The sequence below is a fragment of the Hevea brasiliensis genome, chromosome 16 (genome assembly GCF_030052815.1).
Source record: "Hevea brasiliensis isolate MT/VB/25A 57/8 chromosome 16, ASM3005281v1, whole genome shotgun sequence".
NCBI lineage: Eukaryota > Viridiplantae > Streptophyta > Magnoliopsida > Malpighiales > Euphorbiaceae > Hevea > Hevea brasiliensis.
The window spans coordinates 16098584-16170672 of NC_079508.1; the positions used below are offsets into that span (position 1 = coordinate 16098584).

At 34.9% G+C, this 72089-nt stretch overlaps 1 protein-coding gene across 1 annotated transcript; it reads right to left on the reverse strand.

Annotated features, from left to right (window-relative positions):
• Positions 1–29419: 29419 nt before the first annotated feature.
• On the reverse strand, positions 29420–30760 carry LOC110633544 (protein NODULATION SIGNALING PATHWAY 2-like). Its single transcript, XM_021782188.2, has one exon. It carries the CDS (start codon positions 30758–30760, stop codon positions 29420–29422), a length of 1341 nt encoding a protein of 446 aa, XP_021637880.2.
• Between the last annotated feature and the right edge of the window lie 41329 nt (positions 30761–72089).

The window sequence follows — 72089 nt, forward strand, 5'->3', positions numbered from 1 at the left end:
AATATGTCATTTCTTTTAAGCAAAGTAGTGACTCTCATAACATCAATTCTTTCATCACATAATTATTTTGTATATTCCCAATAAGAACATAATTATATAGCTTATCATTTCATTTGGCAAAGTAATAGCATCTTATTCCATAGCATTTAGACGTGTAAAAATTCATTTATATCCCTTTATTCATAAAGTGTTCAAAAAGGTGAGTTATCATTTTAGGAGGGACTCCTATTTGGTATCCTTTCTTCTATTAATACTTTGGGCACCCTAAAGACAGAATTTGCTCCTATGATCTTCATACAATAGTAGCTTGGTGTCTTACCTTTCATTTAATTCAAGAATCACCCCATTTCAAGGTCTATATCTCTAGTTATGCTTATTTTTCTACATATTGTCCAATTTCTACCTGACCAGGTCTGGCTACAATTAGAATTCATAGTTCCTGTTCATAGGCCAATTTGACCATTTTAAAGACAGATTCCATCAAAGAAGTCTTCATAAGAAATGTTCCTACATGATTTATGTTTCCAATGGTTAAAGAATAACCGAATTTGGAGACCTATATCATGAGTTATAGAAACTACTATTCACGGATGCATTGTCTTGAGAATTCCAGGTTTCCAGATTTCCAACTCAGAACTGCACTCAATATTCAAGTACTTTACACCCAAAATTTGTACAGGGTCTCTAAAGAAAAATTTTAGAACTATTCTTAGGTTTTCAAAGCATCTTGTTCCACCTCAATTGGAGATATACAGAGGGAGATATGCCCTATTTACTACACGGAGGTCATAAGCTAATTTATTGAATTCTAGGAGATTCAATATTTGCAATACCAAATTTTTTTAAAATTTCAACCACTTTACCCTAATAATTAGGTTTCGGTCAAAACATAAAAATTGTAGGTCTATGCCTTAAGAAAATTTTGGTGCAAATTTCATTTCAATTGGAGCTCTATAACTCAATTTATAGCCAAATTAGTAGAGACTGCTCATAAGATTCACTAATCCTGGCAGTCACCATTCAAGGATTCATAAAGTAACAATTTTGCTAATAAGCTTAGACAAGCACTTATCTCAACTTAGTTCTAGCAAATTATTCCCAATAGCAACCACTTTTCATAAAAAATCCCCAAGCCAATTCAGTAGTTAGCCTTGGTTTTCCAGCCCAACAATTCTGCCTCTTGAATCAACTCACAATTTTTTTATTTCTTCCTTCTCTTTCACTTTGATTTCAAGAGTTAATCATCTTTTCCTTCAATTCCAACACAAAACATCATCTTAGATTGTTGAATTAGGGTTTATGTATGAGTTTGGGTGAAAGAAAACGGGGAAGATGTGTTAGTAATATGCCCTAGAGCATATCATTTAGTATGTATCTTGTACATAATTTTATTAATAAAAGGCATTTCCACTTTTCCATTTACATAATATATTTATGTGTAATAGAAAAGGTCCATTGATATTTTGTTAGAAATATTATTCTTAAGTTGTTAAGAATATGAGTGACAATATTTCTAGTACAAAGTATCATAAATAGGTTCACAATCGAGGATACTTCATAATAAGGACATGACTTATCCAGAAAGATTGTATTCATGTTTGTTCCCAAGTTATTTATATGAGATATAAATAAGATGGAATGGTGAGTCTCATGCCATATAACAAACATGATAGGCACTTATAAATGATAAGTAGGCCGAACCAGTGACACTTATGACAAGCACATGGAGTTTACTCTTGTCAATGTTTTGTCATAAATCATATCAGTGCATATAATCTTTAGACCTGAGATAGCACAGTTATCTTGTATATAGGTAGTTTGAGTTTGATACTGCTTTCATACTTGTACTATGTATGGGTATATGGGCATGTGTTGGCTCCTACTAGTTATATATGGAGGTAGGTGTTGATCAAGATGGAATCTGTTCCTCTAAGTAAATAGAGATAAAATCCTATGTTCATTTAATTGTTCTTGATGTTTCAAGTTCTGGCAGACAGATAGATTTATTGAGAAAGAGTTTACGATGAGAAAATCTTTTAATCAAGAACTGGAATTAAAAGAGAACATAATATTCATAGCAAATGGAGTTTGACATAAACCATGACTCCAGCTTGAGTTGGGATTTTGTAACAGAGAGATTCTAGTGCATGGTAACATATGATTATAGGTTCATTTAAGGTAAATCTTATTACTAATTGGGTGGCCATGGTATGCTATGCTAGGTGTTAACCATGGTAAGAAATCATTTATGGTAAGAAAGAGTTCTGATGATATTAAGAGTTGATATCATGTCTCATTGCCAATTAGTGATGAGCCTAGTAAGTCACACACATACACAAGATATCACCTATTTAAATATGATTTAATTAATTAATTAAAGAGTTTAATTGATTAATTAAATAGATTTGGTTTGCAATTAAATTGCAAAGTCCCTAGCATGACTTGAAACCAAATCTAGATTATTGGATGTGTAGTATAAATTAAATTTATATTTAAAGTGTTTAAATATGAATTTAATTGATGAGAAATTAATTAATAGAGATTAATTAATTAATTTATATTTGATATAAATTAATTAGAAGAAGAAAATAATTATTTTGGGTTAAGAACTCAAAATTAAAACAGAGGGCATTTTGGTCATTTCACGATTGTGACACGTGGCACCATGAGATGGTGACACATGGCATAACACATAAGCTTGCCAAATATTTTTAATCATGTAAGATGATTAAAATCAAGATTAAATATAGGTTTGACACTTGGCACAATGTGATTGGGTCACTTAAACCTAGAGCTAATCAAAAGGTGACATGTGGCTAGGGTTTAATGTGTTAACCTAGCTATTTAAGTGTGGTTATGAAAAGAAAACATAACCAGCAGCCTCTCCTCTCAATTTTCATGCCACTTTGAGCCTCTCAAGCTATTTCTCTTCATCTCTCATCAATTCAAAGAGATTAGCCATCAATCTCTTGAATTAAGAACACTAGAAATTGTTTCTAGTGTCCTGTTTACATCTCTAATCGCTTAAAAGGCAGAACTTGAATTTCTAATTAATAGAAAAGGCTTTAGAAGCTGTTCAAGGGCTGCCATAGGTGTTCTTGGTGTGGACAAGCTAGAGGGACAACATCTGGTGTCCTGAAGACGAATCTCAAAGGCGTAGACACGCTGCAGCACATCAAGAGGTTAGTGTAATCGTTCTTGATTTAATTTAGGGTTCTAAAATTAATCTGATTAATTTTAAAATCTTAAATGGCAAATACAGATCCAAAAAACATATTAAAAGAGTTTTAATATGTTGTTTATCATTGAAATCAAATAGATAAAAATAAATCTTGCATGGTGCATGTGACCCTAGGTGAAAATTTTTGAATTCAATGGTATAAACTTGTGTTTTTCACGCTTCCGTTCCTTCAATTGGTATCAGAGCCACTATATTTGCCATTTAGATTGTTGATTATATGATTTAATTGTGTGAATTGATCATGAGATGATTGATTCATAGCTGGTTGGATTAAGAGGTGTGGCGTCACACATGGTGAAGCCACCAATAGTGGCGGCAACAATGGTTCCATGGGTGGTTCAAGGTTTGGCTTTTAATTCTGCAATTGTTGTGTGATCTAAGGCCTATTCTTTGACTAATTAAAGTGTTTAATTAGTTGTTTTAATCACACAATTAAATTATGATTCAAATCAGAATTTTAAAAAATGTTTGAATGTGATTCAAATCTGAATTTTAAAAGTTGTTTGAATGTGATTCAAATCTGAATTTTTAAAGTTGTTTGAATCATATTCAAATCTGATTTTTTAAAATTGATTCAATAAAATTCAGATCTGATTTTTTAAAAAATATTTGAATGTGATTCAAATCTGATTTTTTAAAAAATGTTTGAATGTGATTCAAATCTGAATTTTTGAAGTTGTTTGAATGTGATTCAAATCTGAATTTTTAAATTTGTTTGAATGAGATTCAAATCTGAATTTTTAAATTTATTTGAATCATATTCAAATCTGGATTTTTAAGTTGAATATGAGATATTCAATTTAATTTAAGTATGTATGTTTTATTTAATTGTTAAATAGTGATATGCATGATAGATGATCATGGACTACAAAAGACCAATGTGATTGGATTTATTTCTTTTATGTTTCTTTGGGATTGTAAATTAATTAATTTATTTTAATTTATTTTGGGCATGTATTATTAAGTTTGTAATAATATTTTGGGTTGTAATTTCATTTATTTAAGTTTTTGTAAATTCGCCTTGGTATGCCAAGGATTACTATGTAATATTGGATTGCAAGAAGTTTAAGGAGGTCAAGAGCATTGGTGGGACCAGTGGGAGGAATTCAAGATCAAGTGTTGATTATGTACTCCTTCAGCAACTCTTGTAAAATGAATGAATAAAATGCACCTAGGAATGCCCTGATTCAATTCTTGGTGTGTCACACCTTACCCCTCTGTAAGGCATAACATGATCCCGTAGAATACCTAATGAACTACCGAACTTCACCTACCGATAACTCATTAAGTACCCTACAAGGGATTTTAAAACAATTTTCTTATCTTTGACAAGTGGTGAGCATTTCAAATAAGTATTTAAAACATTTAGTTGAAATTAAAACTAATTAATATTTTTGGCCATTTTAGTTTTCCGCAAATTTTATAAAAAATTTTTGACAGAGTTTCCTCTGTATTTTGAGAAAACAGTTCTTCGAATACCTGTAAAAAGCACTTTTAAAAGTTTTTCTCAACCACTACTTCAATTTCAAACTCAATCTCAATCAATTTCTCAAATTCACAAGTTCAATAATTTCTTCAAAATACTGTCCATCAATATCATTTATTCGTATTCCATTCAAGATAAACAATTTATATATTCATCATACTAAAATTTACATTCAGGAAGTCCAAACTAAAATTTATTACAACTTTTATACAAACTTTGTACAAACTGCTCAAGACCCATGTACATGTCCATATATTTATGTGCAATATATACATCAAAAGAAATATTTACAGTTAGGGTATAAATTATACCCGAAGACTTCAAGCAGATGACTTCACACACCTCGTGACTCGATCACGCTCCTCTAATATCTATATCTGACAAAGAATAAAGCTATCTGAGTACTAAGACTCAGTGGTGCACAATATACTAAAATAATCTTTATGCAAAACTTAAAGCACATTCATTCAAAAATTTGACTAAACATGAAAATTAAATACAATCATGCATTGTAAGATTTTACATGTAAACCAAGTTTATTTCAAAGTATCAAAACACATTTCATAAAACCCACAGTTAAATCATGCCATTCGAAACAAATAGAATCTCAATAGCCAGAGGCTAAGAGAAATCACATGAATCTCGATAGCCAGAGGCTAAAGAGAAATCATGTCACAAGGCTAGCTAGCTCAAATATATGGATATCCATTCACATCCTCTTCTACTGGCACACCTCAACACTTCTCCAGAGAATGAATCAAAATTAGAAACTAATTACCCCCACTAGTCGTGCTAGTGAGGTGTTCAAATATATGGTCTGTAGTTTTAAAACTTATCTTAACAATTTGCTAAACATTGTCATTTCAAATATACACAATAATTTTCACAATTTGAATCAAAACATCATAAGTAAGGTCACAATACTTTCAACAATTCAAAGCAACAATAAAATGCATATTTCATTCATTTAATCAATGAATTTTTTTTTAAAGCATAGTAATATTGTGCACAAACCTCAAACGAGTCGTCCTTTAGCCTCGACTCGGTTCCTCGGGTTCCTTCCCGATATTCTTTTCAACTGAAACACACAATTTTACAATGTTTCAGTACTAGAACTTAAAATAAATTCAAAATAAACTTAGCTTCACATTTACCTAACTCTAACGTGTTAAATTCGACGTTCTCGAAATTTTGTGTTTCGGGTTACTATTCACTGCACTATTCAAGTCAAATTATTGACTTTCTAAGGCTTAATAGGTATGGGAACTCCAACTTCACCCACATACCACATTTTGGTCACCAAACTTGTTGGTTTTGGTCATTTGTTTAAAGCTTAGGTCATTTTGGCAAAATTGCCAATTTTCGGTTTTAGTTTTCCAAAGTTGCACTATTCCATTGGTCGATCTACTGTTGAAATTTGACAAAACTTCCTTCATAGAAAATGTTCCTTATTGTCTTAAGTGTATTCTCATTTTTGGATCACCTCAATCGGAGTTTTGTAGCTCAAGTTATGGCCAAAATAAGTTTACTGTTCATGTGCACTGTTCATACTGCAATTTAGGTGCTGTCAGATTTTTGGTTCAACTTTGGTCAATTGTTTGATCAAGTTAAGTTCATAATTTGGTCTCACTTTCTTCATATGAAATGTTGTACTATGTCTTAGGTTTCCATCGGTTCAAGAATCGCCTAAATCCGAGTTTTCTAGAGAGAGTTATAGCTATCCAAACATTGCTGCTCAACTAAAAATCTGCAGAATTTCAGTACAGAAATTTTAACTTTGCTCAATGATTTGAATGAGTTAATGGCATAATTTGGGTTGGTGTTCTTCATGAAATTTTTAGGTCTATATCATATCTAATTGCTGGTAAAATTTCAGGTCAATTTGACCTACCTAGCTCAAGTTATGACCAAATGAACAGTTACTGTTCATTTGGTCATTTTAGTGCAGTGGCAACCTGCTATCAACTCACTTTGGTCAATTGTTTCACCAAGTTTTGGTCAGTTTTTGGCAATGGTTCCTTAATGAAAATTGTGCTCTTTTATGTCTATTTTCATCTCCAATTGGTGGCATATCAATTGGACTTGTAAAATTTGAGTTTTGGTCCTTCAAAGTGGGTTTGGTCATGCTGCCAGCAGCATGACCATTGACCTACGAATTTGGTTTAATTTCCTACCATTCCCACACAATTCATTTGGTCATAATTGACCACTATTTCACTTCACAATAGGTCAAACATGCCATTTATGTATTTCTCCAAAATTTGCCTCAAACCCTAGGCCTCCAAACCCTAATTCATCTAATTATTGTAATTAATCACACTTAATTGTTTTAATGCTAATCATTCAACACCAATAAGCTCACATACACCTTTAAATTCACCAAGTTCATGCATACACATCCTCAAACCCTAGTTGACTAAAATTTAGGTTTTGTCCTTCAACAATTTATTTCATTGTATTTTTCCACAATTTCTAGTGTAATTCAACTACTTAATTATGAATTTAAACATAATATTAAAAACTAACCACTAACCTCTTTTGTTGAATTTCTCCCTTTTCAAATCTTCTTTCTTTCCTCCTCTTTTTGTTGTCAAGATGCTTGTCAAAGTCCAAGAACAAGACTTACTTAAAGGAGTTAGGGAGTTTATAAAATAAAATCAAGCTTTTGAAAGCTTGAAATGGGTGTTAATGGTGGAAAGGGAAATGAGAGAAATGAGGGAGAAAGAGTGACGGGAATGAAGTAATCAAAAAAATTTTTTTTTCTTTTCTTTTATCTATTTTGCTTATGGAAGACCCTTAAATCCAAATTAATTAATTCAATTTATTAATTCTTTTATGACATCACCTTTGACTTTTTTAACTTCTTTCCTTTTCTTTTTTTTTTCTATTTATTTTTCTATTAGTTCTTTAATTCTATTGTCGATTCCGAAATTTTCTTTTCTCCGATTTTATTTGACAGTTATGTCAGGAGTCAGCTCTCGGGGTCAATTGACCAAATTGCCCCTCGCCGGTTCATCCCGGTTTGCAAATAATCCAATATTTCTTTTGGCTCCCTGACCTAATTATTTTCTCTTTTCCGTGACTTAACAGTTCTTTTTCGTGATTTTCTCTTTTCCACTGTGTTCATAAGGGTCCTAAGGACCGCAGCGTCACTTTTTACGGTTCGAAATTTGAGTTTAAAATGACTTCAGCTGTTCGAGGAGGTCACTCATCGCTGTGACTCTCGGCTCGTTTAACCTCTTATGTTATGTTTTTCTTATTTATAGTTAACTAATTAAACATTACTAATTATTTGTGTTTATGGCTTCTCAAATTGTCTTAAGTGTGGCCCTAATCCCATTAATTGTCCGGACTGACACCGGTCACCGGAACAGTGAAATATACCAGGCTATACCAATAGGGGTGTTACATGGTGGCTCAGAATTGAATCCCTTAGAAAGTCCATGATCATACCATATTTACTGCTTATCCATGAATGCATGAGATGTATGGGAATGTATGCAATTATATGATATATGCATGCTAAATGGATAATGTGCAAAGTGAGACCTTAATAGTAATTAGGATGGCTATAAAATCTTCCAAACAAATGATTAAGTTAGAAATGGTATAATTAAAGTAATTATAACATAAGCCCTCCAATGGGGCAATTATTTTAAGAAATTTTAAATAGTTGCATGAGATGCAATTAATTTAAGAAGATTTTCTTAAGAATAATTGTTAAGCATGAGATGTTGTAAATATGTAAATGGTTTGGTGGCCAATATTGGATGTACCTGAGGACATTAAAATTATTTGCATAATTACTGGCTCAATGGGATCAACTTAACTAATGCAAGATAAGTCAATAATGGATGTACCTGAGATTTTGAGCATTAGGAGCTAGGTAAAGGATTGAACCTCACATGAGATGTGATGGGCAAGGAGTTGCTCACTTATAGTTTATTGTAATTCCAATAATGGATGTACCTGAGGATGATCAATAGAATTATAAGAATTCAATCACCCACTAGAAATCCATCCAACTAGGATTTCCGTTTTCTACTTTGGAAGTGTAGGATTCGCTAAGTTAGTGGGAGGACCAATTTGATTAAAAGACCATAATCATATTTGATTAATTACATGGTACATTTACTAATTAATCTAGTTATTTCTGCAATTAATTTTCTGATAATAATGAGCACAGAACAACCACCACCATCCAATATCCTTGCAAGCATACTTGATCGCAACAGGTTGACAGGACCTAATCTGTCTGATTGGCTAAGAAATTTGAAACTTGTCTTGAACCTTGAACATATAGGATATGTTCTAGATTCAAATGTTCCTGGTCCCTTACCTCCAGAGGCCACTTAAGAGGAACATGAAACTTTGGACAAGTGGAAGGAGCATGATATGAGAGCTAAGTGTTACATGTTTGCTTCCATGAGTAATGAGTTACAGAAGCAGCATGAAAACTTGCAGAGTGCAAGTGAGATCCTCCTTCACCTACAAGAGTTGTATGGTGAGCACAGTAGGAATGCTAGGTATGAGATATCTAGGCAGCTGTTCCGCATGAGGATGTCTAAGGGACAGAATGTTGGGGATCATATCCACAAGATGATTCGGCTAATTGAGCAGTTGGAACATCTTGACTTCAACATGGATTTCCAACTACAGACGGATTTGATCCTTCAGTCCCTTCCTGAGTCTTTTGGGAATTTTGTGACAAATTTGCATATGACTAAACAGGAATGCACCTTAGCTGAATTACTCAACATGCTGGTTATTGCCCAAAAGAATATGCCAGGCAATAAAGGAAAAGAGGTAGCTTTGGTTGCATCTTCTTCTGCTGGAAAGTCCAACAAGAAGAAGGGCAATAAGAAAAAGAAACCTCAGATTCCTGGTCCTTCCAAGAAAATAGCTAAACAGTAAAAGGAAGACTAAAGTCGATGGAGGCAAAGGAAAGTGTTTCCACCGCCAAAAGGATGGGCACTTTGGAAAAGGAACCGCCTGCAGTATCTTGCTTCTCCAAGGACAAGAAGGATACACCTTCGCAAGGTATGACCAAATCTTGTTATTTAGATTCGATGATACTCATAGTTCATCTACACTTGGGTTTTAGATATCGGTGCGCTTCTCACATTTCTAATGATATGCAGAACTAGCAAACAAGAGTACTATGCGTTCTCAAGATATTAGAGTCGGATTGGCAATGGCTCAACTGTTGAAGCTTTAGCCATAGGATCTAAATCTTTTTACATGTTTGGACATGTTTTGTGTTTGGATAATATTTTATATGTACCTGATGCTTTTAAGAACATCATTTCTATATCTAGTTTGACTAGAAATGGCTATGAATTTCAGTTCACAGATGATGTTTGCAATATTTATTTTGGAAATAAATATGTTGGTTCGGGTTATATGAATGATGGTCTTTATTATTTGGATAATAATGACAAACACAAATTGAATGTAAGTGATCTAAAAGAATACAATGCCATTGTGAAAACCAACTCAAGTTCAAAATATATTTGGCACTTAAGGTTATGTCATGTTGTAGAAGATAAGATTGCAAAATTGGAGAAAATGGGGATTCTATCCTCATTGGGTTCTGAGCCTACTCCAACTTGTGAATCTTGCCTTCAAGGCAAAATGACTAGATCACCCTTTGTTGGACAAGGGGTAAGAGCTGAAAATATTTTGGAACTAATACATAGTGATGTATGTGGTCCGTTTAAAGAAATGGCTAGAGGGGGCTTTCATTATTTTATTACCTTTACTGATGATAAATCAAGGTTTGGGTATTTGTATTTGATGAAATACAAACATGAATCCTTTGAAAAGTTTAAGGAATTTAAATCTGAAGTAGAAAATCAAACAGGAAAAAGTATTAAAGCTCTTCGATCAGATCGTGGAGGTGAATATTTGAGTACTGAATTTGATGAATACATGAGAGGGCATGGCATTGTTTCTCAGCTGACTCCTCCAGGAACGCCACAGCTGAATGGTGTATCTGAAAGGAGAAATCGTACGTTATTGGATATGGTACATAGTATGATGAGCTATACTGATATGCCAATCTCCTTTTGGGGATTTGCATTAGAATCAGCTTTATATATTCTGAATAGGATTCCATCAAAATCAGTTTCTTCCACACCTTATGAGATATGGCATGGAAGAAAACCAAGTCTTAAGCATGTTAAGATTTGGGGTTGTCCAGCTTATATCAAAAAGCTGAACACTGATAAATTGGAGACCAGATCAGAAAGAGGTCGATTTGTTGGATATCCAAAAGATAGTTTTGGATATTATTTTTATTTGCCTACTTCACAAAAGGTTGTGATAAGTAGAGATGCCACATTTCTTGAACAACAGTTTGTTCAAGAAGGAGGCAAAGGAAGGCAAATAGAGTTAGAATTGGAGAATTCTGACCAACCAACAGATCAGATGGATATAGATCCATCTAGTCAACCTATACCCATAGATGAAACATCTACAAATTGTTCCTCGTAGAACAACCAGGGTATCTCACCCACCAGTGAGATATGGTTTTCTTTATGAAGAAGAACAAGAGTTGTCTACTAATGAAAAAGTAGATCATGGAGATGATCCACTTACCTATGAAGAAGCTATATCAGATATAGACTCTTCAAAATGGATTGACGCTATGAAATCCGAGATTGATTCCATGTATAAGAATCAAGTATGGGATCTTGTTGACCCACCTGAAGGTATTGTACCTATAGGGAATAAATGGGTTTTCAAGAAGAAAATTGGTTCTGATGGAAAGGTAGAGACCTATAAGGCAAGGCTAGTAGCGAAAGGGTTTCGCCAAAGGCAAGGAATAGACTATGAGGAGACTTTCTCGCCTGTTGCCATGCTTAAATCAATTAGGATTTTATTAGCAATAGCTGCATACTATGATTATGAGATTTGGCAGATGGATGTCAAAACAGCTTTTCTCAATGGATACATTGAAGAAAACATTTTCATGGAACAACCTAGGGGATTTGAATCCTAAGATGGCTCCAAGGTATGCAAGCTAAAGCGATCCATTTATGGGTTGAAACAAGCTTCGAGGAGTTGGAACATCCATTTTGATGAAGCCATTAAATCTTTTGGTTTTATCAAAAATGAGGATGAACCATGTGTATATAAGAAGGTTAGTGACAGTGCTATCACTTTCCTTGTCTTATATGTTGGATGACATACTGTTTATGGGTAATGACATAGGTATGTTGATGACTATAAAGGTATGGTTGTCAAATACATTCTCCATGAAAGACTTAGGGGAGGCAACCTATATTCTTGGGATTTGCATCTATAGAGATAGAGCGAAAAGAATAATTGGTTTATCCCAAAGTCTATACTTGGAAAAGGTGTTAAAGAGGTTTAACATGCTTGATTCCAAGAGAGGATTGTTACCAGTGAGACATGGTATCCATCTTTCTAAAGAGATGTCTCCAAAGACACCTGAAGAAAGAGATAAGATGGCCAGGATTCCATATGCTCCGGCTATTGGAAGTTTAATGTATGCAATATTGTGTACTAGGCCGGATATTGCATATGCTGTTAGTTTGACTAGCAGGTATCAATCCAATCCAGGTTTGGAACACTGGATAGCTGTCAAGAATATCCTTAAGTACTTGAGAAGAACTAAGGATTTATTCTTGATTTATGGAGGTGGAGACTTGCAATTGGATGGTTATACTGATTCTGATTTCCAATCAGATATCGATGATAGAAAGTCTACCTCTGGATATGTGTTCATTTGTAATGGAGGTGCAGTCAGTTGGAAGAGTTCCAAACAGAGCACGACTGCAGATTCCACTACTGAGGCTGAGTATATTGCTACATCAGATGCTGCAAAAGAAGCTGTTTGGATAAAGAAGTTCGTGACAGAACTTACAGTAGTTCCTTCCATTGAGTTAGCAGTTCCATTACACTGTGACAATAATGGAACAGTCATACAGGCTAAGGAACTAAGGTCTCACCAAAATCCAAACACATAGAAAGGCACTACCACATTATCAGAGATATAGTTGGGCAAGGCGATATAACCATGCAGAAAAATAGCATCAGCTGAAAATCCAGCTGATCCATTCACTAAGCCTATGTCACAGACTCAGTTAGACCGACATCTTGGGAAGATAGGTCTAAGATATTGTAATGAATGGCTCTAGTGCTAGTGGGAGATTGTTAGTAATATGCCCTAGAGCATATCATTTAGTATGTATCTTGTACATAATTTTATTAATAAAAGGCATTTTCACTTTTCCATTTACATAATATATTTATGTGTAATAGAAAAGGTCCATTGATATTTTGTTAGAAATATTATTCTTAAGTTGTTAAGAATATGAGTGACAATATTTCTAGCACAAAGTATCATAAATAGGTTCACAATCGAGGATACTTCATAATAAGGACATGACTTATCCAGAAAGATTGTATTCATGTTTTTTCCCAAGTTATTTATATGAGATATAAATAAGATGGAATGGTGAGTCTCATGCCATATAACAAACATGATAGGCACTTATAAATGATAAGTAGGCCGAACCAGTGACACTTATGACAAGCACATGGAGTTTACTCTTGTCAATGTTTTGTCATAAATCATATCGATGCATATAATCTTTAGACACGAGATAGCACGATTATCTTGTATATAGGTAGTTTGAGTTTGATCTTGCTTTCATACTTGTACTATGTATGGGTATATGGGCATGTGTTGGCTCCTACTAGTTATATATGGAGGTAGGTGTTGATCAAGATGGAATCTTCCTCTAAGTAAATAGAGATAAAATCCTATGTTCATTTAATTGTTCTTGATGTTTCAAGTTCTGGCCAGACAGATAGATTTATTCGTAAAAGAGTTTCGATGAGAAAAATCTTTTAATCAAGAACTGGAATTAAAAGAGAACATAATATTCATAGCAAATAGAGTTTGACATAAACCATGACTCCAGCTTGAGTTGGGATTTTGTAACAGAGAGATTCTAGTGCATGGTAACATATGATTATAGGTTCATTTAAGGTAAATCTTATTACTAATTGGGTGGCCATGGCATGCTATGCTAGGTGTTAACCATGGTCTATGAGGTTCATGAAATGATTTAGAGAAATCATTTATGGTAAGAAAGAGTTCTGATGATATTAAGAGTTGATATCATGTCTCATTGCCAATTAGTGATGAGCCTAGTAAGTCACACACATACACAAGATATCACCTATTTAAATATGATTTAATTAATTAATTAAAGAGTTTAATTGATTAATTAAATAGATTTGGTTTGCAATTAAATTGCAAAGTCCCTAGCATGACTTGAAACCAAATCTAGATTATTGGATGTGTAGTATAAATTAAATTTATATTTAAAGTGTTTAAATATGAATTTAATTGATGAGAAATTAATTAATAGAGATTAATTAATTAATTTATATTTGATATAAATTAATTAGAAGAAGAAAATAATTATTTTGGGTTAAGAACTCAAAATTAAGACACAGGGGCATTTTGGTCATTTCACAGTGTGACACGTGGCACCATGACATGGTGACACATGGCATAACACATAAGCTTGCCAAATGTTTTTTTAATCATGTAAGATGATTAAAATCAAGATTAAATATATGTTTGACACTTGGCACAATGTGATTGGGTCACTTAAACCTAGAGCTAATCAAAAGGTGACATGTGGCTAGGGTTTAATGTGTTAACCTAGCTATTTAAGTGTGGTTATGAAAAGAAAACATAACCAGCAGCCTCTCCTCTCAATTGTCACGCCACTTTGAGCCTCTCAAGCTATTTCTCTTCATCTCTCATCAATTCAAAGAGATTAGCCATCAATCTCTTGAATTAAGAACACTAGAAATTGTTTCTAGTGTCCTGTTTATATCTCTAATCGCTTAAAAGGCAGAACTTGAATTTCTAATTAATAGAAAAGGCTTTAGAAGCTGTTCAAGGGCTGCCATAGGTGTTCTTGGTGTGGACAAGCTAGAGGGACAACATCTGGTGTCCTGAAGACGAATCTCAAAGGCGTAGACACTGCAAAGACATCAAGAGGTTAGTGTAATCGTTCTTGATTTAATTTAGGGTTCTAAAATTAATCTGATTAATTTTAAAATCTTAAATGGCAAATACAGATCCAAAAAACATATTAAAAGAGTTTTAATATGTTGTTTATCATTGAAATCAAATAGATAAAAATAAATCTTGCATGGTGCATGTGACCCTAGGTGAAAATTTTTGAATTCAATGGTATAAACTTGTGTTTTTCACGCTTCCGTTCCTTCAAGATGGAGAGGGATGGGTCGGCTGAATGGACAAAGGAAGAATACACCAATTTTTATGTGCTCTTGATATTTATCCCTTTATTAACATGTGTTTCCTTGCCATTAATCCCCTTTAATTAGTGATTAATTAACTTAATTAATCACACTCAATGATCTTAATTAAAATCAATTAGATCCTAAGTTAGAAAATTTTAATTTTTCCTCCCAAACTTCAATAATTTTGCAACAAAGTCCATAGGTATCCTTTTTAAACTTTTAATTTAGCCCCTCATTTAATCCATTTTACATACCATATTCAATATTTGGTTTCTCATTGAAATATAATGAATACAGTCTGTAAATTTGGGCATTACAATTTAGATATAAGAGAAATAAATCATGTGCTATTAATTGAGAATAAATATTTACAATACACAATATAAAGGCATTGCTTTAGGGCATACTACTAAAAAATTTCATATTTTTTGTATCTTTTTAAGTGTTCCAAAGAAAGTACAAGGCATAACAGTCAAATAGAACAATTTGGGGAGAAAGAAAAGTAAGAAAAGTTACTGCATCATAATACACGTACCGTGTAAGGAGGAAGCCAGACCCATGTAACCCTCTGGCAAAGAGAAGATAGAAGAGAACATAGTACACGGGTCGTGCCACTGACCTCATGTACCTTATAAGGCCCTATGTAACTCTCTAGACATCTAAGCCTAAATAACCAAAGCCATGTACTTCACCCCATGTAGACCTAAAGACCCCTGTGCAACTGCCAGACAGGCCGTGTACTGTGTAGCAGAGAGATTTATGATTCGACTCCAACTCTACTTTTTGCACTCCAAACACACTTCTAAAGCTCTTGGGACTCTAAAACATAATCTTGAGACACTTGATGTAAATACCAAAAGACCGAAATAAGGAGAGACACCTTTGAAAGAAGTCTTTTAATTTAGAGTTAGTTTTTAGCTTTGCAACCCCAGTTTTCCAAGCTGTTTGAAGAGAAGCTGCATCAGCACCAAGGAGAAGACCTCTCAGCTAAAGTTCCAAATGTCGAAAGCTACAGAATCTTTTTCTAGGTTCTTTTGTTCTATTACTTCAAATTACCTTTATGTTCTTTTATTTCAAGTGTAATATGTTTGTTAAACTCATCATGAGTGAGTAGTTTGTTTAATTCTAAAATTACAAGAGTAGCACTTTTAATTTCTGTTATGGATACATACTAAGTTTATTTAATGGATTTGAGCCTTGTTCTTCGATTCAGTATTTTGTGTTCTTAATGCATGCAATGTGTTAGTACCCACTTAGTCATGATATAAGATACTAGTCGAAGAACTGAAAAGTGAATATTAGTATCAGAAATTAGGATTTTGAACCTAGGAAATTTGACCTAGAGATAGGCTGACATCCTTTGTGGAATTTTACAATTAATCAAAGAACTTAAAGGATTTTAGTTGAGATTGATCACTATGAAAGTAGAGTTCAAATTAATTAAAATACACCTTAGGTGCTTTTAGAGAGGACCTAGGATATCTTAGAATTAATTTCCATCAAAGTAACAATCCTCAATCCGTTGAATAAGCAATGTTAAAACCATAAAGTGTGAAATCTTAATTATGGAATTGTCTAATCCATATATTCTTTTAAATTAAATTCTCAGCTTTATTCTTTCTTATTCCCAATATTCTTAGCAGTAGTTTAGAATTAATTTCTCCATAACCTCGATAGTTTAAACAGTTAAAATTACTATCTAGCTTAGTAATTACGCCTATAAATTCCCCATGGGCATGATACTCTACTCACTTCTATATTACTTGTTCATAATCCTTGCACTTGCGAGGTTATAAACTAGAAAACATAGCTCCAGGAACTAGATCATTTTAATGCTCAATGCAATGAATAAGTGGAAGTCCAAATGGTAGTTCTTTAGGAAACACATTGTTAAATTCCTCCAACAATCTGGTGATTGGTGGTGGAATTGATATCTTATTATTGGACTCCATATCTTTAGCTACAAGCATAAACACAAATTCATTGTTACATAAAGCATACAGTATATCCCCCTTATTGAGGAGCAAACTCTCCTTTTGCTTCTTGTTAATTATAACTTAATCTTATTGTACTTGTTATGGACTTAATGGAACTAGCACAATCTACTTGCTATCATTGATGAATATGTAGGTGTTTTTGAAACCATTATGAATAACTCGTTTAACATACTGCCAAGCTCTCCCCAATAGTAAGTGGCTAACACTCATGGAACTACATCACATAGAACCTCATCTTTATAACTCTTTCCAATAGAGAATGACACCATGACTTGCTTTGTGACTTTAACATCTCCATCATTTTTTAACCATTATAGCTTGTAAGGATTAGGATGGGGTTATGTAGTTAGATTCAATTTCTCCACCAAAGTAGTGGATGTAACATTGGTACAGCTCCCAACATTAATAATTAACAAACAACTTGTTTTCGATAGTGCACCTTATATGGAAGATGTTCTCACGTTGCTCCTTTTCTTACATAGCTTATGCACTCAAGCTTTGACAAGGTTGAACCCTCAAACACAAGGAAGAACTACTAGAAACTATGATGCTCTGATACCAAAGTGATGTGCCTTAAAGTTGTAAGCAAAACAAAACAAAGTAAAATTGCAAAAGAGGACTTAATGCAATTTGGCCAAGTGGGGAATCATACCAAAGCATGCACAAATCTCATAAATTTAAGCACCAATCCCACACATCCCAATCTCACACTTGAATCAAATCAATCTCATACAAACCAAATAAATCACAAATCCAAAAATAGCAATGGTATGGTATGCGAATTAGCTTAAATCTTATATATTTTTTGTGCCAATTCAAGCAAACAATGAAAAAAGTAAATAAAGATGAAGATGAAAGGAACTAGAAATAGATCTCTTGATAAGCAAATCACCATAAAAGAACTAGATTTAGGGTAGATGCCACAAGCAAGGTATTTATTACTTTAAAAGTCAATAGATAATAAGCCACAACTTGAATAAAGTTGATAAGTGAAAGAACAAAGCAAAAAAACTTTAAAAACTTGAATTACTTTAAAAATACCAATAATGAATGTCTTGGCCTATTTATAAGCACTTACAATAAATCCAAACTAAATAAGAAATAACTAAACGATGTCCAACTAAACAACTAAAACATAAACTTAAGATAAATAGGAAACATAGATAAATTAGAAAAAGTAAAAGAAAGTCTTTAATCTTAGACATTAAATGTGCACCACTTTTAGATGATAAGGATGAGATTTGCATCAACTTTGTAGGCTAGGATTTGTAAAATAAGTAGATAAATAGTCTTCCTCAAATTAAGGTATAAAATAAGAAAGAGATAAATATCAACCTTATCCACTTATAATTGAATAAACATCAACTAAAACTCAGTCAAATCTCCTCCAAACAAGTAGGTGACACGCCATTTATGGTGGTCCCTCCATCATGGAAGCTTCTTCCCATTTTTTTGAAGTTGGCAATTTTGCCCTTAAGCTGGTAATAAGCCCTATGTACACATGGCTTGTTTTGAAATCTATATTTTCTTCATTGTTCTCACTATGATGCACATCAGGCTCCTAGAGATTGACCAAAAAATTTAAAATCCAGGCTCTTAATGATGGTCATTTCTTATGCGAGTTTGAGACCATTGAGGATAGATATAAAATTCTTAATGCTGGTTTATGGCACTTTACCAAACAACTGATTGTGCTTAAGGCAGTGTCAGGAGGGAAGCAGCTTTTGGATATGGTTCTGAATGAGGCATCTTTTTGGATTCACATTTGGAACTTGTCTTTTAATTTTCACAGTAAGGATGTGGTTCATATATTGGCATCTGTGGTTGGGGAGGTTTTTTGGAAGTGCATGAAAGGGACATAAACTCTTAGAGGAAAGTGGTGCAAGTTAGGGTAAAGGTTGATGTGATGCATGAAAGGGACATAAACTCTTAGAGGAAAGTGGTGCAAGAACTCTTAAAAAAAGAGGAGGAGGGGGGGGGGGGGTGTGGGGAGGGGAGATAGTACTGACGGGCAAGGCAAATAAGGCTTATGTGTATTTCAAGTATGAGATGCTCCCATACTATTGCTATGGTTGCAATTTATTGAATTACAGTTTGGAAGACTATGAAGGATACAATGTGCAAAAATTTGATGGACTTAGCAAAACCCAATTGACAAATCAAAATCAAATGGATATGTAAAATTCAAATCACAAGCCAAAATCAATTGAGTTTCTAAAACCAACATCAACAAAATTTTCAAAATCAAAATAATAAACCAAAATTGAATGGGTATTCAGAGAATGAGAAAATTTTAAATTGAAGAGGGGCGGCATGGCAAAAAAAAAAATCTAGGGGCTTGCGACACAAAGCAACTAAGGCAAATCTTATGATAATAAAGGACAACTGAGGGAGTTTTGGCATAAAAAAGCTTCAATCAAAGGGTAAAGGATGATCAACAATAGAATTAGTGTTCAAAAAGAGTAGACAAAGTGAGAGACAAAAATATTAAGGGCCTGCTGTAAGAAAGCATTAGGGGTTAAGAATGGTGGGTAATATAGAACATCAAAATTTAGGGAAAAAAAAAGTCAAGATTTGAAAGAGAAAACAATTAAATAGCAAACTAAGTCAAAAAATAGCTAGCAAACTGTAACACCTCGAACCTCCGAGTTATGAATAGTACCATTTTTGGTCCGTGACTAATACTATTCAAAGACACCTTGAGGACCAAAAATAAATAGAAAATTAATTAAGATAGACACAATAAAAATTCTAGTGAACAAAAAAGCTAAGGATTCATCGAGTATTATAAAAAGAAGGATTATGACCCGATGAGGGGCATTTTAGTCAATTCACCTCAAGAGTTGACTTTTAACCAAAATGTCAATTAAATTAAATGAAATTAATGAATTGAATTATGGGGTAAAAACTGAAGAAAAATTCAAGTAAAAAAAATATGTAAGGGAAAATTTAAGAAATTAAAACTTAAACTTTCATTTCCATTATGACAAAATTAAAAAGAAAGACTTATGGGCTTTTGATAGTTAAATTTAATTATTTAATTAAAAGAAAAAAAATTAAGTGTAAATGTAAAAAAAAAAGGAATAAAAATTTAAGTTTAATTATCCTTATGACACAATTAAAATTTATAATTTTAATAAGCTAATTTTGGGGATATATATATATATATATAAGAAGACAAATGTCTTTTTCATTTCTTTTTTTTTTCATAAGAGGCCACCACCCTCTCCTCTTTCTTCCTCTCTCTCTCTTTTTTTCTCATCTTCTTCCACTTCTTCCCCTTATTGATTTCCCATCCCAAGTTTTAATTCCCTTAAATTCCCTTCATAAATTCCATAGCCCACTAAAAGAAAACATCAAAGAGATATTTGATTGAGATATTAAAAGCAAGGAGAACAATAATTGGAATAAAAGTGAAGTTCAAAAGAAATCAACAAGAGGTAATTTTCTTTTCATGTTAGATTATTTGTATAAGCTTGGAATGAACTTAATTTATGATGAAATTTCATAAGAAAATGAAAGAAAACATATATGGAACCTAAACTAGGGTTTTGGCCAAATGGGAGAAAAATTAGGGTTTTGAACATTAGGGTTTAGAGACAAAAAATGTGAAGAAGTGCTAAATAATGTATTTGACATAGTTTAAGGAAAGAAATGGCCATTTGTGACCTAATTAAGTGTGTTAGAAGTGTTTAAATCAAAGCCAAATTCGGATTGGGTATGAAGCATGATCAAAAGTCAACTTTGAGGGACCAAAAATGAAATTTTACAAGTCCAATTGGTATGGGACCAATTGGGACTGAAAATAGGCACTAAATGACAAAATTTTCATTTAGGAAGCATGCCCAAAAAGTGACCAAAACCTAGTGAACAAACTGACCAAACTTGAAAAACAGCAGTATGAACAGTATACATGAACAGTAATCGTGTTTGGGTCATAACTCGAGCTAGGCAGGTCAAAATGACCTGAACTTTTACCAGTGGTTAGATGAGACATAGACCTAAAACTTTCATGAAGAACACAAACCCAAATTATGCCATTAACCCAATCAAATTACTGAGCAAATTTGGTTACCTGAATCTGCAGAACTGCAGAATTGCCAAATGAACAGTAAACTTTGCAAGGCTATAACTCTCTCTAGAAAACTCCGATTTAGGCGATTCTTGAACCGATGTAAACCTAAGATATAGTAGAACATTTCATATGAAGAATGTTAGGCCAAATTATGAACTTAACTCAATCAAATTGTGGAACGAATTCGGGTCACCGAATCTGCTAGAATCTGGGCACCTAAAATTGACCAAATGAACAGTAAACTTTGCAAGGCTATAACTCTCTCTAGAAAACTCCGATTTAGGCGATTCTTAAACCGATAGAAACCTAAGACATAGTAGAACATTTCATATGAAGAACATTAGACCAAATTATGGACTTAACTTGGTCAAATTGCTGAACGAAGTTGGATCAATAAATCCGCCAGAACAAAATCTGCAGCAAGAACAATGACGTGAACAGTAATGGTGTTTTGGGCATAACTTGAGCTGCATAGCTCTGAATTAGGTGATTCAAAAAGGAAAATAAATTTAAGACCTAAATGAACAATTTTCATGAAGAAAACCTCATCAAATTATGATCGAAACTAGGTACTAATTGGGTTCAAAGATTGGGGCACCAAGCTGTCTCAAAACCAAAATATTCTAAAATTTTCAAAGCTAACTTGGGATGCATTAGACATGCATGTAATGAGTTCTTGGAAGCAATTGAGATTGGTATTGAGGTATTCTATTTGTGTATTTTCAGTAGAAAAAGAAGTTGGAACGGACAAGGAGAAGTAGGTAACAAGGAAGGAGAATTATTGAAGGTTTGTGCACAACTAACATTTTTTTCATTTTTAAACTTGTAAATTACTTGGAATGTGTTAAATTGAATGAGTTTGCTTTGAACAAGTTTACTTTGACTGAAATATAGTTTTTCTCTTGCATTTAAGAAATTTAGGTGTTTCCACCTTTATTTGGATATTATGACGCATTTAAATGTGTTTATTGGTTTATAAATGTGATTGTTGAATGGAAAATTTTGAAAACTGTTTTAAACCATAGTTAGCATGACAGTCCCTTTCGGAACTCCCCAGTAGTAATGGCTACTTGGGATTTTATAATTGATATTGATTATGTCTTCCATTAATAATGGTTAGTGGGATAAGACTACATGAGTACTCATTAGCTAGCTAGCCCTTCCCTCATTAATAACGGTTAGTGAGGTTGAGATTGCTTTGTCGTGGTGTACAACACGGCACTGATCGTGAAATTTTGTGTCATGGCCTAAACTGTGTGTTGATGTTGGCAACACTAATGCTTTGTGAATTGTGATTTATGAAATGTGAATTCTCATTTGAAATGTTATTCCAATAAATGGTTCTTATGAACTTAGAACTATTGTGATGTTTTCATGCTTAAGAAGGATGTGATTTGTTATGCTTTGACAAATTGTGTTTTTACCTTAAGTTTTGAAATTTTAGTTGTGCACCACTGAGTGATATACTTAGCTATAGCTTCTTTATGCTGTTGCAGGTAAGGGAAAGGAGAAGGCTGCTGAGTGAGAGACTTGAAAGCAGCATTTTGGTATTGTTTGTGGGTATTTACGTTAGGTATACCCTTGTGATTCCTTTGGATGTATTTTGTACCTATATGTATGGATGTACGGATATTGAGCAGTTTGTATTTAAAAGCATTGCATTGCTATCTCATTTTGAGTTTGTAACTATTTTGTATTTTACTTTGAGACTTATGCAAATGTAACTTTTGTAATATTTAGTCTATCATTATTTCCAATGAATGTTTACATGGAATTTTAACTATTCTCATGTAGTTTTCCGCAAAAGAATTGATAAGATAAAAAGTTATGGTTTGTTTTAAAATCCTTTGTAGCATAACTAATGGGTTATTTGTAGGTGGAGTTTTGTAATTCATTAGGTATGCTACGGGAACATGTCGTGCCTTATAAGGGATAGGGTGTGACACAAACTAAAATCGAAACAACTAGAAAACACCAAATTCGACTAAAGGAAACAAATTAACTAAGAAGGATTTAACACCCCTATGTTCGGTAGTGCGTTCTACTGTTCCAGTGACAGTGTCTGTCCGGACAGCTAGAATGCCTAGAACTACATTTAAAAGTTAGTGAGGAGACATAAAATAATGAAATACAAGAAAAACAAAGGAAAAATAATAGCAATGAAATGAAACTAAGTTAAACGAGCTAACACCGCAGCGATGGGTGACCGCACGGGAAAGTTATGGCGCAGGCAATAGCCAACTCCAGGACTGTAGGGAACCCTCGGAATTTAGTTTCGAGATATAATTAAAGACTTATTAAAGTATAAATTTCATTAGAAATAACAAAGAAAAATTAATTAATTAGTACAAAGAAAAACGAGAAATCGAGAAAATGACAAAACTCGTTGTTACTGAAAAATCAGGAATGCAACCCGAATAGGGGCATTGTGGTCATTTGACACTCCGAGTTGTCTTTTGAACTAAATTGCCATTAAAAATAAATGATATTACACTTTGAAAATGTCATGAAAAATTAAAAGGAGATACATTATGTAAATAGTGAAAGTGTGGTGGCCAAATTGCAAAAATTGGAAACTTTAAATAAATAACCATTAAATTATTCCTAAGTGCTCCACTAACTCTCATCTTAAGCCACCTATATAAGCAATTGGGACAAATTGTTACACTAAACCATCTTATTTTCTTCAAGCTTTCATCCATGGCCGAAATGAAATCCTCCCAAATTCACCATGGCCGTTTCATGCATGAGCTCAAGTTCTCCATGATCAAGCCATTATTTCTTCAAGCTTCCTTCATGAAAAATGATCCTTACACCATGGGCAACCTATAGGTAGCAAAAAGGAGAGGAAATTTCAAGGATTTGTGAAGCTCAAGTTGAGGTTAGAGCTTAATTTTTCCATTTTCCTTCAATAATCCTTGTGTTGAGCTTTGGGTAAGTTGAATTGCTAAGAAAAATTGAGGAAATGATGAGTATTGGTGAACTTTAATTTTGGTAGCCATGGAAATACAGAGTTAGTGACTTATTCTTATATGTATTGGATGGGAATTAAGGTTGATTAACTCAAATAAAAGTTGTACTAGGTTAATGTCCAAGTATGTGCATGTTAGTGCTTGAATTAAGGGTTTGAAATGGGACCTTGATGCTTTAGCAAACTGCCATGTTTGGCAGCCTATAATATCATGAATTTGTGTGTGTGAATATGAATTTTATTAATGAAATATGATGGTGTTGAATTGTGGGCAGTTTGTATAATTGCATGGAAGTGTATGTGTAAAATAAGTGTTGATGTACATTGAATTTAGGTGGATGTGAATGTTGGACTTTAATGGTGAATTGTGTGCATTGAGCACTTAAGTGTTCTGCCCAATATGCTTGCTGGAATTTTGTTTAGTATTTGTAGAAGTGCTATGAATAAATAATGAAGTCATGAGGAGGAGGAGGAATGTCAAATTGGAAGTGTAATTGTCTTGTGCAGGTTATTTATGTTGGCAGCACCTAAATTAGGTCATAAATGCAAAACTGTGAACCCAATTTGTATGAGGTCAAGGGGGAGGGGGGTGAAACTAGACACCAAATAGGCCAACTTTCATGTAGAAATGTTACCTAAATTCTGCCTAGAAGGTAACTTGAAAAATGACCAAATCCGGATTAGTGACTTGAAAGCTTGAAAATTGACCATTTGGGCAGCAGTTAGTCTTTTGCCATAACTCACTCAAAACAGGTCCAAATGACCTGAAATTTTTACCATGAATAGTTTAAACATAGACCTACAATTCTTATGAAGACACAAATCTCAGAAATGGCCAAAACCAAGCCAAATAGCTTGTAGAAGTTCAGGTACCAAAACTAGCCGAACCAAAAGTGACCTAAAAATGACATAAGCCTACCATTTTAGTGCATTCTATCCAGCATTGGTAAATTAACCATATCTTGGACTATAAAACTCAGAATGACCTAAAATTTTGCCCCGTGTGCAATAAGACATAGACCTACAAGTTTGTAGTTTGGACCAAAACCCGAAAACCAAGGGAACTAGGTCGTCCGACTAGGTCAAAATAATACACCGAAATCTGGTAAATTGCAATAAAATGCAATACACTTGGAAATGAAATTGATAACATATACCAACACCAAAGGGCTGTAAAATGTGACATATTGGTAACATTAGAATTGACTCACTTAGAGTGCATCAAGGGTCAACATTATAGGTTGACTAATGAAATGAATTAAAGGGAATAGTATCAAGAAAATTTAAATATTGGATTTTATTGTTAGAAACAAATTCATTGAGTACTGAAACACTTTAAATTGTGTGTTTCAGTTGAAAATGATATTGAGAAGCATAAGGAACACTGAGTCAGGGCCAAGAGGCATATATCAGAGGTTTGTGCACAATACTTTTTATATTCACTGCTTTTACCAAAAAATTTATTTGGAGAAATGAGTTATGAATAATTTTTTATTGTTTTGGCTTTGGGAATCTTAATTGGAAATTATTGTATTGCCTACTTTGCAAATGGAAATTTTGAGATAAAATGTGATTTGTGGTTTGTATGAAATATTGTGATTTGGAATTGTTTTGATTCACACTTGGCATGACAATGTTACTATGTTCCTCCTCCATTTATGGGGTGAGTGTGATTATATTTCTCCCTCTTTGACTTGCCAGTTTGAGGTGAGTGTGGATGAGTTCTCATTATCTAGCTAGCTTTCTCCCTCATTGATTTTGATTAGTAGAGTGAGTGTGCCTTGTCGTGGTGTACAACACGGCATGTTCGAAAAAGTTTATGTCATGACCTATGTTGTGTTACTGATTGGCAACACTGTGTTATTTAATTGTTTGATCAAATTTGTTTTATATGAGTTTGAAAAATTGTGGATTGTTTGGATTGTAAATTGTCAATAAAAGTTTTATATACCGTATTTTAAATTGTTATTGTGCACCACTGAGTAGTTTTTACTCTACAATAGCTTTTTCATTACTGTCGCAGGTAGACAGATGGACAGAGCAGCAGAGTAGGCTGCTTGTACTACATTTTGAGATTTCACCGGGTATATTGAGTATACCATATTTTGTAGTTTTTATTGTAATGTATTTGCACTATATGTATATATTATACTTGGTCTTGAGCAGTTGTAAACTAAAATTATAAATTATTTTGGCTTGTAAAAGTATTGTGATAAATTTATCTTATCTCAGCTTTTGGAAATATTGGAGAATTGATTATTGAACTGAGTTGATAATGTTGAGAAATTTATTGTGTTGAACAAATTATTGGAGTTTGGGATTGAGGAATTATATATTTGAAGTGTTTTTTACATGTTTTTAAAGAACTGTTTTATTCAAAATACAAATGGCACTCTGCCAAAATTTTTACAGAAATTATTAATACTTCAAATGTGTTATTTGGTTTCACTTCAGTTAAAAAAATTTCTAACACCTATCAATAGTGCTCACCACTGTAAAAAGAAGTAAGAAAAGTTTTAAAATCCCTTGTAATGTATTTAATAGGTTATCAGTACGAAGTTGGTAATTCATTAGGTATACTACAGGATCATGTTATGCCTTACGGAGGGGTAGGGCGTGACAAACTAACTTAAGAAACTCAAACAAGCACATGCCATACAAAGAATACTCACAAAACTCTTTTTTATGGTCTTTAAGTTTAGAAAAACACAAACATGAAATTAAAGAAAGAAAGAAACAATATTAACAAAACTTGCAAAGAAGAACTTGATAAGTTGAAGAACGCCACAAGAACTCCAAAGTAAGGATGGTAATTATTGTCCTTTCGATAAGAAGAAGTATGCCACAAACACTAAGGTAGATGTCACTCAATGAAGAGATAAGTTTAAGGAAAATTGTCACAATCAAAAGATTGATAAGAATTGGAATTGGTAGCAATAATGCTCAAATTGTATTAATCTCATTCATCTATGCAATAGAAAACATTACATATGAAAGCTTATTTATAAGAAAAGTTACATAAATTAAATAAGAAGAAAACAATTAGAACTAACTAGGAAATTTTAGTAGCCTCTAAAATAAGAAATAACAAAGATTAAAATAAAATAAAGTAGCATAAGAGCTTCCTAAAGTGTGCAACTGAAATACCAAGAAGAATATTTTTAAAATCACATGTCCCACAAAACAGAAAACCTTCCAAAGGTGGCTACCTTAACATGGTCAAATTTGAATGAAGGTTGAGAGAGAAAGCTTGTTGAAAAGTCAACTCCTCTTTAGTAATGAGAATATTCTTTAAGTAAAACAATCTTCCTTAACTGAAGAGGTGCTTCTTCAAATCTACCTTTATTATAAAGTTATGCTTTGACTTGCTAAAGTCCAAAAGGCATAAGGAATGGGAGAAAAGAAGTCTTGGACTCCACTTTGTCTTGGCCTAAGTCTATATCTTACTTGGTCTTCAATTCCAAGCTCATTTAGACCCACAGGCTAGATAGACATCCCCATGGCACTTGGATTTCGCCTTTTCACAATAAACAATTCTAGGCAGCCCCATACACACCCATAAAGTCTTAACTTCATGGATTTGATCTTTCCTCTCTTAGGCCCATAAATGCAGCTCATTACTTGGCCTATTAGTGTGCTCCATTAAGGCTTAATGTTCTTGAACCCAAATAAGCTTAATTCTTTTGCTTTCACTAGGCCACGCAACCATAATTCAAGGATTTCCCATCTTTCTTCCACCTTATATGTTTGTGATGAACATACTTCAAGGTTCTAAAATTGTTGAAAATTTTTTACCCCACTTTAAGCACATCAAGGGAGGAAGAGAAGAACAATATATATATATATATATATATATATATATATATATATATATATATATATATATTTCTTTTTCAATTTCTTTTCCTATAAAAACATGTTATTTTAGATTAAAAGCATTTTCTTATTTTATTTAAATTACTATAAAGATTATGAGAAATTCTTTAAACCTAATTTAACAATAAAAATCATTGAAGTACCAATTTGTTAGTGGTTTAAATTATTAAAGACCAAATGATAGCTTTTCAAATAATGGGGAAAAATCTGTGAGTTTCACTTAATCTTAGAGATGCTTTTTAAGGTACTCTATATTGAAGCATGGCAAAGTAACAACTCCTAACAGCGTAAGATCGATAATTTATTGAATTTGGGATTTAATAAGAGGTTTTACACTCCCTTAAGGTCTGTTTGGTTTAGCTTTTAGATACTATTGATAACAAATAACGGATAATTGATAGTCGATGGCTAGTAGTTGATTATAGTTGGTAAAATTATATTTAACTATTATTGTTATATATAAAATAATTAATAAGGAGATACACCAAATTATTTATTTTACTATTGAAATAGACATATAATTATTATTTTATTATACAACATATTAAAAATATAATTATTTTCAAGTATATATTAAAATTAACATTATAATTATTTTATTTATAATACTTTGTATTTATTTATTATTTATTATAATTTTAGACAATCTGTTGATAAAAAAATTATTTTAAAGAGAAATTTTATAATTAATAAATATAAAAAAAATTATTTTAAAGAGAAATTTTATAATTAATAAATTTTTTTCAAGGATAATATAGTCTGAATAAAAAATAAAATAAAATTAATTATTAATTATCTGCCGATTGAAAACAGTTCTGAAAATAAAACTAATACAAACTATAATTGATAAATATTCTATTAGTTGTTTACCAAATACTTTAATTCACTTATTTGAATGTCTATCAACTATTACATATTTGACATTTGTTTGGCTGTCCCAACACGGCAAAGGATTGTAAAATTACTTTTGCTTGAATAACCATGATGTTCTTTCTATTATCGAAAACCTTTGAAAAAAAAATCAATAAAAGAGTTATTCTCATTATTTGGTTCCCAATAATAGAAATAATTAGTTGAAAAACTTAAAAAAAAAAAATCATAAGAAATTGTATGCATTAATACACACATTCCAAACAATATATACTAAAATTATATTCAACAGTAACATTTATTTTGCAAACCACAACGAAAACTTTGCTTCTATATATCTAGTTGCCAATCCAGTGGATAATGCTTAAGCATTGTAATGCTATGGTTAAATTTGAAATTTGGATGCATAGCATCCGTAAATCTGAGTTCAGAGTTTCCGAGAAAAAAAAAAAAAAAACATATTTTTCAATATTGGAAAAAATTATTCAATATACTATAATAGAATTTTCCTTTGTACAGCATAAATATTAACAATGAATATTTTTGCTTCATAAGTGTATTTACCTCTGTATTGACATCACTCTGATTATCTCCAACTAGAAACCTTCACCAATGGAGTTCCCATATAGCCCAAGACCATTTGATTCTGCGGCACTCCTTCAATATCCACGTAGTAAGAACTCTCTCCTTCTCTTACTAGTTCCTTGGCCTCCAAAAGATTATCTTTTCTGATTCTCCAAGGCACCAATCCCACCTCTGAAAGTGCCCTACTTTCCCCAGAAATGTCCTTCCACATTTGCATGTCAATGAGAAAAGAAAAATAGGGTATCAAAAACAAACATTCAATGGCTATTTTTGCTTCTCTGAGATGATGAGAGAAATGGGAATCAATTGATTCCAACAAGGTTTTGAACTGAGCCAATTGCCCTTCAAAAATATACCCAAAACCAGTCCAGCCTTGCAGTCCTTTGCCCCATCCAATTCCATCCCCAAAAGTTATAGTACCTCCACCACCTTTACAATTAAGTCTAATTGAATCTTTAGCTACCTTTAGAAACTCAATAACACTCCTTACACTCCTCCTTTCTTCCATGTGAGGGAGACCCACCATGCAATTGAAGGCTAACCACTCACCCCCTCCACCTCTTTTGTTTGTCTTCTTCATTTCATTATCCAAGGACACCAAATCCCTCTCTTCCACCTTCAATCTCAGACCAAAATATCTTGCATGTTCACATAGCAACATTTTTGTCTCCTCAAAGCTCTGAAATGGAGGATCATAACTACTACCCTCTTCCTCCTCCCATTTTATTGAAGTGAATCTCACCACTACTCCTTGGCCTTGCATTGCAAGTGCCTCAATTATTGGAGGCCATTGAACGCCTTTTCCAATGTCAAAATCAACTATATGCACTATCTCAGCATCCTCAGGAATAGCTTCCAGAATTACAGAATTAGCAGTAAAGTGAGCAAATCTCCCGTAGGGAAATGTCTGATAAAAGGCACTAAAAGCAATCTCATAATTTATTATTGCTTCTTCCCTCAGAAAGCTCGCTTGCTTGTCCAATGCTTGGATCAAATAACAAGCAAGACGTTGCAGGGTCGAACCCGTAGGACAACCCTTCTCCTTTAATCGTAAGGTAATCACTTCTGCTAACTCTTTCAACCCGATCTCCATAGCCTCTCCATAAGCCTTGAGAAGATGAACTATGCTTAAACAGTCATCAACTTCCACACCATCACTAGGGAAAAACAAGGATACTGCCTGTTTTGAGCAGATATCCATGGATTGATGCTTACTTGCTATAGGCAACATATGCAAGTTTTCTAATTCTACGTCATCTCCAAGGCAATAATATTCTTGTGGAGGCAGAATACTGCTATGACTCACCATACAATTGCCAAAATCCTTGACCCCATCGACCATCAACTGATCCTTCTGAAATTGCTAGTAAACTTGGCAAATTACGGACACAAGCAGCTAAACTAATTGAGGCACTTGTGAATGGCACTGAACTATTCCATAGTAATTCAATTTCACAGTGCAATTGAACTATTCCATAGTAATTCAATTTCAATCGAACTTCTTCCATTGGCATCATCTTAGGGAAAATGTCAATATGCACTTTTCCTTTTTCTTTTGTCATATTAATATATTATTATTGATGATGACCATTTGAGTCTTTATCTAAATATTCTCGAGAGAGAAAATGACTTGGGATAAGTCCGCCCACAAGATATTCCTTTTTATGTTATATTTTATCCATAAAAAGGCCGTTTTACTAGCTTCTATAAAAGATACAATTTGTTCTCCTAAGATGTCTCTTTCCTGTTATAAGAACAACGTCAAACATGTTAGAATCTTTGCAATTTTCCTCGGTTTACTTAATTGCCAGAAAAGGGTTAAAATAGCATCAACAGGTTAAAATCAAATATGTTTCATAAGGCTTCTCATTTATATCAGCAATGAAATACAATTTTTAACACAATCCTGTCTTGCAAAACATAAAGAGATGGGAATCAATTTAACATATTCCATCTATAAAAACACACACACAATTTTAATCTGCATAAATATATATATATATATATATATATATATATATATATATATATATATATATATATATATATTTTTTTTTTTTTTTTCTTTTTGAAGATAAGCCATTTGTTAATTAATATTGTTCTTTCGTCACCAATTATTAACTAAAATATTACTCAAACTTTAATATATATACAAATAGCATCCAATGACAATCATTTTCTTTTATAAAATTATAAATAAATAAATAAATAAATGAGGCAGCCACCCCATACTTTTCTTCTCCAAAGAGAAATAGGACAAGCAAGCTACACAATCAAGGCATGCACTTACTAGTGGAACAAATCAAATTACGTATCAAAATTAATGAATGAAGTGGAACAAAATAAAATCCTAAGCTACAAGTTTTCACCTTTTTTGTGGCTACATCTAACCCTTTTAACTGATGTTTAAAGTGAAAGGGATTTTGTGCTATGTTTCTTGGCTGATTTGAGCGGAGTACTCCACCTTCATTTCCTACGAGTCCTCCGCTCTCTATAAGAGTTTGTCTCAACACATATGTCCATAAAACCCTTACTCTTGTTTTTTTATTTTTTTATTTTTTTATTTCCAAATAATCTTCCCAAACTAATACATGAACATGAAACGAAATTAATATAACACAATAGGCATTACAAGAACAATCTGATAAACATAACAATATTTAGCAATGTCACTTGGACGACTTAATAATAATTTTTTTTAAAAAAAAAAGCGCTCACAGAACAAGGGGGAGTAGAAGAAGTTACCTGGTAAAGAGAAATTTGAGGTAACTGACAAAAAAATAAAAACAAAACTCTTCAAACATGTTTCTGTCAGTGAAGCATCAGCACGCTGTCGCACAAGAAGAATAAATGGGAAAATTAGAAGCAGTGCTACTCACCGATTGAGGGGTTGATGAATTTTGAAGACAAAGTGAACTTGCAGATTGACTTCCAATAGGATTGTATTGCATTGCTTCAGGTAAAGGTCCAAAGATACAAAGTGCAACTACATGAACATGGACAAAAATTTTGGTTCCAGATTGAAGATGAAGGAGATAGTACAGCATGGCATGCAAGCATTGGTAAACATAATGGGGAAGCCAACGAAGGAAAGGAGCTGAGGGGAGGGGAGAAAATGGAAAATAAGGAGGTGGAAGTGAAAAAACTGCATTGAATTACATGGTTGCTCTCCTTCGTATGGGGAAAAAGAGAAGCATTAGGCAATTTAGTGTCCCTTTGACATTGAATTTCAGATTTAAAATCATACCTTTCAAAAAAGGTATTATTTTAAATACTTTTAAAAAAATAATAATTTATAGAAAAACTATTTTATTACTTATGTTATTATGGATAAATATAATTTAATTTTTAATCAATTTTTAATACTTTTTAACTAAAATATATAAAAGAAAGTGTTTTTATCGATGGTAACTCTAATAGCTTTGTTAGGTAAGCCCTTTCAAATAAAGAAATAAAAAGGAGGAAATAGAAAGAGACTTGATTAAGAAAAGAACAGAAAGAACAAAAATTTAGAGAGAAAAAGAAGATTAAAAAAATTAGAAAAGAAAAGAGAAAAAGGAATTTTGCATTTATTATTGATTTTGGAATGCCTAATTACAAGTACCTTCCTTCTATTTATATTTAACACTTCCTAATTGTATGTCACGACCCAATTCTATGAGTCGGACAACCACAGTTCTTGAGCCAATTTAAGGCCTCCAAAAACCTTAGTAAGGCTTACTATTCGCTAATCCATAATCAGACCCAATTAAGGCCCAACACATAAAAATAAAATAATATAAAATATTATATCTCAAATTTAGGGAGTCCAACTCAACCCAAATAGAGTAGAATAATGTAGGGAGCCTAGCTCAACCCTAATATCCAACACATTATGTTTATTAAATACCATTTATCATATCCAAATAATACCCTATTTATTAGTATCATTGTGACACCCCTTACCCGTCTACAGTATATCCGAGTAAGATATGTCACACGGTGTACCGGAACACTCTATTTTATCTTAATCATTTTTTTATTCTTCCTTAATTTATTTTTATCATAGTTTTGAATATAACTTGTGAAATATAATTCATTTAAGTCATTTATTGAAATTATAATTTATTTGAGGTTCCGAACATTTTATAGAAAATCCGGCAGAGTACCGGCTGAAAATGGAGAAAACAGTTCTTCGGAACCTGTGAAAAGGCACTTCCAATAATCATTTCCAATCAATCCCAACTCCATTTCATCAACAAAATCTCAATATGTTTTTGAACAACATTTCCATTTCTCAATTATTCATCTCATATGATAATCATGTAAAAGTCGTAAATAAATATTCATTTTTTCATTCACAAACACAATTTCCACTATATACATTAATATCAAAATACATTATATAAGTCTCATTTACACAAGAGAAAATAAAAGATAGTTACAAAATACCAAAATGAAACCTAGTGTCCTACCAATGCACTGAAGATGGTGAGGTGACACGGATACTATGCAGAGCTGCAGGAGGTCTCACCCAGTCTATGGTCTACTGGGCTCTCGGTCAGTATCTCCAGAACCTACGCGTGGCAAAAGCAACGCGCTAAGCAATAATGATTAGTGGTACCAATAATAAAATAAAAATAAATAACAGAAAATAAATATGCAGTGAATGTATTGATGTTTCATTTCAAATAAATTTTCGATGAGTATTTGTAATCTTACTTATTTTGTACTTGTTATATTCATTATTTCATTAAATTTGTCCACTTTCATTTTTCGTTGCCCAAGTAACCTATACTGGACGACTGAACTGGATAAATGGGTAAACTGGCACTGGGTATCAAGTACCTCAAACCGTCACACCATCGGTCACATATGTATCTCCCGGTGTGCAACAGAACAGCTAATAAGCTGTAATAACATTAGGCACAAGGCCAAGTATCAACATAATGTCAGAATGGCTAAAAGCCATGAAATCACAGAATGGCATAATGCCATGTGCAGTACTGCTAACTGAACCCTATTGGCATGCCAAACTATCCAAACCAATCTTGTTAGGTATACTAGGGCATTTGACACTTTTGAATTTTTCAATTTTTGAATTTCAAGTTTTGGTGTTACTATTTCCTTCATTAGTCAACAAAAATGTTGAGTTTTGTATAGAAAATAGGTACATTGGTTTTAACACTCCCAACATACCACATTTTGCATTCAAAATTTATTGGTATTGATTACCAATACCATTTCTAAGCTTAAAATTAATGGAGCAGAATTTTCAGTTTTCATACCCTATCTTTACTATTCCATTAGTTACTGTTGCAGTGGGAATTTAAGAAAATGATAAACATGAAAGTTGTTCCTTATTTTGTCCAGTTGAATTTCTTGTTTTGAATCACTCCATTTGGAGTTTTGTAGCTCAAGTTATGGTCCAAAAACCACAACTTGCCGGATTGGAATTTTTCTTGACTGACCATATCTACAGTGTAGTGAACAGTGACTGAAACTCCCTTGTTGGATGGGTTCTGTTCATAATTTGGGGTAGGTTTCTTCATGAATGTTGTTGGTCTATATCTAAGCTTGTTGCTGGTAAAATTTCAGGTCAATTGGACCATTCTACACTGAGTTATGGCCAAATGAACAATCACTGTTCATTTGGTCATTCTGCAGAAACTGGTTGCAGGACACCTGGATTGGGGCAAGTTTTTGGTCCACTTGGTTTGGTCTTATGGGCATGGTTTCTTCACCAAAGTTGTGTCATTATGTGTCTAGTTTCATGTCCAATTGGCCAAACACCAATTGAACCTACACAGCCCAAGTTATGGCTGTCCAAACAGGCTGGACTCACATCCAAACCTGCTGGTTTCACTAGGCAGCATACCAAATCAGTTTTCTAATTCTACAATTCACTCCAAGTTGTGGTCAATTTATCTCAAATGGTCACTAATTGACCATTAAAATGTTCATTCACCATTACATAAGCAAAGTCCAAATTTCTCTCCAAAACCCTAATTCTCCATTCCCATTCTCACAACATACCTTAGTTAAATACACTAATTCATTATCAATATATATATACACTTTAAACACCATCTCTAGTCCACTCAAAACCCATCAAAACAATCAAAATCACCACCCCCTATAGGCTGCCAAAATTGACCATATACCCTAGCATGCATAATTCTCTTCAATTCCCACAAATTCCTAGCCTAACTTAGTGTCTTAACATGGATATCCAAAGAAAAAAAGAGAAAGATGGCACTAACCTTAGTAGGGCAGAATTTTCTCTTGTAAATTCTTCACTTTCTTTTGTTTTCTTGGCTGCCAAACACTCTAGCAAGGTTGGGTGACAAATTTTAGTGAAGGACTTTTATAGAATTTGGGGTGAGAAATCAAAGGATTGAAGGTATGAGAGAATGAGAGTTATGGAGGAAGAAGAAGAAAACTCACGGCTGGCTGAAGAAGAAGGAGAAACACCAGAAATTTTTGGTCCATTTTGTCTCTTTTAATTATTTTAAGAAGGCTTATTGAATGGTTATTGGTGGAGGCCTCCCTAATGACATCATGTAATGTCATATTTAGGTATTTTTTTCATTTTCTTTTCTTCTTTTCTCTACTCATTTTCAATTCAATTTTTAACAATATTATTCATATTTTAGATCATAATAATTATTTACTTAACTGGACAAGTCGGCCAAAAATGACCTCTGAAGGCGAAATGACCAAAATGCCCTCCGTTTGGCTTAACGGGTCAAAATTGTCTGTACCGATTGAAAAATTTTTCTAAATATTTTCTTTGGAATTCTAATGTCATAGGAACCTCAATGACCCTTCTCTGGAGTCCCAAAAATTATTTTATGAATTTTCTCTCGGGTCTAGGGCTCCTAGTTGCGAGAACCACAACTTCCCACTGGGTTACCCATCGCTTGGGCATCGGCTCATTTAACTTGGTTGTATTTTATTTCTAAAATTTTTTCTAAATTTTTCTTATTAATATTTGAGTTAATTATGGTTCCTCACTTTAGTTTAAATATTTTTTTCGGACGTTCTAGCTGTCCGGACCGACACTGGTCACCGGAACAGTAGAATGTACGGAGTTGCTACAGGGAGGGTGTTACAATCATAGTGGAGTTCTAAGAATAAAATAAAATAAAAATATAATTAAATAAATAATTAAATATAATAGAATTATTAACATCATCACAACTTGGAAAGAAAAATGCGGATTTGACTCTGTAGGAAAGAATGCTCCTCCTTTAACGTGAGAAAAATATATTGAACAGAAGTGAGCATTTGACTCAGTGAGTTTAAATCTTGATTACAGAATCAAGATGCAATTTCTATAACTACTTACAACTAGTGCAATCCAACTATGAAATGTACATACAACATATATAACAAATAATTCACCCAATATTCGCATGAGAAGATAATTTAGAGCTACTCACGCGCCCAGTGTATCATATCAATACATAAATGGAGATGATCTCCTATATAGCTCTCTCAATCCAAATCCCGCCAGTGAGCTCAACTCAAGCCAGACTTTCACTTAATCCAATTGTGGGGCCAGTGAGATAAATTGAAAGCCGTGCCTCACCCCGACTTTCCATATACATAATGACCGAGTTGCAACGAGACTAGCTCAAGCCACGATTACTCATCTAATCCACATCCATATATAAATAACACATCCAGCTCCAAATTATCCTCAGAGCAACAATCACAAACGAATAACAATAATTAAATATGCCACAATTAAAATGCCCCTAATATACTAACTATTTTGGTGCATAATTAAATATTTATAAAATACATAAGCATACCAGATATATAATTAATATTGTATTACAAAAATAATCAATATCTAACTCATAGACTAGTTGACCTGATTGCAGTTGGTCCGGTTAGAGAGAAAAAAAAAAAAGCTAAGTAGTATCGTGCCACACCTTACCCCTCCATAAGATGTGGCACGATCCCATAGTATACCTAATAAATTAACGAACTTCACCTACCGATAATCAATTAAATATACTACAAGGGATTTTGGCAAAATAATTTCACTTTAGAGTTTGGCGTGGTGATAAAAATTTAATTTAAGTGTTTTTAATTCAAGTAAGTGTCATAAAGCTTATTTAGAAATAATTAGGCATTTTTAAAATTTTATGGAAAATTTGTGTGTTACGACTATAAATGCAATATGTAACACCCTCCTTGTAGCAACTCTGTATATTCTACTGTTCCGATGACCAGTGTCGGTCCGGACAGCTAGAACATCCGGAAAAAATATTTAAACTAAAGTGAGGAACCATAATTAACTCAAATATTAATAAGAAAAATTTAGAAAAAATTTTACAAACAAAATACAACCAAGTAAAATGAGCCGATACCCAAGCGATGGGTAACCCAGTGAGAAGTTGCGGTTCTCGGAACTAGGAGCCCTAGACCCAGGGAAAAAATCATAAAATAATTTTTAAGACTCCAGAGAAGGGTCATTGAGGTTCCTATGGCATTAGAATGCCAAGAAAATACATAAAAAAATTTTTCAATCGGTACAGACAATTTTGGCCCGTTGAGCCAAACGGAGGGCATTTTGGTCATTTCGCCTTCAGAGGTGATTTTTGGCCGACTTGTCCAGTTAAGTAAATGATTATTATAATATAAAATGTGAATAAATAATGCTAAAAATTAAATTGAAAATGAGTAGAGAAGAGAAGAAAAAAAAAAGGAAGAAAATACAATTATGACATCATATGATGTCATTAAACACTTACCCACCAATCATATTTAATCAACACTTAAATTAACTAATAAAATGTGGATAGAATACAGCAAAAAAACTCATAAAAATCCAGCAGCCCATCACCTTCCCGTATCCCTCAAACTCCATAACCATTCCACCATTGAAAGCTTACCAAAGCTTTATAACCCACCCAAATCTCACTTAAAACCCTAAGTCCACTTCAATAAAATTTGTCTCTACATCTTAAGCAAGTGTTTGGCTGCCAAGAAAGCCAAAGAAAGTGAAGAATTAACAAGAGAAAATTCTGCCCTACTAAGGTTAGTGCCATATACTTTGCTTTTATACCTTTCTAATCAAGAATTTGAGCTAAGTTAAGTTGAAAATTTGATGAAAATTGAATTAATGAAGCATGGTTATATTTCATGAAATTTTGGTAGCCTTGACATGAGTTAGAGTTAGGAGAATTCTTTGGTTAAAGTGACATATTAGCTGCCCCTCTTATAAATATGATTAGTATAGCAAATTAGGAGTAAGATGCATGAATTGGAGGCTTGGACAATTAGGGTTAGGGTTTTGAAATTTAATTTTGGTGATGGATGAAAATGGACACAAACTAAAGTTTTAATGGTCAATTAGTGACAATTTGAGGTAATTTGACCATAACTTGGAGTGAATTGTAGCATTAGAAAACTGATTTGGTATGCTGCCTAGTGAGACTTGCAGGGTGGCTGAGAGTCTAGCCTGTTTGGATAGCCATAACTTGGGCTGTGTAAGATCAATTGGTGTTTGGCCAATTGGACATGAAACTAGACACATAATGGCGCAACTTTGGTGAAGAAACCATGCCCATAAGACCAAACCAAGTGGACTAAAAACTTGCCCCAATCCGGGTGTCCTGCAACCAGTTTCTGCAGAATGACCAAATGAACAGTGATTGTTCATTTGGCCATAACTCATTTTGGAATGGCCCAATAGACCTGAAATCTTACAAGCTACAAGCTGAGATATAGACCAACAACTTTCATGAAGGAACCTACCCCAAATTATGACCAGAACCTATTCAATAAGAGAGTGTAAGTTACTATTTACTGTACTGTAGATATGGTCAGTTCTGAAATTTTTCAATCCGACCAGTTGTGGTTTTTGGACCATAACTTGAGCTACAAAACTCCAAATGGAGTGATTCAAAAAAAAAAAAAAAATTCAACTAGACAAAATAAGGAACAAATTTCATGTTTATCATTTTTCCAAATTCCCACTGCAACAGCAACTAATGGAACAGTAAAGATAGGGTATGAAAACTGAAAATTCTGCTCCATTAATTTAAGCTTAGAAATGGTATTGTTAACCAATACCAACAAATTTTGAATGTAAAATGTGGTATGTTGGGAGTGTTAAAACCAATGTACCTATTTTCTATGCAAAAGTCAACATTTTTTGTTGACTAATGAAGGGAATAGTAACACTAAAAACTTGAAATTCAAAAAATTGTAAAATTCAAAAGTATCAAATGCCCTAGTATACCTAACAAGATTGGTTTGGATAGTTTGGCATGCCAATAGGGTTCAGTTAGCAGTACTGCACATGGCATTATGCCATTCTGTGATTTCATGGCTTTTAGCCATTCTGACATTGTGTTGATATTTGGCCTTGTGCCTATTGTTATCTGACTTATTAGCCGTACATTACTGCCTGGAGATGCATATGTGACCGATGGTGTGATGGCCCGAGGTACTAGATACCCAGTGCCAGTTTACCCGTTTATCCAGTCCAGTCGTCCAGTATAGGTTACTTGGGCAACCAAAAATGAAAGTGGATAAATTTAATGAAATAATGAATATAACAAGTACAAAATAAGTAAGACTACAAATACTCATCGAAAATTTATTTGCAATAAGACACCGATACATTCACTGCATATTTACTTCCTGTTATTTCTTTTTATTTTATTATTGGCACCACTAAGCATTATTGCTTAGCGCGTTGCTTTTGCCACGCCAGCGTGAGTTCTGGAGATACTGACCGAGAGCCCAGTAGACCACAGGCTGGGTGAGACCTCCTGCAGTTCTGCATAGTGTCCGTGTCACCTCACCATCTTCAGTGCATTGGTAGGACACTAGGTTTCATTTTGGTATTTTGTAACTAACTTTTATTTTCTTTTTTGTAATTGAAACTTATGTAATATATTTTGATGTTCATGTAAATAATAGAAATTGTGTTTGTGAATGGAAAAGTGAATATTTATTTATGACTTTTACATGATTATTACATGAGATGAATGATTGAGAAATAGAAATGTTGTTGAAAAACATATTGAGATTTTGATATTGGAGTTTGAGAATGATTGAATATGATTATTGGAAGTGTTTTTCACAGGTTCCGAAGAACTGTTTTCTCCATTTTTAGCCGGTACTCTGCCAGATTTTCTATAAAATTTTCGGAACCTCAAATAAATTATAATTTCAATAAATGACTTAAATGAAATATATATTTCATAAATTATATTCAAAACTATGATAAAAGTAAATTAAGGAAGAATAAAAATGATTGAGATAAAGTAGAGTGTTCCGGTACACTGTGTGACATATCTTACTCGAATATATTGTAGACGGGTAAGGGGTGTCACATTTAGTGGTATCAGAGCACGGTTTAGGCGTTTTTGGGCCTAGATTGAGCCCATACCATGCGTTGCATTTGTAAGAGCTGAGGTGACACTAATGCAGATCTGTTTGTCTTTGTTATTTTGGATAGGATATGGACCCTACATCTCAGAGGGTAGTTGAGGAGGAAGTGGAGAGTCATGCTCCACCTGCAGCAGCCGAGACTGGGGGTAGGGGAAAACCTACTCCGCTAGCTCAAGCAGAGCCTGCTCAGCCTCCACAGGCCATGTTCCAACAAATGGCCGAATTCTTTAAACAAATGGCTAGGGTAATGCCACCACCTCCACAACCAAAATCACACCTGGAAAGATTAAGAAAATTTGGAGCAATGGACTTCTTTGGCAAGAGAGAAGATGATTCTGTTGCAGCTGAAATTTGGTTGAACAGAACAGGCAGAGTTTTAAAACAACTCCACTGCACTCCAGAGCAAAATCTAGAAGCTGCTGTATCTCTGTTGCAAGATGATGCATATGAATGGTGATGCATATGAATGGTGGGATACGGTGTCCAGTGAAGTACAGCTAGAAGTAATAACTTGGGACTTCTTCCTCTCCGAATTCAAGAAGAAATATGTGGGTAATGTATACCTGGAAGAGAGAAGAAGAGAGTTCATTAACCTGAGGCAGAGACAGCTAACAGTGGCCGAGTATGAAAAGGAATTCGTCAGATTGAGCCGCTACGAAAGGGAGATAGTCCTAATGAGGCTGAAAGGTGTAAAAGATTTGAAGAGGGATTAAATGACAACATAAAGATCATGATCACTGCCTTGGGAATCACCGACTTCACCAAGTTAGTGAAAGCTGCAATAAAAGTTGAAAAAGTAAGAATAAGTGAGCAGACCAGAAGAGAAAGACAGTAGAAGAGAGGCCCAGGTCAGTCTAGTTCATCTCCTGCATCTGGGAAGAAGTTTAAGGGTCCACCTGCACAGAGTTCACGGTCAATCACAAGGTCAAGGTCAGTTTCAGGGGCCCAGGCCACAGTTTAGCCCTAGGAGAGGTCAGTCCACACCATCAGTGGGCAGCTCTCCAGGGATGGGGTTCAGGGGACCAGCCCCAGCATCTTCTGCATGTCCACATTGTCTAAAATGGCATAAGGGGGAGTGTTAGAGAGTGACTGGTGCCTGCTTAAGGTGTGGGTCGACAAAGCATCAGCTGAGGAACTGTCCACGCAGAACTACTACAGCTGCTCCAACACAAACAAACAGACTTGCTCTTGCACCACAAAAGGGAAGGAAATCTGGCAAATTGGAGGCAGTGGGACCATCACAGAGGCCTGCATCTGAGCCAGCAGAGAGGCCTGAGAGTAGACCACCTGCAAGAGCTTATGCCATTTGTAACACCCTCCCGGTAGCAACTCCGTACATTCTACTGTTCCGGTGACCAGTGTCGGTCCGAACAGCTAGAATGTCTGGAAAAATATTTAAACTAAAGTGAGGAACCATAATTAACTCAAATATTAATAAGAAAAATTTAGTAAAAATTTTAGAAATAAAATACAACCAAGTTAAATGAGCCGGTGCCCAAGCGATGGGTAACCCAGAGGGAAGTTGCGGTTCTCGCAACTAGGAGCCCTAGATTCGGGAAAAAAATTCATAAAATAATTATTGGGACTCCAGAGAAGGGTCATTGAGGTTCCTATGGCATTAGAATGCCAAGAAAATATTTAGAAAAATTTTTCAATCCGTACAGACAATTTTAACCCGTTAAGCCAAACGGAGGACATTTTGGTCATTTCGCCTTCAGAGACGATTTTTGGCCAACTTGTCCAGTTAAGTAAATAATTATTATGATCTAAAATATGAATAAATATTGCTAAAAATTAAATTAAAAATGAATAGAAAAGAAAGAAAAAGAAAATGACTTAAATCCTTAATTATGACATCACTATGATGTCATTTAAATGCCCTCCACTAATCAACATTCAACAACACAACAAAAATTCTTTAAAAAGGGAAAAATGACAAATTAAGAAACCAATTTCTGGTTTCTTCTTCCTCTTCAAGCGTGACCCTCTCTTCCATCTCCCTCCATTAAAATTTCTTTCATCACTTCCATTTTCCCATGAATTTTCACTACAAAACCCTAGACATCTTTCATTAAAACTTGTCTATATCTCTTGGGGAAGTGTTTGGCAGCCTAGAAAAGGAAAGAAAGTGAAGTTTAAGCTTGAGAAAATTCTACCCTAGAAGAGGTTAGTGCCTATTTATACATAAATCTCTCTTATTCCATGTTAGAGACTTAAAATGAGTAAGGATTTGTGAATTAAATGAATAAAATTTACGTGTATGTACACCATGAATTTCTGACCCTAAGGAAGGGATAAGATTGATTGTTTTTGATGGACTTAGAGTGGACTAGAGATCATGATTAAAGAATATATATATGTGGATAATGAATTAGTGAGATAATTAAGGTATCTTGTGTAAATTCATAATGGGAATTAGGGTTTTGGGGGTGAAACTTGGACTTTGCTCATGAAACGGTGAGTGAACATTCTAATGGTCAATTAGTGACCATCCCCAGCATCTTCTGCATGTCCACATTGTCTAAAATGGCATAAGGGGGAGTGTTAGAGAGTGACTGGTGCCTGCTTAAGGTGTGGGTCGACAAAGCATCAGCTGAGGAACTGTCCACGCAGAACTACTACAGCTGCTCCAACACAAACAAACAGACTTGCTCTTGCACCACAAAAGGGAAGGAAATCTGGCAAATTGGAGGCAGTGGGACCATCACAGAGGCCTGCATCTGAGCCAGCAGAGAGGCCTGAGAGTAGACCACCTGCAAGAGCTTATGCCATTTGTAACACCCTCCCGGTAGCAACTCCGTACATTCTACTGTTCCGGTGACCAGTGTCGGTCCGAACAGCTAGAATGTCTGGAAAAATATTTAAACTAAAGTGAGGAACCATAATTAACTCAAATATTAATAAGAAAAATTTAGTAAAAATTTTAGAAATAAAATACAACCAAGTTAAATGAGCCGGTGCCCAAGCGATGGGTAACCCAGAGGGAAGTTGCGGTTCTCGCAACTAGGAGCCCTAGATTCGGGAAAAAAATTCATAAAATAATTATTGGGACTCCAGAGAAGGGTCATTGAGGTTCCTATGGCATTAGAATGCCAAGAAAATATTTAGAAAAATTTTTCAATCCGTACAGACAATTTTAACCCGTTAAGCCAAACGGAGGACATTTTGGTCATTTCGCCTTGAGACGATTTTGGCCAACTTGTCCAGTTAAGTAAATAATTATTATGATCTAAAATATGAATAAATATTGCTAAAAATTAAATTAAAAATGAATAGAAAAGAAAGAAAAAGAAAATGACTTAAATCCTTAATTATGACATCACTATGATGTCATTTAAATGCCCTCCACTAATCAACATTCAACAACACAACAAAAATTCTTTAAAAAGGGAAAAATGACAAATTAAGAAACCAATTTCTGGTTTCTTCTTCCTCTTCAAGCGTGACCCTCTCTTCCATCTCCCTCCATTAAAATTTCTTTCATCACTTCCATTTTCCCATGAATTTTCACTACAAAACCCTAGACATCTTTCATTAAAACTTGTCTATATCTCTTGGGGAAGTGTTTGGCAGCCTAGAAAAGGAAAGAAAGTGAAGTTTAAGCTTGAGAAAATTCTACCCTAGAAGAGGTTAGTGCCTATTTATACATAAATCTCTCTTATTCCATGTTAGAGACTTAAAATGAGTAAGGATTTGTGAATTAAATGAATAAAATTTACGTGTATGTACACCATGAATTTCGGCAGCCCTAAGGAAGGGATAAGATTGATTGTTTTTGATGGACTTAGAGTGGACTAGAGATCATGATTAAAGAATATATATATGTGGATAATGAATTAGTGAGATAATTAAGGTATCTTGTGTAAATTCATAATGGGAATTAGGGTTTTGGGGGTGAAACTTGGACTTTGCTCATGAAACGGTGAGTGAACATTCTAATGGTCAATTAGTGACCATTTGAGGTAAGTTGACCATAATTTGAAGTGAATTAGGGTATTACAAAATGAATTGGTATGCTGCCTAGTGAGGGTAGCAGGTGAGGCTGTGAGTCCAGCCTATTTGGACTGCCATAACTCTGGCCGTGTTGGTTCAATTGGTGTTTGGCCAATTGGACATGAAACTAGACATATAATGGCACAATTTTGGTGAAGAAACCATGCCCAAAAGACCAAAGCAAGTGGACCAAAAACTGGCCCCAATCCAGATGTCCTGCAACCAGATTCTGCAGAATGACCAAATAAACAGTAATTGTTCATTTGGCCATAACTCATTGTAGAATGGCCCAATTGACCTGAAATTTTACAGCAACAAGTTAAGATATAGACCAAAAACTTTCATGAAGAAACCTACCCCAAATTATGACCAGAACCTATCCAACAAGGCAGTTGCAGTCACTGTTCACTGCACTGTAGATATAGTCAGTTCTGCAATTTTTCAATCCGGCCAGCTGTGGTTTTTGGACCATAACTGGAGCTACAAAACTCCAAATGAAGTGATTCAAAACAAAGAAATTCAACTAGACAAAATAAGGAACAACTTTCATGTTTATCACTTTCTCAAATTCCCATTGCAACAGTAACTAATGGAACAGTAAAGTTAGGGTACAAAAACTGAAAATTCTGCTCCCTTTGTTTTAAGCTTAGAAATGGTATTGGTGATTAATTCCAACAAGTTTTGAATGCAAAATGTGGTACATTGGGAGTGTTAAAACCAATGTACCTATTTTCTATGCAAAAGTCAACATTTTTATTGACTAGTGAAGTGAATAGTGACACCAAAACTTGAAATTCAAAAATTGAAGAATTCAAAAGTATCAAATGCCCTAGTATACCTAACAAGATTGGTTTGGATAGTTTGGCATGCCAATAGGGTTCAGTTAGTAGTACTGCACATGGCATTATGCCATTCTGTGATTTTATGGCTTTTAGCCATTTTGACATTGTGTTGAGACTTGGCCTCGTGCCTCATATTATTTACAGCTTGTTAGTCGTTACATTTGCCTGGAGATACATATGTGACCGATGGTGTGACACCGAGGTACTTGATACCCAGTGCGGTTACTGTTTATCCAGTCCAGTCATTCAGTATAGGTTACTTGGGCAACCAAAAGAATGAAAGTGGATAAAGTTAACGAAATAAATGATTATAACGAGTACAAAACAAGTAAAACATCGATACATTCAATGCATATTTATTACTGTTATTTCTTTTTATTTTATTATTGGCACCACTAAGCATTTTTGCTTAGCGCGTTGCTTTTGCCACGCGTAGGTTCTGGAGACACTGATCGAGAGCCCAGTAGACCGTAGACTGGGTGAGACCATCCTGCAGCTTTGCATAGTGTCCGTGTCAGCTCACCATCTTCAGTGCATTGGTAGGACACTAGGTTTCATTTTGGTATTTTGTAACTAATTTTTATTTTCTCATATGTAATTGAACTTATGTAATGTATTTTGATGTCCATGTAAATAATGAAAATTGTGGTTATGAATGTAAAATTTGAGTATTTATTTATTGCTTGTATATGAGTATCATGAGAAATGAATGTTTGAGTAATGGAAAGGTTGTTGAAAATCATATTAAGACTTTGTTGATAAAATGGAGTTGGGATTGTTTGGAAATGATTTTGGAAGTGTTTTTCACAGGTTCCGAAGAACTGTTTTCTCCATTTTTAGCCGGTACTCTGCCGGATTTTCTATAAAATTTTCGGAACCTCAAATAAATTATAATGTCAATAAATGACTTAAATGAATTATATTTCACAAGTTATATTCAAAACTATGATCAAAATTAATTAAGATAAAATAGAGTGTTCCGGTACACCGTGTGACATATCTTACTCGGATAAACTGTAGACGGGTAAGGGGTGTCACACCATTAGAGCTCAGGAGGAGCAAGATGCCCCGGACGTCATCAGGGGTACGTTCTCCCTCTAAACTACATCTGTGCATGCATTGGTGGATCCAGGATCCACTCATTCATACATCTGCATCAACCTACCCGTAGAAAGGGGGATACTAGTAGGGGAGAGTGACCAAGACATTCTGGTCACTAATCCATTGGGCCACAGTGTAGTGGTGAACAAAGTATACAAGGGTTGCCCATTAAGGATTCAGGGGTATGAATTCTTGGCAGACCTGATTGAGTTGCCTTTCCATGAGTTTGACGTGATTTTGGGAATGGACTGGTTGTCATGTCATCAGGCAATAGTTGATTGTAAACTGAAGGAGATTTCTTTGAAAACTCCTGGGGGTAATGAGATCACAGTTGTGGGGGAAAGGACAGATTTCTTGTCCAATGTCATCTCAGCCATAGCTGCAAGAAAACTGATGAGAAAAGGCTGTGAAGCCTACTTAGCACATGTGGTGGATACTAGGCAGGCTAAGCCAGATCTGTGTGACATATCCACAGTAAAGGACTTCCCAGATGTGTTTCCTGAAGAATTGCCTGGTTTGCCACCAGAAAGGGAAGTTGAATTTGCTATTGAGACACTGCCGGGTACAGCACCCATTTCCATTGCTCCTTATAGGATGGCACCCACTGAATTGAGGGAGTTGAAAACTCAGTTGCAAGAGTTGCTTGATAAGGGGTTCATACGCCCCAGTGTGTCACCATGGGGAGCCCCAGTGCTGTTTGTAAAGAAGAAAGATGGGACTTTGAGGTTATGCATCGATTACCGACAGTTGAATAAAGTGACTGTGAAGAACAAATATCCGTTGCCTAGAATTGATGATTTGTTTGATCAGTTGAAGGGAGCAGGAGTATTTTCTAAGATTGATCTCAGATCAGGGTATCATCAGTTAAGGGTGAAGGATGCAGATGTGCCAAAGACTACATTCAGGACCCGATATGGGCATTATGAGTTCGTAGTGATGCCCTTTGGCCTAACAAATGCACCAGCGGCATTCATGGACCTTATGAACCATATCTTCCATCTACACTTAGATCAGTTCGTAGTGGTCTTTATTGATGATATTTTGGTGTATTCCAAGACCAGTGAAGAACATGATGAGCATTTGAGGATTATTCTGCAAACCCTGAGAGAAAAGAAGCTGTATGCTAAGTTGTTCAAGTGTGACTTCTGGTTAAATGAAATTGCATTCCTTGGACACATAGTGTTAGCTGATGGGATTAGAGTGGATCCCAAGAAAATAGAAGCAGTGATGGAATGGAAGCCTCCCAGGAATAAAACTGAGGTCAGAAGTTTCTTGGGGCTAGCTGGGTATTACAGGAGATTTGTGAAGGGATTTTCCTTAATAGCTGCTCCAATGACCAAGTTGTTACACAAGAATGTCAGATTTGACTGGAATGACAAGTGTTAGACCAGTTTTGAGAAGTTGAAGGCTATGTTGACAGAGGCACCAGTGTTAACACAGCCAATGTCAGGAAAGGACTTTGTGGTCTATAGTGATGCCTCTCATAATGGGTTAGGGTGTGTATTAATGCAAGAGGGAAAGGTGGTCGCTTATGCTTCCAAACAGCTAAGGCCACATGAACAGAATTACCCTACCCATGATCTAGAGCTTGCAGCAATTATCTTCGCACTGAAGATATGGAGGCATTACTGATATGGTGAAAAGTGATACATTTACACGGACCACAAAAGCCTGAAATACTTGCCAACCCAGAAGGAGCTCAACCTTAGACAAAGCGATGGATTGAGTTCCTGAAGGACAATGATTGTGTAATTGACTACCATCCTGGGAAGGCAAATGTAGTTGCTGATGCTTTGAGCAGAAAGTCCATCACAGCTTTGAGATCATTGAATGCCCGTCTATCTTTGGTTCGAGATGGAGCTATTTTGGCTGAGTTGCAAGTGAGGCCAAACCTGTTATAGCAGATTTTAGATGGGCAAAAGGCAGATGAAAAATTAATGGCTATTATGAGCAAAATCTCAGAGGGAAAAGCAACTGACTATGAGGTGAAAGCAGATGGGTGTCTCTACTACAAAGGAAGAGTATGTGTACCAGATAATGGGGAATTGAAAGCCAGTATTCTGAAAGAGGCACATGCCAATGTTTATGCTATGCACCCAGGAAGTACAAAGATGTATCATGATCTAAAGCTTCAGTATTGGTGGCCTGGTTTGAAGAAGGACATAGCTGACTATGTGACTAAATGCTTGATATGTCAGCAAGTCAAGGCAGAACATCAAGTTCCATCAAGTTTGCTACAGCCTATACGCATACCTGAATGGAAATGGGATCGGGTCACCATGGATTTTGTGAGTGGTCTACCTCTCACCCAGAAGAAACATGATGCAGTATGGGTGATAGTAGATAGATTGATGAAGTCAGCACACTTTCTGCCAGTTAGGACTAACTACTCACTGGAGAAGTTAGCAGAATTGTATATCAGTGAGATAGTTAGAATGCATGGAATTCCACTTTCCATCATATCTGATCGAGACCCAAGGTTTACATCGAGATTTTGGAAGAAGTTGCATGAGTCCTTGGGTACACAACTCCACTTCAGCACAGCTTTCCATCCTCAGACGGATGGGCAATCAGAAAGAGTAATCCAGGTAAACAATTGAACCAATTGAATTAATGCAAATATTGAACTAAAATGATAATAATAACATGAAATATATGTCAGGTCCTTGAGGATATGCTGAGGAGTTATGTCATTGAGTTTGAGGGAAGTTGGGATAGATACCTCCCACTGGCAGAATTTGCATACAACAATAGCTACTAAGCTAGTATCCAAATGGCCCCGTATGAAGCACTGTATGGGAGGAAATGTAGAACTCCAGTGTGCTGGACTAAATTGGGCGAAGACAAACTGGTAGGGCCAGACCTGGTGAAACAGACTGAGGAGAAAGTAAAACTAATCAAAGCCAATCTGAAGGTTGCCTCGCATGCATGTAAATCCTATGCCGACTTGAAGCGAAAAGAAATAGAATATGCGGTTGGCGATAAAGTGTTCCTCAAGGTGTCACCGTGGAAGAAGGTACTGATGTTTGGAAGAAAAGGTAAGTTAAGCCCTAGGTTCATTGGCCCATATGAAATCATTGAACGTGTGGGTCCAGTGGCCTATAGGCTAGCTTTACCACCAGAGCTGGACAAGATCCACAATGTGTTCCACGTATCTATGCTAAGAAGATATCGCTCAGATCCTTCACATGTCATCTCCATGGAAGAAATTGAAGTACAATCGGATTTGACATATGAAGAAGAACCCATACGGATCCTGGCTCGGGAAGTGAAAGAGTTAAGGAATAAGCAGATTCCACTGGCGAAAGTGCTTTGGAGGCACAACAATACCGAAGAGGCAACTTGGGAAAGTGAAGAGACGATGAGGCAACAATTCCCTCAACTGTTTGCATCAGGTAAATTTCGAGGACAAAATTTAAATTAAAGGGGAAGAGTTGTAATACCCTCTCTGTAGCAACTCCGTACATTCTCATGCTCGGTGACCGGTGTCGATGACTAGAGAACGTCAGAAAAAATATTTAAACTAAAGTGAGGAACCATAATTAACTCAAATATTAATACGAAAAATTTTAGAAAAAATTTTAGAAATAAAATACAACCAAGTAAAATAGTTAAGACCCATACCTACAAGTCTTATGAAGACACCAAAGCCCAGAAATGACCATAAGCAAGTCAAAAAGCTTGCACAAGTTCGGGTCCAAAAACTAGCCGAACCAAAGTTGACCAAATTGACCTAATTTGATGCCATTTGACCAGCAATAGTATAATGACCATAACTTGGTCTACATAACTCGGATTGACCTGAAATTTTGCCCCGCGTGTAATAAGACATAGATCTACAAGTTTGTAGTTTTGATCGAAACCCGAAAACTGAGGGAACTAGGTCGTCCGGCTAGGTCAAACTAGTATCCCGAAATCCAGAAATGCAAGAAAACACAATATACATAGAATTGAGTTTGGTAACATGTACCAACCCTAAAACTCTATCGAATGTGACATATTAATGACACTAAAACCTAATTTACCTAAAACGCATCGATGGTCGGTATATTAGGTGATTGAACAAATAATAGCCTTTAGTGAATTACTTATCGAACATTATCGTTAGAGACAGTTTAATTTAGTACTGAAACACTTCAAATTGTGTTTCTCAGTTACCAAAGACTCAGGAAAAGGGAAGGAAATACTGAGTCCAGACCCGGAGACAGTTATCAGAGGTTTGTGCACAACAACAAATTCTTTTGAATTATTTTCAATTGAAATGAATTATGGCTATTTGTACATTATTATTTTAAGTTGTGGAATGGATATTCATTTCTTGAAAAGCATTGTAAATGATTTGAAATTGTGAGAAATTGTTTGAATGATATTTGATGGATATTTATTGATTGAAAAGCACTGTAATTGGTTTGAAACCACAGCTATCATGTACATTGATTGTATTCCTCGCTAGCTTGTCTAGTGGGATGAATTGAATTCCCTCTCTGGCTGAAGTGTTGAGGTGTGTGCCTGTTGAGGACGAATAGAATGAGTACTCATATTTTTGCTAGCTAGCTATGTTATTCCTCATTAGTCATTGACTTTTGGGATGAATTGAATACCTCATTAGCCATTGGCTTTTGGGATGAATTGACTTTGGAACATGATTAAAGCTGTGTGTGATTTATTGATATGTATTGTGATATTGTGAAATGAATTTAAACTCTTATTTACATATACTGTCTTGTGAATTCAACCATGATCTGACTTATTGAAATTTATTGTGATATTGAGAAATGGAGTTTAAATTCTGGTTGACAATTACTGTCTTGAAATTAACTACAATTTTAAGTATCCACTGTTTACATGACTTATGAATTGTGTTTTAAATTGTATTTGGTTAATGTTGTGCACCACTGAGACATTGTCTCAGCGATAGCTTTATTCTTTGTCGCAGTAGACAGGCAAGCAGAGCGTGATTAGGCTGCTAGTACCTCCAGCGAGAGACTACCGGGTATAATGAGTATACCAGTATTTTGTATTTTGTAATGTATTGTATGTTCACTGTATGTACATATTGTTTTTGGTTTTGAGCACTTGTAAATAAAAATTATACATTGAAGTTGTAAAGTAAATTATGAGATATTTTGACTTGTAAAAATTGTATTATATTTCTTTATCTCAGTCCTTGAAATATTATTGTGAATTTGACTTGAGAACTGTGTTGGGTTGAGAAAAATGTTGAAGTTGAGATTTTGAAATTTATTGAAGTGTTTTTACAGGTTTTCTGAAGAATTGTTTTATCCAAAATACAAATGGCACTCTGTCAAAATTTTTACAGAAACTCCAAATAATTCAAATGTGTTAGTTCTATCTCTTCAGTTCAAAAAGGTTTTTAACACCTGTAAATAGTGCTCACCACTGTAAAAGAAGTAAGAAAAGTTTTTAAAATCCCTTGTAGTGTATTTAATGGATTATCAGTAGACGGAGTTGGTAATTCATTAGGTATACTACGGGATCATGTTATGCCTTACAGAGGGGTAGGGTGTGACATGTTTTGGTGGTATCGGAGCAAAGTTTTTAAATTTTATTTTCACCTGTTATTTGATTATTCTTTCTTCATAGTACAACTGCTCAATATCATTGTTTGATACATACAGTACATTACATTATAAATATGCACTAACGGGAGGAAATCTCCTTGTGTTATTTGTTTAGGAGATCTAAAATCCTCGCATTGAATATAGAAGAGGGTGATCGTTCAGTCGATCAATCTTTTGAGGCTGAGGTGCAAGGGGATGCCCCAGGCCTACAAAATGTTAGTGGTTCAAGACACCGGCCTGCAGATCTGCGATTTCTGCTCGATTCGCTCAAAGATGGCTGCAATGTTCCAACAAATAGCTGGCAATGTACCTACTCGAGTTCCAATACAGACACCAGTGGTACAACCACAGTCTCCTACCAGACAGTATGATAAATTGATGAAATATGGGGCTACAGAGTTTAAGGGGACAGTAGATCCTCTAGAAGCTGAACAATGGTTAGAGAGGATGGATAGGGTGTTCAAGAAGCTACATTGTACAGAAGAGCTTAGATTTGAATACTCAGTGTCCTTACTACAGGGGGATGCTTATGATTGGTGGAAAACCATTCCCCTGATGCAGTAGAACTGCAAGGTCTTGACCTAGAATGACTTTCTCAGGGAATTCAGACAGAAATATGTCCCTGATGCTTATGTAGACCAGAAGCTGCAAGAGCTCCTAAGTCCAAAGCAGAGCAGATCAGTGGCTGAGTATGAAAGAGAATTTTCCCGCCTTAGCCATTATGCAGTGAGTCTACTCTCTACCAGCAGGGAGAGATGCAAGAGGTTTGAAATTGGCTTGAAGCCTAGTATCAGAGTATAAGTAATCGGCTTCAAACACACTAACTTCTCTGAACTTATTTCTCAAGCTCTAGAGTTAGAAAGAATTGAGATTGAGACTGCTCCTGAGAGAAAGAAATCAGAGAAGACAGAGAAAGAGGGAAAATCAGTAGAATAGAGTTCCAGTGGTCATACTAGGAAGAGGAAGAACTATGGGGGACATGGCAGAGGTGGCAAGAAATCTGGTAGGGGAAGATATTCAGGACAGAAGCCTCCCCTATCTGGTCAGCAGAGTACCAGAGGTTCCTATCCTCCCCGCCAATGTGAGACATGTGGAAGAAATCATGGTGGGATCTGCTACAAGGCTATTGGAGCCTGTTATAACTATGGAGGTACCGGACACTTTGCTAAGGACTGCACCAGTAGTCGTAGAGTTGGACCACCTCCTACTACTGTAGAAGGGTCAGTTCAGAGCCCTGTCACTAGAAGTTCACAACCACCCAGCAGAGGTAGAGACAGGGGTAGAGGTAACCCAGCAGGCAGCCAAGGCACAGTGAAACATTCTGAGCAAGACAGTGCTCTGGTCAGAATGTATGCAATGAGACAGAGGGAAGAGGCCGAGACATCTGATGTTGTGGCTGGTACCTTCTCAACTTTTAACCAAAATGTGTTTGTGTTATTTTATCTGGGCTCTACCCATTCTTATGTGAGTGCTAGCATCATTGATTGCATTGCTGTTCCATGTACAAAAATGGACTTTGGGGTGCTAGTAACGAGTCCACTAGGACAGGAAGTCAGGGTTAATAGGATGTATAGAGATTGTCCTTTGGTGATCCAAGGACACACTTTTCTGTTCGATCTCATTGAAATGCCCTTCAGAGATTATGATTTCATCTTGGGCATGGATTGGTTAGCTAGGCATCATGCCATGATTGACTGTAGGCTGAAGACAGTCACTTTTGGCCTTCCTCAATATAGTGATGTGGTAATACATGGGGAGAGGCAGTTATTGCCATCAAACATCATTTCGGCTGCACTAGCCAGAAAAATGATCAGAAAGGGGTGTGAAGCCTACTTAGCACATGTGATAGACACCCAAGTGGCGAGTCCAACGTTGAAGGACATCCCTACAGTACATGACTTTCCAGATGTGTTTCCTGATGAATTGCCAGGATTACCTCCGAAAAGAGAAGTGTAGTTTGAAATTAATGTTATGCCTGGTGTGGATCCAATCTCCATAACGCCATACAGAATGACACCAGCAGAGTTAAAGGAGTTGAAGATACAATTGCAAGAATTACTTGAAAAGGGCTTCATCCGCCCTAGTGTGTCACCTTGGGGAGCACCAGTGTTGTTTGTTAAGAAGAAGGATAATACTCTCCGCTTATGCATTGACTACCGGCAGTTGAATAAGGTGACAATAAAGAACAGATATCCATTGCCTCGCATTGATGATCTGTTTAATCAATTGAAAGGTGCAGCTGTATTCTCCAAAATTGATTTGCGATCTGGTTATTATCAGTTGAAGGTGCAAGAGCAGAGTATTCCAAAAACTGCTTTCAGAACTCGGTATGGACACTATGAGTTTCTAGTAATGCCATTCGGGTTAACAAATGCTCCAGCTGCTTTCATGGATCTGATGAACACTATCTTCAGACCATATCTTGATCAATTTGTGGTGGTGTTTATTGATGACATTTTGATATATTCAAGGAATGCAGAGGAGCATGACAGACATCTGCGGATTGTACTGCAGACTTTAAGGGAGAAACAACTATACGCCAAATTGTCGAAATGTGAATTTTGGCTGAAAGAAATCTCCTTTTTGGGACATGTTGTGTCAGCTGAAGGGATCAAGGTTGATTCCAGCAAGGTAGAAGCTATCCTTAATTGGAAGCCGCCCAAGAACATCACAGAAATTCGCAGTTTTCTGGGTCCAGCTGGATATTACCGTCAGTTTGTGAAGGGATTTTCTATGTTATCTTCTCCACTGACTAAGCTGCTTCGAAAAGATGTAAAATTTTAGTGGACAGATAAATGTCAGCAGAGTTTTGATGAGTTGAAGAGGTGTTTAACTGAAGCTCCAGTCCTCACTTTACCTACTCCGGGTAAAGAATACACAGTTTATAGTGATGCTTCTCACAATGGGTTAGGCTGTGTACTGATGCAAGATCGGAATGTCATTGCTTATGCATCACGCCAGCTGAAACCGCATGAGAGGAACTACCTAACACATGATCTGGAGTTAGCAGCTATTGTTTTTGCTCTGAAGATCTGGAGACACTATTTGTATGGGGAGAAATGCTACATTTACACAGATCACAAGAGCTTGAAGTACTTAGGCACCCAGAAAGAATTGAATTTGAGGCAGAGGAGATGGTTAGAACTCATTAAAGACTATGATTGCTTAATAGACTATCAGCCAGGGAAAGCAAATGTAGTGGCTGACGCCTTAAGTTGCAAGACTATGGCAAATCTCAGAGTTTCTCCTTTGTCCATGGTATATGAGTTGAAAGCACAGCATGCCAGTTTAGAGATTGATGACGAGGGATAGACAGTAGTTGCATGGCATGTACAGCCAGTATTGATTGATCAGATCGAATGGTGCCAGTGATGAAAAGTATCGAAGCTCTTGAAAGAAGTCGGCAGGGCAAGAAACACGAATTCTCTGAGAAAGGATGGTTTATTGCTACATCGAAGCGAATGTGCGTTCCTAGTGATGTGGAATTGAGACAGATCATTATGAAGGAAGCACATGAGTCTCCATTTGCTATGCACCCTGGTGGAACTAAAATGTACAGAGGGCTGAAAGAGCATTACTGGTGGATGGGCATGAAAAGAGATATAGCTGAATTTGTTTCCAAATGCCTAACTTGTCAGCAAGTAAAGGCAGAACATCAAGTTCCAGCTGGTTTGTTACATCCTTTGTCGATGCAGTGGAAATGGGAACGAAAAACTATGGATTTTGTTACAGGACTTCCAAGGACACAGAGTAGTCATGATGCAGTATGGGTTATAGTTGACAGATTGACCAAGTCTGCTCACTTTTTGCCAGTTCGAATGGACTATAGCATGGAAAGATTAGCCAGATTGTACATATATGAGATTGTAAAATTGCATGGAGTGCCAGTATCAATTGTATCTGACAGAGATCCTAGGTTCACTTCTAGATTCTGGGGTAGTCTTCAGAGAGCCCTAGGAACTAGATTGAACTTCAGCACAGCATTCCACCCACAGACAGATGGCCAGTCTGAGAGGGTTATTCAGATATTGGAGGATATGCTACGGGCTTGTGTGATTGAATTTGAAGGTAGTTGGGATACACACTTGCCTTTGATTGAGTTTGCTTATAACAACAGCTACCAATCAAGCATTGGGATGCCTCCATATGAAGCTTTGTATGGTAGAAAGTGCAGAACTCCCTTATGTTGGGATGAGGTAGGTGAAAGGAAGATGATTGGGCCAGAAATTGTCCAGCAGACAGAGGAAAAGATCAGATTGATTAGAGATAGACTCAAGGCTGCATCAGACCGTCAGAAGTCCTATGTTGATTTGAAAAGAAGAGATATTGAGTACGCAGTGGGTGATAAGGTATTCCTCAAAGTTTCTCCTTGGAAGAGGATTATGAGATTTGGCAGAAAGGGGAAACTGAGTCCTCGTTTCATCGGACCATATGAAGTTCTGGAAAGAGTGGGTCCTTTGGCATATCGGTTGGCATTACCTCCAGAGCTAGCAAGGATACACAGTGTCTTCCATGTGTCCATGTTAAGGAGGTACAGATCTGACCCATCTCATGTACTATCAGTTGAAGAGATTGCGGTAAATCTAGACCTCTCATATGAGGAAGAACCCATAAAAATTCTGGCTTATAAGGTGAAGCAGCTGAGAAACAAACAGATACACCTGGTTAAAGTGCTGTGGAACCATCATTAAGGCCAGGAAGCTACTTGGGAACATAAAGAGGATATGAGGAGACAGCACCCACAGCTGTTCAGAGACTAATGCCAGGTAAAATTTTGAGACGAAATTTATTTTAAGGGGGGGAGAATTGTAACACCCCTAAGTTCGGTAGTGCGTTCTACTGTTCCGGTGACCAGTGTTGTCCGGACAGCTAGGATGCCTAGAACTACACTTTGACATGAGGGAGGAGACATAAAATAATGAAATACAAGAAAAGAAAATACAAGAAAAATAAAGGAAAAATAATAGCAAAGAAAGGTAACCAAGTTAAGCGAGCAGAGAACCCTAGCGATGGGTGACCGCACCGGGAAGTCACGGCGTGGACCGTTGACTAACCCTGGACTGTGGGGAACCCTGGAAAACATTTTTAGGACTTAAATAGACCCTTATAGAAGAATAAATATCATTAGAATGATAAAAAAAAAAAATTAAATAATTAGTACAAAGAAAAGTGAGAAATCGAAAAACAGACAAAACCCGGTGTTACCGAAAAATCGGGAATGCAACCCGAATAGGGGCATTATGGTCATTTGACACCCCGAATTGTCTTTTGACCTAAATGTCCATTAAAAATAAATAATATTACACTTAGAAAATGAAATGAAAAATTAAATTGGTGGTACCTAAGGTAAATAATAAAAATTAAAGGTTAAATGTGGAATAAGTAGGAATTTAACATATTATATGATTTAAAATTGTGAGTGGGTCACTAAGGGATTAAAATAGAACAAAGAGGGGCAGCTGTAACTCCACTAAACCAGCAGAAACTTCATCTTCCCCAAGGTTCCTCATCCATGCCGTAATGAAGAGGTGAAGAACCCTCCATGGCCGTTTTCATCAAGCTCTCCTAACTCCCTCATTTCACCTCTAAACACTTAGGTTCCTTCATGAAAAATTGTCTACACATCACAAGGAAGAGTTTGATACCAAATTTAAGAAGTTTAATCAAGGTTTAACAAGTTCCAACTCTAAGGTAAGTTAGCATTTTTGAAGATAGCTTTGTTAAACTTTGTGTGCATGTTATGGGTGTTGAATTTGTGAAGAAAATTTTTAAGTTTGAAGAGTTATTAAGATGTTCATTTTGGACAGCCATGGAGTCATGTAATTGATGAAATAATTGTGTATATATTTGATGAGAAATGTTGTTGGTTATGGTGATTTAATATCCTAATAAATTACTTCATATGTATATAGTGATTTCTGCACTTGGATGGAAATTGATGAATTATGGGATACTTTGGTGTTGAGGAAAATTTCGGCAGCCTTGAGATTCTTGAATAAGTGTATATGTTCATGAAAGTATTGGCAGAATATTGACCTTGAGAGTTGATGGATATGTGTATAGATTGATTGTGTAAGTATATGTAAAAATTTGTAATGGTTAGGTGTATATGTGATTATACTTAGAACTTGTAAATGTGAGCTTTAATTAGTGTATTGAGGATAATTGCAATCTGCCCAAAGTGATGTTAATGTAAAGTGGATTATGGTTTTGGTAATGTGCCAAAACAGAAATTGTAAGGGGAGTGGACATATAGCAATTAAATGTGTAATGGATGCATGTATAAGCAAAGCAATTAAAGGCAGTATGCAATTCAGTCAATAAATTTAAATGTGTAACCTCAATTGGTATGAGACCAATTGGAGGTGGAACTAGGCAGAAAATGTGCCAACTTTCATTGAGAAAGCATACCAAAATTCGGCTTGCAAGGTGATGTGAAAAATGACCAATTCGGATTGAGTACATTTGAGGCCTGAAATTTGGCCAATTGGGCAGCAGTTAGTGTTTAGGCCATAACTCACTCAAAACAGGTCCAATTGACCTGAAATTTTAACCATGAATAGTTAAGACCCATACCTACAAGTCTTATGAAGACACCAAAGCCCAGAAATGACCATAAGCAAGTAAAAAATCTTGCACAAGTTCGGGTCCAAAAACTGGCCGAACCAAAGTTGACCAAATTGACCTAAAATTGACCTAATTTGATGCCATTTGACCAGCAATAGTATAATGACCATAACTTGGTCTACATAACTCGGATTGACCTGAAATTTTGCCCCGCGTGTAATAAGACATAGATCTACAAGTTTGTAGTTTTGACCGAAACCCGAAAACTGAGGGAACTAGGTCGTCCGGCTAGGTCAAACTAGTATCCCGAAATCCAGCAATTTGCAATGAAATGCAAGAAAACACAATATACATAGAATTGAGTTTGGTAACACGTGCCAACCCTAAAACTCTATCGAATGTGACATATTAATGACACTAAAACCTAATTTACCTAAAACGCATCGAGGGTCGGTATATTAGGTGATTGAACAAATAATAGCCTTTAGTGAATTACTTATCGAACATTATCGTTAGAGACAGTTTAATTTAGTACTGAAACACTTCAAATTGTGTTTCTCAGTTACCAAAGACTCAGGAAAAGGGAAGGAAATACTGTGTCCAGACCCGGAGACAGTTATCAGAGGTTTGTGCACAACAACAAATTCTTTTGAATTATTTTCAATTGAAATGAATTATGGCTATTTGTACATTATTATTTTAAGTTGTGGAAATCTGTTTGAATGGATATTCATTTCTTGAAAAGCATTGTAAATGATTTGAAATTGTGAGAAATTGTTTGAATGATATTTGATGGATATTTATTGATTGAAAAGCACTGTAATTGGTTTGAAACCACAGCTATCATGTACATTGATTGTATTCCTCGCTAGCTTGTCTAGTGGGATGAATTGAATTCCCTCTCTGGCTAAAGTGTTGAGGTGTGTGCCTGTTGAGGACGAATAGAATGAGTACTCATATTTTTGCTAGCTAGCTATGTTTTTCCTCATTAGTCATTGACTTTTGGGATGAATTGAATACCTCATTAGCCATCGGCTTTTGGGCTGAATTGACTTTGGAACATGATTAAAGCTGTGTGTGATTTATTGATATGTATTGTGATATTGTGAAATGAATTTAAACTCTTATTTACATATACTGTCTTGTGAATTCAACCATGATCTGACTTATTGAAATTTATTGTGATATTGAGAAATGGAGTTTAAATTCTGGTTGACAATTACTGTCTTGAAATTAACTACAGTTTTAAGTATCCACTGTTTATATGACTTATGAATTGTGTTTTAAATTGTATTTGGTTAATGTTGTGCACCACTGAGACATTGTCTCAGCGATAGCTTTTTATTGCTATCGCAGGTAGACAGACTGACAAGGCAGCAGATTAGGCTGCTAGTACCTCCAGCGAGAGACTACCGGGTATAATGAGTATACCAGTATTTTGTATTTTGTAATGTATTGTATGTTCACTGTATGTACATATTGTTGTTGGTTTTGAGCAGTTGTAAATAAAAATTGTACATTGAAGTTGTAAAGTAAATTATGAGATATTTTGACTTGTAAAAATTATATTATATTTCTTTATCTCAGTCCTTGAAAAATTACTGTGAATTTGACTTGAGAACTGTGTTGGGTTGAGAAAAATGTTGAAGTTGAGATTTTAAAATTTATTGAAGTGTTTTTACAGGTTTTCTGAAGAACTGTTTTATCCAAAATACAGATGGCTCTCTGCCAAAATTTTTACAGAAACTCCAAATAATTCAAATGTGTTAGTTCTATCTCTTCAATTCAAAAAGGTTTTTAACACCTGTAAATAGTGCTCACCACTGTAAAAGAAGTAAGAAAAGTTTTTAAAATCCCTTGTAGTGTATTTAATGGATTATCAGTAGACGGAGTTGGTAATTCATTAGGTATACTACGGGATCATGTTATGCCTTACAGAGGGGTAGGGTGTGACATCATTCTCAACAAAACTCATCATATAGAAAATTCTTCATTATTTACAAGACTTAGGAAGAAATTTAAATATTGCATTCATTGAGGTAATAAATTAATATTACAGAAATATACATGTAAATAAAATCTCAAAATAATATTACAATAATTACAATATCAAAATTTTATTACAGAGCTTTTTATACAACTACTTAAAATAATACTACAAATGTTTTTGTATAACTGCTTGAATGTAGTTATATACATATAACTACATGATTTCATCAAAATCTAATGTACATGGATATACCTATAATATACCCACAGATAATCAAATCACAGTCCCAACATGACTTCAAATCACAGCTTCAAGTAATTTCACTCAGCTGCTCTATCTTTTCTTTCACCTGCGACAGCATACAAAGCTATCGCTAAGCGATGAACTCAGTAGTACACAACTACTAAATTAAAACTCAATAAAAAATATACTGTAACCAATCATAACAAAGAGCTTGGAACATTTAAATTCTTCAAAATTTATAAAATCAGAATCAATATTTTCAATTGGACAAATCATTTGTTGAATAGCATTTGATTAAGTAATCACAATTTGTCCCAAATCCTAATAAAGCATTTAAAATACTCACATTTTTCTTGATAAAAAAAACAATATAATATTTTTAACTATTTGCAAGCATTTGTTTCAATCATCTTTTTAGCAAAATATGCACAATTTAAGGGTGTTGACAATATTCACACGATTTAGAGCATGACACTAAAATAATATTGGGTTGTACACCACGACAAAGCCAATATATCCCAATAACCAATGGCTAAAGGGAAAAATAAGGGCTAGCTAGCAAATATGAGTACTCATTAAATACTTTCTCAACTAGCAACACACCTTAACACTTTTGCCAGAGAGAGAAAACTCAACCCCAACAAGTGGAGGAGATCACAACGATATCATCTCACTAGGCAAGCTAATGAGGAACACAATCACATTACCATGCCAACTGTGGTTTCAAAACATATTCAAAACAATTTCTAGACACAAACACATTTACAAATCAATAAACATATTTAATTATTATAAATTCATTCACAAGGTTATTAATGCATCAAGTTTACAATTCACAATTTTTCAAAACAATGCAATAAATTCTTAAGTGCACAAAAGTAATTGTATTTAAATCATACAAAGACAATTCAACAATTTAAAGTTCACAATTACAAAGAAAAAGCATAATTCATTCATATAAAATTTATTCAAATCAATTCAAAATTTAAAACATAAGAAAAGAGTAGTTGTGCACAAACCTCTTTATGCTCCTCTTACTTAGTTTCACTTTTTCTCTCTTTAGGAGGGCTCCTTTTCTACTGAAAATACACAATGGAAATGTCTCAATAATTATCCCAATTATCTTCAATAACTAATTTATTGAATACTTGATGAATGCCTAAGTTATTTATGCAAAATTCAAGGAGTTTGGGCTCTGGACAATTTAGAACCCTGACTTTACAATCCCATTTCAACCTAATTCCAATTATAATTTGGGAAAGTGATCTTAATGAAAATGGTTCCTCTATGTCTTAATTTTATTTTCCAATTCGAATCACTCAATTTGGAGTTTTGGATATCAAGTTATAGCCAAATTACCAAACACTATTCTAGGTGTCATATCCTAAAATTCCAGATTTTCTAGATTTATACCTTAACTTTGCATTCTATATCCGGGCATCTTAAGCTCATTATTTGGCCCTAGTCCCTGAAACAATGTTTTAGGCCTTTGTCTTAAGTTTTCAAATCATTTTGAATCACTTTAATTAGAGTTTTGTAGAGGAAAGTATGGCCTAATAACCATTTGGATGTCGTAAGGCCAATTAGCTAAGGAGCAAGAATTCCATATTTAGGATTCTTGACTTTTCCTAACAATTCCCCTATCTTGCCCTAAGAACTGGGTTCTGATCAAAACATAAAGTTTGTAGTCCTATGTCTTGTGAACATTTTAGTTTTGGAATCACGTAATTTTCATTTTTGTAGCCCAAGTTATGACAATTTTACCAAAACTGGTTAGATGACTCATTATCCAAAATTTCCAGGTTAGTCCAGAATAAGAGCAGATTTGCTGGACTAACTTTGTCTAGCAATTTGATTAACTTAGGGTCATAATTTGGCTCTATGTTCTCCATAAGAGTTATTCTCCTATGTCTCAGGTTTCCATTGGCTCAAGATTCACCTAATTTGAAGGTTTTTAGAGTGAGTTATGCCTAATTTACCAAATACTATTCATTTGGTCATTTTTTGTTAGGTCCAGAATTGCAATCCAGATTCAAGCCAAATTTAGGGCAACCTATGGTTAGTTTCTAGACCAGGTGTCTTAATGACATTTCTAGCATTATGTCTTAGGTTCATCTCCCATTGGCCTCACACCAATTGGAGCTATGTAACTCAACTTCAAATCTACTAGACTCAAGGGTCCAAAATTCTGGCCATTCAACACACTACCAATACCTCAATTCCTTTTATCAATTCCACACCAAATCACATGCAATGTACATTATTTGACCTTAATTTGGCCTTAGGGACACTAATTGAACTACATATCAAGGAAACCCTAATTTCACCAAAACCTTAATCTTCATCTTCCCAAATTCATGCAATTCCATGCAAGCTCACTACCCCAAACATATATGCAACATCATTTAACCAAGAATTCATCATTAATCTCATCAAACACCTCAAACCCTAAGTTCCCTTAAGTTGGCCGAAATTCATACATCAAGACTCATGCATCATTTTTATGATTTCTTAGGCTAAATTCCCATATCCACACTTAATTTCATGCATACATGATTAATTTAACTAGAGATGACTTACCTCTAATGGTGCTCTCCTCAATCTTCCTAAACTCTTTAATTTTCTCCTTTCTTTCACTTTCAATCTTCAACCCAAGGTATAATTTATATCTTCCTCTCAAGAATCTATGGAAAATAAGGTAGGGAACAAGATTTCAAAAGCTTATGTTAAGCAAAAATGGAGGGAGAGTGAGAGAAGAGGTTGAGCTAGCCAAGGAGTGAAGATGATGATCTTTTTTTTTTTAATTTTAATTTTAGTTAATTTTTGTCTTCTTTTATACATCTTTATCCCCAAAATTTATAAATTAAAAATTATAATTTTAATTGTGTCATAGTGAGGTCATGGTGATGTCATAAATTTAAATTAAACTTAAATGTTCATTTCTTTTCTTCCTTTCCATATACCTTTTCTTATTTTAAATTCTTTTCAATATTTTAATCTCATACAATTTACTGGACATCTAGGTCGAAAGTCACCTCTAGGAGTGAATTGACCAAAATGCACGTCATCGGTTTATAGTCCATCTTTTTCCATAATGCCTTATGAGTCCTAAGGTTCTGATTCACTTATTTGTGCTTGTTTCCTTTTTATTTTCATGATTTTCTAGTTCTCAATAATTTCACAATTATCCCTTAGCTAAGGATGTCATGGAGTCCCACACGAATTTAGGGTAGCAACTGAGCTCGCAGTTGCTTCCCAAATCGGTCACCCATCATCAACACTCTAGGCTCATTTAACCTAATTGTGCTTCATTTCTCTTATTTTCATCCAACCTCATTTGATCTTAATCAACTTTATTTATGGCTCTTCTATGTAAATTAAACATAGTCCCAGACATTCTAGTTGTCTAGACAGACATTAGTCACCAGAACAGTAAGATGTAGGAAACTATCCAATGTGAGGGTGTTATAATTTTCCCCTGCTTAAAAGAAATTTTGCCTCCGAAATTTGTCTAATATCAGTATTTGAATAGTCATGGGTGTTGTCTTCTTATGTCTTTCTCATATTTCCATGTGGTTTCTTGGCCTGAATGATGGTTCCATAGCATAAGTTAAGTTTGAATTTACTTCAATTCTGGAGGTAAAGCAATTTTGGGTGCTAATGGACCCACTCCTTCTAAAATCTCGTATGATCTTATGAAGTGAGGGATTAGTTCCCCATTCTTGCTAAATCTTATGATCTTCTTCCAAACAAACTTTCAAAACACCTCATCTTCAATATCTCTTTTCTTTAAGTCTATGTAAGACTTCTAACAATCTGATGTGGCTTTTTAATCCGTTTTAAATAATTAAAATTTTCTCTTACTATTGTTCTATCAATTATTTTCATTCGTGTTTCCTTATAAAATGACCTTATTGGTCTTATGAAAAATACTTAGCTAAATCCTTGGCTGCAGACCTCATAACTGCTATCTCGCCATCTCTATTCATGACTAGCCTATGTGCCATTTTGTACCATCTTGTTCACTTTTATTTAACTTACTAGTTATTAATTCACTCCTTTATCTTCCCCATAAATCAACTTTGGTTACTTTATTCTTTAGTCTTATTCTCTTTCTTGACCCGACTGTCATGTCAAAAGCTAATACCTCTTATCATCTCTAATAAATCGTCTACACTTCAATATTACTCTTAATTGGTCTTCCGACCATTCTAATGAACACATCTACTAATATTTATGGCATCTCTTTATTACATTTAAACCAATTGTTCAATTTTTCACTTCTTCATTTTCTTTTATCTATCGATATTCTGTGACTTATTTTTCACTAATTTGTAATCATTATCTTCTCTCTTTTACTTAACTATAAATTATTCTCTAATACCTTAAGAAAGCAGTCTACAGGACTCTCCTTTTACCCATACCATTCCAAAGTTTCGTACCAATCATAATCTGGTCCTTATGATCCTCACAATGAAAATTATGCTCTCCCTAAGGAATACTTGGGCCAACTATTTACTATCACACTACTGTCCCAGTTAGAACATCATTTTACAAATCATTTTATTGGTGGTATTCATCCACCCTTTCTAGGAAAACATTACTGTACTCTTATAATATAACTGATTGCAAAAGAAATATTATATCTACTGCCTTACTACAACTATATAAAACTTTCTACTCTCTTTTCATGCAATAAATTCTTTAAAGTATTATATTCCAAGTTATGAACATCATCTATAGCATCCTGTCTCCTTTAGGGGAACAAAGTCATACCTTATACCTTGTTGCTATGCAAATAAGGTATTATTTTTCACTAAACTTTAGGCAGAAGGTCCATTGAAATGCCAAAACAACTGTAAGACCCCACATCAGAGACTGGATGACTTCATCCTATATGTGTTACCTTTAATTTATGACTATACTGAAATTTGTACTCTCATAGCAATTCCTAATGTACTATAGTTCATGTTAGGGTAACTGAGTTATTGACTCTAGCCACCTCATATGTGACACCCCTTACCCGTCTACAGTGTAGCTGAGCAAGATATGCTACTCAGTGTGCCCGAGCACCAATTCATGTTTCAATTACAATTTATCCCTTTTAATTCATTTATTTACAATTTTTGATAAATCTGAATTTTTCCTCAATTTTTATAAAAAATCCGACAGAGTGCCGGCTATAATTTGGAAAAACAATTCTTCTGAACCTATTTAAAAATATTTCCAAAATAATTTCCAAATCCAAACTCCATTATACACACATATCTCAACTCAATCTCAAATCACAACACTATTTTTAGAAATTTTTCTGTTCCCTTCATCACTTGAAGCACATTTATAAATTTTTCTCAACATTTCATTTTTCCACATACATTATACAGAAAATTTCAATAACATGAAATTTCATATATTTACATCGTCAAATAATTTCAAGAGTTTATAGTTACAATCCAAGATTAATACAACATACAAAATACAAAATGCTACCCAAAGTCCTATTGTCCTACCATATGCACTGTAGATGTGAGGTGACTCTGGACTCCAGAGCAGGTCTGAAAGTTCACCCGGTCTGATGTCTGTTGGGCTCCTAGCTAGGTCTCCAGTACTTGAGCGTGGCAAAAGCGACGCGCTAAGCAATTCTGCTGGGTGGTGATAATATAAAATAAAATAAAATAATTAAGCAGAATGTATGATTTCATTTTTTGGTAGACTAAATTTCTTGTGTTTATTGCAGTATTATTCGATTAAAATTTGGTAAAATTTATTATCATTGCCCGAGTAACCCATATTAATCGACTGGACTAGATAAACGGGTAAACTAGCACTGGGTACTAAGTACCTCGGACCATCACACCATTGGTCACTTTGTGTCTCCCGGTGTGCAACAGAACAACTAATAAGCTGTAATAATTATTAAGGATAAAACCTAAGTATATTATCTCAATCAACATAGCCAAAGGCTATTTTATCACAGAATGGCATGGAAGGCCATGAAACATAGAATGGCATGAAGCCATATGCAGTACTGCTAACAGAACCCTATTGGCATGCCAACTTATCCAAACAAATCTTGCTAGGCATACTAGGGCATATTACACTTTTAAGTTTCACAATTCTTGAAATTCAAGTTTTAGTGTTACTCTTCATTTCATTAGTCAACTAAAATGTTGACTTTTGCATAGACAATAGGTACATTGATTCTAATACTCCCAGCATACCACATTTTGCATTCTAAATTTGTTGGTATTGGTTACCAATACCATTTCTAAGTTTAATGTTAATTGGACAGAATTTTCAGTTTTCAAGCTTTGTGTTTACTATTCCATTAATCATTTTTGCAGTGGGAATTTGGTAAAATGATCAACATGAAAGTTGTTCCTCATTTTGTCTAGTTGCATTTCTTTTTTCGAATCACTCCATTTGGAGTTTTGTAGCTCAAGTTATGGCTCAAAAACCACAACTGGCCGAATTGAAATTTTTCCAGAATTTCTGGACTAACCAAATCTACAGTGTTAGGAGCAGTGACTTCAGGTCACTTTTTGAATATGTTATGATCATAGTTTGGGTTAGGTTTCTTCATGAAAGTTGTTGGTCTATATCTCAGCTTGTTGCTGGTAAAATTTCAGACCAATTAGACCTTTCTATGCTGAGTTATGGGCAAATGACTAAACACTATTTATTTGGTCATTTTGCCCAGGCAGAATGCAGGTCACCCGGATTAGGGCAATCTTTTGGTCCAATTGGTTTGGTTTTATGGCATAGTTTCTTCACCAAAGTTGTGCCATTATGTGTCTAGATTCATGTTCAATTGGATTTGCACCAATTGAACCTATACAATTCCAGTTATTGCTGCCCAAACTTGCTGGACTCATGCCCAGTCTTGCAGGTCACCAAGGGCAGCCACACCAAACTCCAATCCCATTATACAATTCACTTCATTTTTTATTTGAATAGAACCAAATGGTCACTAATTGACCATTAAAACCTACTTTCATCACCACATGATTAAAGTCTCATTTTTCACCCCAAACCTTAACTCAAACATTACAAATCATGCATTATCATTGCATTTCTTCAATCTACTTACAAGATGCATATTAAGGGTAGTCATACTAGCATGTTAGCTCTATAAAATTCATCACAAGCATACCCCAACCAAGGCTGCCAAAATTTAGGGATGGTATACAAATGGTATTTCATCAATTTTTTTGTCATTTGCACTCATTCATTGTCCCTAAACATGAATTGAAAATGAAAACCAAGGTTAGGTCATAAACCTCTAATGGAGTGAGATTTCCCACTTGCTAGGGTTTCTCTTTTTCCTTTCTTTTTGCTCACAAGAGACTCTCCAAGGTGTAAGAACACTTTTTTGTATTGCTAGGTTAGGGTTTTGTTGGGTTGGCAATGGTGGGAGGGGTGACGGCAAGAAGAAGATGAAGGAGAGTTTTGATTTTTTTTTTCTCTTCATTTTTTGCCCATTTAGTCTCTTTTAAGTAAGCTTATGCCATGTGTCAACATTGGATTGGTTGGGAGAATTTTAATGGCATCATAATGATGTCATAATTCTATTTTCTTTCATTTTCTCTCCATTTCTTGTCTATTTAATTTCAATTAAATTTTTAACAATATTTATTCATATTTTATGTTATATAAATTATTTATTTAACTGGACAAGTTGGCCAAAAATCATCTCTGAAGACGAAATGACCAAAATGCCCTCCGTTTGGCTTAACGACCCAAAATTGTGTGCACCGATAGAAAAATTTTTCTAAGTATTTTCTTGGCATTCTAATGCCATAAAAACCTCAATGACCCTTCTCTAGAGTCCCAAAAATTATTTTATAATTTTTCCTCCGGGTCTAGGGTTGCTAACGGCCTTCACTGTCACTTCCCCTTTGGGTTACTCATCCCTGGTGTTTCGGCTCGTTTAACCTTAGTGTATTTCGTTTCTAAAAATCTTTCCTTGATTTTTAAGAGCATTATTTAGTTTCTTTATAACTCCTCACTCTAGTCTATTTATAATTTCAAACATTCTAGCTGTCCGGACCGACATTGGTCACTGGAACAGTAGACTGTACGGACCAGCTAAAGTGAGGATGTTACATCATAACTGCAACCTTTCGATATTCTAATTCTAGGGTTTTAAATTGCAAGTTAGGATTTTCAAATTCATTTTTAGTAATAGAACTCTGCTTTGGCATCATTGTACCAGAGCAGAAGCCATTTGCAATTATTTTTATCTTGGTGTACTATCAAGTAGTACATAGCTCTACACAATAATCCCAAGTCAGTATTGTAATCTGCAGCTTATAGCACAAATATCAATAACAATGCATAGTTACTATGATACATTCCAATATATCAAACTTTCCTGTATCTTATCCCTCTCGAATCCACTGATATCTTAAACTTATTCTGACTATGGTATCCAGTGACATCTATCAGCAGTAATACCTTTGCCCTCATCTAGAGAAGCTATATTACTATAACTCACTTTTAGGTCCTCATTTCTTGCACTGAATAAGCATGCTAATTAGCTCTATAATTTATTGTATTCTAGGAGATGTCTCTCCCTAATAAACTCTTCCAAAACTGATTCCAATCACACTTATTACCATAGTTCTTATCCTAAAGGACTAGTCACTAACACATCAAAATTTATTTCCATGCAAGGGAATAGTAGCAGAACATATAATTCTAACACTAGTATATAAATAAGTAAAGTCGGAATCAAATAATACATAATCATTCCTTTCAAAAATTGAGAACATACCGACAACTACGTCTGAAGTCTCTGCTTCTTTCCCTTGACGCATGGTGTACACCCTGGTTAGTGCACTACTCTGCTCAAGTTGATTCACTATGCCTTGGCTGCCAGTAGCACTACCTCTACCTCTGCCTCTGCCCCCATTGACTGTTTGTGAACCTTTGGGGGTAGAACCTTGGATGGATCCTTCAGCTGTGGTAAATGGCTCAGATTTGCGGGCACTGGTGCAATCTTTGACGAAATGCCCGATTTTACCGCAGTTGTAGCAAGCTTTATTGACCTTATAGTAGATACCCCCATGTAGCTTGCCAGATATCTTACAAGTATGGACTGACAATGCTCCCCTGGGTATCCGTTGACTACTTTCGGGTGGCCTATGTGCTGTCGGTCTATCTCTGTCATATCTATGAGCTGGGGGTCCCCCAAAATCTTTCCTCTTCCCCAAGTTCCTGCCTCAACTCTGGCCAGCAGGCTTCACACCCTTCCCTTTTTCAAGCTGCCTTGGCGGGGGTTAGGTTCGTACTTGGGCTTAGACCAACAGATTATCAGCTATTTGTTGAAAGAACGAGGCCATCTGTAGCGCCATTTGTGTAGTAATTTGTATAGGTGGGGCTGCTGCAGCCGGGCCTCCGACACTTTGAGGAGTTAAGGCCTCACCATGTCACACCCTACCCCTCTGTAAGGCATAACATGATCCCGTAGTATACCTAATGAATTACCAACTCCGTCTACTGATAACCCATTAAATACACTACAAGGGATTTTAAAAACTTTTCTTACTTCTTTTCTGATGGTGAGCACTATTTACAGTTATTAAAAACTTTTGTGGTCAAGTGAAACAACTAACTCATTTGGTTTATTTGGAATTCCTGTAAAAATTTTGGCAAAGTGCCATCTGTATTTTGGACAAAACAGTTCTTCAGAAAACCTGTAAAAAGCACTTCAATAATTTTCCAAATCTCAACTCCAATACATTTCTCAACACAACAATTTATCAACTCAATTCCATAGAAATTTTTCAAAGTCTGAGATAAGGAAATATAATACAATTTTTACAAGTCAAATAACTCATAATTAATTTACAACTTCAAGGTACAATTTGAATTTACAAGCTCAAAACCAAAAACAAAATGTACATACGATGTCATACATTCTGATTACAAAATGCAAAATATCGGTATACTCATTATACTGTAATCCCTCATGGATGTATTAGCGGCCTAGTCTGCTTGCTGTCTCTCTCTACTGCGGCAAAGATAAAAGCTATCGCTGAGACAATGTCTCAGTGGTGCACAACATTAACCAAATACAAATTTTAAATCATAATTCATAAATCATATCAATAGTGGATACTTAAAACCATAGTTAAATTCAAGACAATGAATGTCATAAGGAATTTAAACTCCAATTCACAAATTATCAAAATTCATAATAACACAATTTAGTCAAATAGTTTAAGAATACCGTATTGCCAATTCATGCACAATTTGATCAAAATACTTAATAACACAGTGTTGCCGACCAATATCACAATTTGATCAAATAACTGAATAATACAATGTTGCCAATCAATAACACAATTTAGGCCATGACACAATTTTTTCCATATATGCCGTGTTGTACACCACGACAAGACATACTCACCCCAATAATCGAAATCAATGAGGGAGGAAGCTAGCTATATAATGAGAACTCATCCATACTCACCTCAGACTGGGAAGTCAAAGAGGGAGGAACATAATCATACTCACCCCAGACTGATAAGTCAAAGAGGGAGGAATAATCACACTCACCCCATTAATGGAGGAGGAACATAGTATCAGTGTCATGCCAATTGTGAGTCAAAACAATTCCAAACATTTTATTCAAATGATCCGTAAGAATCCAATAAATTTCCAAAGTTATAATTTCATTCACAAAATGGCAACACAATTCGTAATTCACTTCAATTTCCACAAAAACCATTTACAGTGCTTTTCAATCAATAAGTATCCATCAAATACCATTCAAACAATTTTTCACAGTTTCAAACCATTCACAATGTTTTTCAATCAATAAGTGTCCACCAAACACATTTCCACAATTTAAAACAATGATATGCAAATAGTCAATATTTATTTCCATTGAAAATAATTCAAAAGAAACATTTGTTGTGCACAAACCTCTGATGGTGTCCCCACGAT

Coding starts and splice junctions, on each gene's coding strand:
- LOC110633544 (XM_021782188.2), bottom strand. CDS start 30,760: ATGGTCGATGGGGTCAAGGATTTTGGCAATTGTATGGTGAGTCATAGC.